Source organism: Theropithecus gelada, chromosome 4, assembly GCF_003255815.1.
Source record: "Theropithecus gelada isolate Dixy chromosome 4, Tgel_1.0, whole genome shotgun sequence".
NCBI classification, from domain to species: Eukaryota; Metazoa; Chordata; class Mammalia; order Primates; family Cercopithecidae; genus Theropithecus; species Theropithecus gelada.
The window spans coordinates 94,521,571-94,593,659 of NC_037671.1; the positions used below are offsets into that span (position 1 = coordinate 94,521,571).

General features: G+C 35.2%; 1 protein-coding gene and 1 non-coding gene across 2 annotated transcripts; both read left to right on the forward strand.

The window, feature by feature from the left end:
• The first annotated feature begins 12,629 nt into the window (after window positions 1–12,629).
• LOC112623976 lies at window positions 12,630–12,746 on the forward strand. Its single transcript, XR_003119311.1, has one exon. It is a non-coding gene; the product is annotated as a small nucleolar RNA SNORA24 (small nucleolar RNA).
• A 3,546-nt stretch (window positions 12,747–16,292) lies between these two features.
• Window positions 16,293–47,876, forward strand: MANEA (mannosidase endo-alpha). Its single transcript, XM_025384458.1, has 5 exons — window positions 16,293–16,429; window positions 24,276–24,857; window positions 35,646–35,755; window positions 43,135–43,211; window positions 44,157–47,876. The coding sequence occupies exons 2-5, from the start codon at window positions 24,314–24,316 to the stop codon at window positions 44,812–44,814; spliced, it is 1,389 nt and encodes a 462-aa protein (XP_025240243.1). The 5' UTR covers window positions 16,293–16,429; window positions 24,276–24,313; the 3' UTR covers window positions 44,815–47,876.
• Window positions 47,877–72,089: the final 24,213 nt, after the last annotated feature.

Consider the following 72,089-nt stretch of genomic DNA (forward strand, 5'->3'; position numbering starts at 1 on the left):
GGTGTTGGGGGCAGTAACAAGTGTGCAGTAGGTTTGAGAAGTCAGAGAAGGTGAGAAAATGTTTCCCATGCCTTGCCAGCAACTCCATTAGTCTATGTATCTAGAATGAAAAATATAGAGTCACCTTTGTTTCTTTTCTCTCATTTGTCTTCTGCTGCTCATTCTAATTGCACAATGACTCTTGGTTCTCGCTGGCTTCTCCTTGCCATTACCTCTAAAAGAGCCACTCTTGCTCAGTCCTGTGTTAATACTCTCACACTACTACTCCATTCTTGTTTATAGAAAATCATACCATAATTAGTTATTATTTAATACCCAGTATAAATAGTACCTGTGTGACTAACCGCTCCCCGCAATAACTTTTCTCTGAACTCTTACTACACTTCATTGGAACCCTTGTAAATAACACTTATGACATTTTGCTTTGAGTGAAGCTATCTACATGCATGTCTTATCCCCCTTCATAGACTATTAACTTCATGAGGAAAGAAGTCTTATTTATTTCTATATTGTACATATTTCCTAAAACAGAACATCTAAGTACATATTTTGGTTCTGCACACTTTTGGCCTATAGGATCTTGAGCAAGTCTTATCTAGGTCCTCTAAATATTTTTCCTTCCAAAACGTGGTAATTTTCTATGCTGCCTACTTAATATTAAAGATTGTTTTCAGAATTTATGAAAGTAATGTAATTGAAAATGTTCTGAAAGTGATAAAATATAAAAGAAAAATTTTTATATTTTTACTATGACTGCAAGAGTTAGTAGTAGCAGTACTGTTATGATTATTATGTACTGAGAATTGCCACTCTATTTAGACAGGCAGCAATTCGGTCAATCAATACTTTAAAGGTTAATTTCTTCAATTTAGAGCATAACACCTACAGTGACTTTGATGAATAATTCATGGAACATATATTTACTTAGAGATTGTTTCTTTCCCTAGGTGTTTATACTAGAAAATAAAAAACTGAATTTGATCAAGTGCCTGAGCCTAATTGATAAATTATTTTCTTTTTACCTTTTAAAGTGCAACATTAATGTGTGCTTGTTGTACAAATATAAGTCATTCTTAAATGTATATGTATAAACTGAAATCCGGCTGGGTGCGGTGGCTCACGCCTGTAATCCTAGCACTTTGGGAGGCCGAGGCGGTGGATCACGAGGTCAGATCGAGACCATCCTCACTAACATGAAACCCCACCTCTACTAAAAAAAAAAAAAAAAAAAATTACCTGGGCGTGGTTGCGGGCACCTGTAGTCCCAGCTACTCAGGAGGCGGAGCTTGCAGTGAGCCGAGATCAGGCCACTGCACTCCAGCCTGGACAACCGAGCGAGACTCCCTCTCAAAAAAAAAAAAAAAATTAAATCCACTTTCTTTTTTTTAAAAAATTTTAATAAATCCACTTTCAATGAAAAACTTTGTTGGGAGCAATCCCCCCCAAAATCTGGCCATAAACAATCTCTGCAGCACTGTGACATGTTCATGATGGCCCTAATGCCCAAGCTGGAAGGCTGTGGGTTTACCGGAATGAGGGCAAGGAACACCTGGCCCGCCCAGGGTGGGAAACGGCTTGAAAACATTCTTAAGCCACAAACAACAGCGTGAGCAATTTATGCCTTAAGGGCATGTTCCTGCTGCAATTAACTAGCCCAACCTATTCATTTAATTCGGCCCATCCCTTCGTTTCCCATAAGGAATACTTTCAGTTAATTTAATATCTATAGAAACAATGCAAATAACTGGTTTGCTGTTAACAAATAAGTGGGTAAATCTCTGTTCAGGGCTCTCAGCTCTGAAGGCTGTGAGACCCCTGATTTCCCACTTCACACCTCTATATTTCTGTGTGTGTGTCTTTAATTCCTCTAGCACCGCTGGGTTAGGGCCTCCCGGACCGAGCTGGTCTTGGCAAGTGGTGTCCATTTGTGGGGCTTGAATCCAGGTTGAAGTGTCGCCGGAGCGATGGTTGGAACGGAAAACTGGCTGGAGGACACCCGAGTACTCTTAAAGCAATCCCCATGGTGAGTAAGAAGGGGAGCTCGGAATCATCAGGGTAACAATGGGACAGGTTTGGGGTTTGGTTCATTTCACCTTGGAAATTTTTCACACTGATAATGAAGAGGAACAAGAGTATAGCAAAGTAACAGAAGAGGTTACAGAGCATGTTTATTTGCCAGTTAAAGCTAAAGTGGCAAAGGAAGGAGAGGTTCATCCCTACCCTTCTGCACCCCCTCCTTATTATTTTGAAGAAAATGACCCCCCAGATCTTTCTTTTCTGGAGGACACTGGGTGAAAATTAGTTGCCCCAGTGACTGTTCGAGCAGCGCCTCGAGCAACTGCTCTTAGTTCTATTCAGGCAGGAATTCAGCAAGCTAGACTAGAGGGTGATTTAGAGGCTTGGCAGTTCCCTGTTAGAATACACCCCCCAGATCAAGAGGGAAATATTATAGCTACATTTGAGCCTTTTCCTTTTAAATTACTCAAAGAATTAAAACAAGCAATAAATCAGTACAGACCAAGTTCTCTTTTTGTAATGGGACTGTTAAAGAATGTTACTGTTTCTAGTCAGATGATTCCTACTGACTAGGATGCTCTTACTCAAGCTTGTGTAACTCCTGCTCAGTTCTTACAATTTAAAACTTGGTGGGCAGATGAAGCTTCCATTCAGGCTGTTCACAATACCCAGGCCCAACCTCAAATTAACATAACTGCAGACCAACTTTTGGGAGTTGGCAGCTGCGCTGGTTTAGACGCACAACTGGTCATGCAGGATGATGCCATAGAACAGCTTAGAGGAGTGTGCACTAGAGTTTGGGAAAAAAATGACTTCAGGTGGAGAACAATACCCTTCCTTTAGTGCTATAAAACAGGATTGGACCCAGTTAGAAAAAAAGAACGTACTTGTTTAGGAAGATTGCTTTGCAGAACAGGCAGAGGTGCTGCACAACGATTACTATGGAATCATTATTAATTGGTCCCCTAAGGGGATGTTTAGCTTAAATCGCACCTCTTAGTCTGCGTGCCGCCGTCACAATATGTTCAAATGATCTGAACAAAATGGTCAGATGGTAGAAATAATAACAAGTACAGCAAAAGTTCTTATTATCTGGAACCATGGTGGCATAGTGGCACCTCAACCTCAAATGATATGGCCCGCTGTAGGAGCTGTCAGGCCTCTGAGCCCAAGCCAAGCCATTGCATCCCCTGTGATTTGCACGTATATATGCCTAGATGGCCTGAAGTAACTGCAGAATCACAAAAGAAATGAAAATGCCCTGCCCCGCCTCAACTGATGACATTCCACCACAAAAGAAGTGAAAATGGCCAGTCCTTGCCTTAAGTACTGACATTACCTTGTGAAAGTCCTTTTCCTGGCTCATCCTGGCTCAAAAAGCTCCCCGACTGAGCACCTTGTGACCCCCACTCCTGCCCGCCACAGAACAAACCCCCTTTGACTGTAATTTTCCTTTACCTACCCAAATCCTATAAAATGGCCCCACCCTTATCTCCCTTTGCTGACTCTCTTTTCTGACTCAGCCTGCCTGCACTCAGGTGGTTAAAAAGCTTTATTGCTCACACAAAGCCTGTTTGCTGGTCTCTTCACACGGACGCACATGACAGGAGCTAAACATAAGGATTTGTGGAAACTATTAAATGCTCTTAGTAAGATAAAAATTTGGGAAAGAATAAAAAAGCATATAGAAGGACACTCTACAAACTTGTTTTTGGATATAGCAAAATTAAAACAACAAATATTTAAAGCATCCCAGGCACACCTGACCTTAATGCCAGGAACTGGAGTGCTTAAAGGAGTGGCAGATAAATTAACAGCTATTTAAATGGATAAAAACACTTGGAAGCTCTGTGATTTCAATGATGACTGTACTTTTAGTCTATGTTGTTTGTCTTTGTATAGTCTGAAGATGTAGATCCCCACTTCTGCGAGAAGTAGCTCACTGTGACAAAGCTGCCCTTGCTTTTATCTTTTTGCAAATCAGAGAACGGAGACATGTTGGGAGCAAGCCCCCCAAAATCTAGAGGCCATACACTGGCCCCAAAACTGACCATAAACAGAATCTCTGCAGCACTGTGACATGTTCATGATGGTCCTAATGCCCAAGCTGGAAGGCTGTGGGTTTACGGGAATGAAGGCAAGGAACACCTGGTCCACCAAGGGCGGAAAACCGCTTGAAAGCATTCTTAAGCCACAAACAATAGCGTGAACAATTTATGCCTCAAGGACATGTTCCTGCTGCAATTAACTAGCCCAACCTATTCATTTAATTCGGCCCATCCCTTCGTTTCCCATAAGGAATACTTTCAGTTAATTTAATATCTATAGAAACAATGCTAATGACTGGTTTGCTGTTAATAAATATGTGGGTAAATCTCTGTTCAGGGCTCTCAGCTCTGAAGGCTGTGAGACCCCTGATTTCCCACTTCACACCTCTATATTTCTGTGTGTGTGTCTTTAATTCCTCTAGCGCCCTGGGATAGGGTCTCCCCAACCGACCTGGTCTCGGCAACTGTTCAGTGTTTGGTATGTTTATTTCTAAAAATTTAGACACATACATGTTTGTTTTTTGTTGCTGATATTCCTCTCTCTCTCTTTCCTCATCCCTGTATGTATACGTATTTGTATATGCCTATATATTTATATAATTTATATTAAATGTAAATGTGATATGAGAAGAACTGGATCTGACATTGCTGTCTTTGACAATGGAGGCAGAGAGCTATGAGCCAGGTAACATGGAGGCCTCTAGGAACTGGAATCTGCCTTTAATATATAGCCGGCAAGAAAATGACCTCAGTTATACAATTGAATTCTGCCAAAAAAATTGAACAAGCAAGGAAACAATCTCTCCAAGAACCTCCAGTAAGCAACGCAGCCCTGATGACACCTTGATTTTAGCATAGAGAGACCCATGTCTGACTTCTGACCTACAGAACTGTGAGATAATAAATTTGCGTTGCTTAAGCCACTTAACTTGTGGTAATTTATTATGCCAACCATATAAAATTGATACAGATATATCTTTACGTAAATTACACAATTTTGCAAATTCATTCCTCTTAAAAATTATACATGGACATCTTTTCATGTCATTTACAAAGAAAGCTCACTGTGTGCACAGTTTCTTCTCATGGGTACAGTTTTGTAGGAAAAAAAACCTAAATATAGAATAGCTCACTCAAAGAGTAGTGCAGCCAAATTTCCCTTCAGAAAGGTTCTACCAATTAATATTCACACCAATAAAATGTGAGAATACACATATTCCACATCCTGGCTACAACTGGATATTATCAGTCATCTTAATGCCATGGCCTTTGCCCTTTCCAGGACTCAAAATTACTTTTATAGCTATTGAGTACCGTTATTTCTTCTTTTTATGACTCTCACATGTATTCTAATGGGACACATTAGAGATCCATACAGGATTTTATAAGAATGTCCTCTTGCCCTAGTAGATTTTCTTACTAAGATAAATTGGCAATATAAAAGTTATTAATTCAGAAAACTTTTAAGGACAATTTTTAACAAAAACATCCATACTCCTAGGTCTCAAAGATTTGTGTTTAAACTCAACTGACTAGGCAGCTAACTCTACATGTTCAACTGGACACTTCCTGTACCACAATAGATGAAGTTACCTACACTTGTCACAAGTGCAAATTCACTCCTCAGTCTGTTGCTACCATGATCGCCCTTTCCACTCCATGTTCTGAGAGTACTAGTTTCTAAGCAACCTAAATGAAAACGGAGAGATGTCTTGGGATAATTTATGAACACCTAATAGCTAATATGCACTGAGTTAAGGTAAGTCTCCAATCAAGTCTGACTTAGAAAAGTCTTTCATGGAGAATATACTTAAAATTATTCTTATCAAGTGTTCCTAAATTCCTCCTAGATCTTTTGTTTTTAAATTACAGAATATTTTTAATTTGTTAAAAGTATAAAATGCATGTGCCCACCACCACTCAGGTAAAATTTAGCCCTACTTGCCTGAGATATAAGGTTATTCTGTTTGTTTCCCTGAATGTTTATTAGTTATCTCTTGTAAAACTTCATATGCCTAATGGGTTCTTGCTATTATTTACATTATTGCCTCTGCAGTTGATGCTATTATTATAACTATTTTGGTTAGTGTGAGTATATGTTTGATTAATGACCCATTCTTAAATTTTTATTGGTCTGTTCGGGTTTCCTTTTCTTTTCTCTTTTTTTTTGAGACGAGTCTCGCACTGTCGCCCAGGCTGTAGTGCAGTGGTGCGAGCTTGGCTCGCTGCAACCTCCGGTCTCCCAGGTTTAAGCGATTCTCCTGCCTTAACCTCCCAAGTAGCTGGGATTACAGGTGCCCATCACCACGCCCAGTTAATTTTTTGTATTTTTAGTAGAGATCGGGATTCACCACGTTGGCCAAACTGGTCTCAAACTCCTGACCTCGTGATTCACTTGCCTTGGCCTCTCAAAGTGCTAGGATTAGAGGTGTGAGCCACCGCACCCACCCAGGTTTCCTATTCTTGAGTGTGCTTTGGCCATTTATACATTTTAAAGATATTAACATCTAAGTTTTCAAATGTTCTGGCATTAAGTTATTCTTAGCATTCTCTGATGACTTTTTAAAAGCTCATGGTACTTTTATTACTCCTTTTCAATTCCTGATATTATATGTTCCTTTTCTTGCCCTCCCTAATTTCTGTTGGAGGTCTATTTATTTTTAATAGTTTATTTTTTTAAAGACTCTTGTGTCTTTATTTTCTATTTTATTACTTTCTTCTGTTACCACTATTTCTCCCTTTCTTTGAGTTTTTGGGTTTACATTAATGTTCATATTTTAACATAAAGCCCTTCTAAAATAATTTTATTCTAAATATAATCTCTACTTTTAGTTATTTTTTAATCCATGAATCATTGGTTTGTGTCATTTAATTCCCATACCTGATGAGTGGCAACTGTTTTGTTACTGTTTATTAATTTCAATGAATATTTGTCAAATAATACAGTTTATATGTTATTATTTGGTATTTCCTGAAACAACCTTTTGTGGCCTAGAATGTGCTAAGGTTTTCTACATACTAATGTTATCTAAAATAAAGTGAATTATTTTTTCAGGTACAGGATGCTATGCATGTACAATAAATAAATTCCCTTAAGTGCTTAGTTGAAATAATCTATATCCTATGATTTTTATACTTTACCTATTATTTCTGGTAGAAGCATGTTACCAATCTTAATATGATTAACTTTGCAAGTTCTCTTTGCAATTCTGTCAAATCAAAAAAAAAATTCTTATGATGCAAGAATAAGTTGTCGCATTTCCTTGGCTGAATGCTACAGCTTCAGAAGTTAGGAAAGAGTCTTTCATCCATTCTAATCTTCTCCACCAAGTCACTGGCTTCAAATTCTCTACTTGTTCTTGACACTTAGAATTTTTTTCTCTCTCCCCTTCTCAGGTTACATATTAAAACCAAATATTTTAAAATTACACCTGATTTAGCATTTCTTTGTGTGGGAGAGAGGTTGTGTAGCTACATTAGTTAGTTCACCCAGAATTGTGTTCACCAGAAGTTTTCCCCCTAAAATTTAGAGTAGGGTTGATATGAAGAATCAGTGCCTTTCTTTCCTCCTGACTGGGCATATCAGGTTGCACAGACAATATTTTCTAAAATAGACTGTATTCTGTACTGGCAATTCATTTCTTTATTCTATTCTGGCTGTCACACTTAAGGATATTATCAAGATGTTTTGCAAAGTTGCAGAGAATTTTTAAAGGGGTTAAAATGTTTTTAAAGAAAATTAGAAACATTCATTCATTTATTTTCGTTTAGAAGAGGTATTACAGTATTTTGTAAAGCTTCATAAAGAGAGCTAGGAAACCTGTATGGAAGAAAGTAGGAAACGCATTTATAATTATTTTGATAAAAATATTGCAGCAATTTGTCCTGACTTTGTGAGAATCAGTCACCTATTCTTGGCTGTTCAATGTATAGCTACCACCTGTTTGGAATGTTGTAGAAGAGATTATTCTACTAAGTAAAATAAACACTGTCCCGCTCAAACTTAATGTCTCTTAATAGTCTAAAATTCTATGAGTTGCCATAAATCCAACAAAGTTCCAGCAGATGTAAGACTGTGGAAATTAGACAGGAAGTTAATAAGTAGCCTAAGCCAGGCACTGACGGGCAGTAAGAGCTTTTGGAGCTACAGATTAGTATAGGGAATGCCACTGAGCTGCCCACAGTAGGAGCTTGAGGGAAAATAAATCTCAGGTCTGGAGGCAAAAATGCCACAGCGACAACTAGGAAGATGAGAGTTATCTGGTGAGCTTGAACATATGCAGAAAGAAATCACAATTGAAGGATAAAAAATTAAGAGAAGCCAAAATATTTTGTTCCTTAGTAAATAAACCCAGAATAAAATTTCCTTATCTTGTGTTTTTAATGAAATATCATTGATAGTCACTTGAAAAATATTTTATAGTCACTATTTTCACATTGTTTTGATCTTTATTTCTATACTTTTCCTGATCAAGTTACATAAATTGTAAAAAAAGTCAATGTTGTGGAATAAAGATATGTTGTATCTCATAACCAATTCTATACCCACAAACGCAGTGCAAATGTATGTATGAAATTTGTATTATGTATTTTTAGCACATATTTTTGGGAGCACATTATCCTTTTCTATGAATCATAACATATTAGAGATAGCACATATATGGAATACATATAAAATTATATATAAATACATATAGATTATATGAATACATATATACAAATAATTTATATAAAATACAAACATATTTTTATATAAAAATTTTTGCTGTAAAATTATATATGGTAAATTGGTAAGCTTTGCTTTTATTGTTGCATATTCTTATTTTAAAAGATGAGTAGACATCATACTCGGGGAATTTATTTTGAAAACCAAGAACAGCAAAATGTTACCACCAAATTATCATACATAAATGTATAAACACACACACACACAAATACACACTCCCCCCACACACTCTTACACTGTGTTTCCTTAATTTCTTATTCAGTCAATAAAGCATGAATTTCTGGCCACTAGATACATTCAATTAAATATTTCTGAAGTCTAGCTATGTGGAAAGCATTGTGTTAGATGCTGTAAATAGATGAATGCAGAAAAGACTGCCCTGCAGGGGCACAAACACTTTTGAGATACAGACATATACACAAAAATAATTGCAGTAACCCAAACAGTGGTAAGTAGATAATATAAACCACACACTGTGTATCTCTGTGTTTCTTGGTAGATGGCAAACTCCTAGGAGGTGGAGATTTGTCATGAATATATGTATTCTGAAAGTAGGCACCCCTCAACATTGTGAATAAATGCATAACAAAATAAAAAAAATTACGAAGCTAACATATTTGCCCATCTCAACAAACCAAAACCAACAAAAACAACCAGAATAAAAACTGGTAAATAAGAACTCAGTTTATATTAATGCATTTAGCTTTTACTCTGCAGATACACTTAAAGAATGATGTTTCTCTCACACTCAAGGAACCAATCTGGGCATCATATAATTAACGTAATATTTACTGAATCCCTACTGTTCATTGATTTATTTATTCAACACATATTTGTTGAAAACTGTATTAGTTTCCTGTGGCTGCTAGAACAAATTAGCAGAAACTTGGTAGCTTAAAAAGCATACATTTATTCTCCTGCAGTTCAGGAGGTCAGAAGTCTGAAGTCAGTTTCACTGGGCTGAAATTGCGGTATTATCATGGTCATTCTCCCTTCTGAAGGTTTTTCTTGCCTTTTCTGGCTTTTAGAGCTTGAAAGAAACACTTGCTTTCCTTTACTTTTGGTCCCTAGTCTGATCTTCAAAGCCAGCAGCCTAGCATTTTTCAGTAGTCCCACTGCCTTCTTCTTTGTCAAATCTCCCTTTGCCTCCCTGTTATAAAGACATATGTGATTATATTTAGGGCCCATCCAGACAACTCTCATCTCAAGATCCTTCCTCGCACCTGCAAAGTCCCTTTTGCCATTTGAATTATTATTCACTGGTTCAGAGGATTAGGACCTCTATATCTTCGGGAACTTTTATCATCCTACTATAAGCCTATAAGCACCTACTATGTGTTGGGGGTTGGAGCCCCAGCTCTGAATTAGACAATCTCTGAACTGCTTTCATGGAACCTGACATTACAGGGTGTATAAAAGATGTATACAACACAGGCCTGCTATTTAATTGGGTTCTCTAATAGAAAAATGTTTATCAGTGAGTAAATATATGTTTTTTTCTTTTTCTCTTTTAACAAGAGAAATTGCCAGCTACTTCTTAGAATAAGCAGGCACAGAAAATCACCTTGTAGCTGATACTGTTGAGAAATTACTGTGGTCTCTCTTATATAAATAGAAGACAAGTGAGCTCATCTATTTTGAGAAATAACAAGGCATTTTTTTTTTTTCTTTTACTGACTTTTGCAAACTGCTTCTTTTTGCGTGGCAGAAGAGGGTGGTATCATGGCAAGAGAAAGATTAGGTTGCTTTGTTTAAATAACCCATGGCATCCTACGAAGGAAGAAACCCAAACCTAATACCTTTGGAAATTCTCCGTAAAACCTGGAGTTTGAGTGATGCAACATTTGGGGAGTGGCTGATTGTGGTATGACACTAATGCTCAATCATAAAACATGGGACTTCCTTCCATCAACACACTGAGAGGCCCTATATCAACTGGTGGAGTCATTTCCGAACTCAGGAAGTGCTACATCTTCCTGCTGGCTCTGGTTTCCACTAAGGACATGCATCTGCCTTAGCTGCCACCATGCCTGTTTGCAGAATAGGGTTTCCTTCAGGATAGGGTTTCCTTAAGGAGAAGTATTCCATATCTAGTAAATCAATGCATTGGCATCTAACAGCATCATTCAATCACAGGTGAACTTTCTGCCTTCTTTATTCGGGAAGGCAGAACCCTCTCCCATCTCCATCACTCAGGAGGGCCATGACCTGGGCAAGTACTTGGATCAGAGAATGAGAAAAACTTTCACCAAAGGGGCTTGGCCTGTTTAGTTAGAAGTTACCTACACTGAGTTTAATTCTGGGTTACGTACATCAATTCTTAGAAGAGCCTTATCTAATGCATCAAGAAGTCACCCTAAAACCTGTGACCACTACGAGGCCAGTGAATTTTAATCATGGCCTACCAAGGCAAGTTTTTTCCTTGGTCTGATCATAGTTGGTGAATGTATGTGAGATAGAGTTAGAATGGATTCCTTGCTGTCAGGATGCTGGTAGGTACAGTGAAAGGATTAGAGCATTAGGGGGAACAATGAAAGTTTGGTTTTCTGAATTATCTGCTGCTATAAACTGGTGGAAACTTTAGTGGTTTACTCATGGCACTTCTTGGAGTTACATTCTTTGCATCCCAAATTGTGTCAAGGAATATCCAAGTTATACCTTCATAAACACAAGATATGATCAAAAGAACAGAACAATTTAGTTAATTAAGAAATGATTGCTGTTTCATATTACTCCCTATAAATGTATAGGGATTAAAAGAATAAAATAATCAGTAAGTATAAAATGAACTTTATATGGACAGTGAAGCATACTGTGATGGATAATTGGACTATTTGGGGATTTATTTTATTTTGTTACTACTTAGAATCTAAAGATCCTTCAGGTTTTTGGAAGAATAATATATTGTGTGTTTTGTGCCCAATTTCCCATTAAATAAGCCAAAAGTTCTGGGCTCTACTTCAAGGAAGTTAAGGAGGAAAAGACATACAGCCTAGAGTAAGCTAATCAAATGATCTCAATCCAAAATTTGAATCTTGAAGCAACAAGGTAGATAACACAGGCAGAGTTCAGAAGTCACTCATAGTGTGTCAGCAGCATTGAGTTCAGGGCAGCCCTGAAAGCAGCAGTGCCATAATCTATACTGTTACATGAGGCTGTGTTTCCAATTTCCTAGCCCCTCTTGTTTCCTGCCCATTGCCATTACCTAATGTACTAGCCTTCATCTTCATGCTAAATTCTGTAACTTTTTGCATAGTCTATTTGTTTTTAGGTTTGCCAGATTCAATTTCTATTGCTTACAAAATGTATCTCTGATTAATGTAAGTGGAGAGGATATGGACAGAAATTGATTTCTCATCTTCAGTGAGAGGAGTAATGAGCAAAGACATAAATGGCATATGGCTAGGAAATAAACTTCTAGGACAGAGGAAAAATAGACATGAAATAATCAGGAGACAAACAATAGGGCCCACTGAAATAGAGGCAAGAAAAAGATGGTTGAAGGTGTAACTGTTTGCTTAGGTCTGGGAAATACAAAGAAGACTCTTCAATGCTGATGTCAAAAGATATGATTAATGGCTGCTGCTTTTCTAGTAGCAAGATAGGATTAACCTCAAGGATCTTGTGGGGTGGGGACTATGATTTTAATAAATGCCTATTAGAATAAACCAAAGGCTACTATTAGTTTATTGTGTTAGAATCCTTCCATACAAGAATTTGACAAAAAAGAAAAAAATGGGGGATTTTTTTTTTTTTTTTCATTCTTCCTTCTTTGGATCATTTTTGTCTTTGGACTCTCAGTGACTGATTACTCCTGATGCAACACACTTAAAATGTCTATTTATGTCAGCTGTGGGCAGTCTCCCTTCCTAGCCATGGAAGAGCATATTCTTGTTTATTGGCAAAGCTGTCACCATTTAATTGGTATCAGATTCTGACTTGCACAAGTAACATTATTCACTGTTAAAAACCTGGAGGGTGCCGGATTATTGGGCAAACTTTTCTAAACCGTTGTTCCAATGTTTCTAGGAAGCTGAGCTGAACACATTACGATGGAAGATGGAAGTATAAGACTATCAAGAAATCCAAAGTGGTAACGGGCGAAGTCTATTCAGCATCCGGCAATGGATTTATCTTAGTTGGGGGAACGGGTGTTCCGAATAATGTTCTGGAAGTTATCAGGATACCTATTTTCAATATAGGACTGAATTTTTTAAAGTAATATTTAAGGTGGTCCTTGATAATTAAATAAAATGCTTAATTCATGTGGCTAAAAAAAAAATTCCTATTTACGATACAAATGAATTTATATACAGCTCTTTTTCCTTTCAAGAAACCATCTATTAGATGAATGGCATATTCTTCTGGTGCTGTATTTTTAATTTAAAAAATACATAAATATGGGCTCATATAAAAAAAAAAAGCACTACAGAGAGTAAAAAAGAAAATTCTTCATTCCCCTGCCCTTACATCACTATAGGTAACAATGCATATATCCTTCCAGATATTTTTATATATCATACATGCACATATATATTTAAAATTTATATTAATATAACACGAACTTCTCTTGTAAGTAATAACATACTAATCACTTGCTCATTTATCTTGGAGACCTTTCCCATCAGTGCTTATTAATTAACTAAATTCTATATTGTTTACATTCAGAAAATTATTGAACTAATTAAAAATCAATGTATACATGAGAGATAAAAAAATTGGATGTGGCAGCTATTATGGCCATCCCATATTTGAAAATAAAATCAAGATTCAGAATGCAAAAACATTATATATGTGATAATTATAACAAAACATATTTGCTTACTTTCCAGTGATGTCAAGTAAAAAAAAAAAAAAAAAACTACATAAAAGCACTGTGAAAAAAGTGATGTGAAAGAAAAAAAGAATATTAACAACATTATTACTATCATTGCCACCTCAACATTCCCTGACAATAGCAGGGGATAAGTAGAGCAGTCAGAGTTACAAGATGGGGCACTAGCAGCAATTCTAATCCAGTTTATAAACACCATTGTGCAATGAATCTGACAGATACAGAGGGTGATGCAATGAGAATCTACTTGCCCTAATTTATTTACACTGGCAGTCATAAAGTACCCGGTTTTTAAGCAAGTGAGCATGCACTAACATATTTATAAAATAAAATTCTCTCCCTCTCATTTGACATCAGAAAATGTATTAATCATTCCCATAAATATATTAGAATAGGGAACAATGATTATCTCTATGGGTGCATTTAATCAATTAAGCTGTTAATCAATCAAATGCATTTAATTAATTAAGCTGTCACTCATGGTTAAAAACAAAAGCAAACAATAAAACATTATGAACTGTAAACTGAACACTTAATAATCCTGATAAAGTATTTACCAAAAACCCACAGCAAACATTGTTATCATTACAAAATGTTAGCAGTATCGCAGTAAAGAGATGAATGGGACAAGAATGCCATTACTACTTCCATTAAACATTGCACTGGATGCTCTGTTAAATAGAAGAAAAAACTGAATAAGTGGTTTAAAAAGAGAGAAAGAAGGAAACCATTATTCTTACTTACAAATGATATGATTAGCTATATAGGTCATCCAAAGATGTAACAAGGAAATAAAGCAAGCAATCAAAAAAATTCAGCAAAGCTTCTGGAGATGGTACCAATATATTGAAATTGATGCTCTTTTAATACAATGTGACTGAACAATTAGCAAATAGAGTTTAAAGACAGAGATCTCTAATTTTAGTAATAAAACTAGGAGGCAATATAATGAAAGATATTCAATAAATTACAAAGCACAGTAGCACATAAAGTATCTGAATAAAATAAATATACCATGTTCATAGATAAGACATCTCACTAAAATAATCTTTAAATTCAATTCTTAAGTTGAATAAAATGCCCAATTAAAATCCAATTTTTAAAAATGGATCTTGGCTGGCTCATCCTAAAATTCAAATGAAAGAGTAAAGCGCCAAGTATAGTTAAAGCAATTTTAGAGAAGAATCATCAGGAGGAGGGGCTTGCAAAATGTTTTAATACATAGAGTTGAGTGCATGGGTGTTCATTATGTTATTATTTGTCCTTTTCTGTGTCTAAAATTGTTACAATTAAACTTTTAAACTTGTAGAAGAAAGAATAGTTTCTGCTCTTATATTGGGAAGAATCTTGTAAGCAAGAAAGCAAAAAGCACAAAATTAAAATGTAAAATATTATTAAATTCAAAAAGCTGTATACTGAAGTACGTAACTTACAAGAGAGAATTAAACTAGAAAAACTAAATATTATCTACAAAATAATTTTCAAAAGCAAGCAATTAAAAAAATGAGACAAAATTAAGAACAGGCTTTAAAAAAAGGGCAAATGCAAATTAAAAGAGCAATCAGATGCTCTTGCCAGCAAAAACTTAAAAGTCTAAGCAGGACAACGATGTGTCAGTCTAGTTAATGGGAAACGGACTTGTATATAGACGAATCTCAAAACCTCTCAAAATCTAAATGGGTAGTGAAAAAAGGGGAAAAATGAAGAATGATTCACATATAAAATATAAAACCAGGAAAAAAGTATTTTTAGGGAATCGTACATATGTAACCGAATTTTCAGAAAGGCAACGGAATAAGCAATATAAAAATCATCCTAACGGTGAACGGAAGGAAGGAGATGCTTTCAGAGAGGCCTTTCTAGAAGGCTTCAAAAATACTGGCATTTTTTTTCTTAAGCTCTGTAGTGGGTACCTGGGCATTTTTCATTCTTCTTCTTTAAGATATGCACATGAGATATACTTGTATGTATATTTCCCAATTAAAATTGGCGTAAAAAGTATTTTTAAGGAGAGCCTTTATGAAACTGTTCACATCAGCAAGTTCTAGCTTGAATAAGGATTTCCTGTTACTATGCAAGCAAATAAAAGATAGCATTTTCTTGTTTTCTGAAGCGAATGTAAAATGGAAACCTTCAGTTGTAATCCTGTTTCAAAAGTTCCTGTTCTTTACATCTGACTTATCGTCAATTATTTCTAGTATTTCAGTACAGATGTGACTTTATAGAATACATTCGCAAATTAAAAACGCCATCTGCATCTGCCTACCTTGGGCTTCCAAGTAAAGTTCTGTTTTTTAAAAAATCAAAACAGTTCCTCAACTTAGAAAGTTCGAAAACCAGTATACTCGGGGTACAAGCAACTTGTGAATGTTTCACATAAAAACAAACAAAAATGTGTCCTCTGTAATACAGTTAGAGCCTCCCAGCTGAGCCTCAGAAGACCGTTTCTAAGGGCAGTGAGTTCTACTTGCAGAAATAGGACGGGAGTGCAGTCTGACTCCAATCTACACGTCTTTCCCCTCTTACAGAAAGTCCCGAAACGCAGTCCTCTCTTTCTTCCGCACCGCTCCCGCCCTAGGCCTCTTAGACCCGCGACTGGAGGCTCCGGGAGACCCCCCGAGCCCCGCCCGCTCCGTGATCCCGCCCCTGCCGTCCCGCCCCTGAAAGCTCCCGGAACGCTCTGCGCGCGCCTTCGGGGAGGAAGGGCTGCCTGGGCCCGCGGCGCGGCGGCAGTCTGCTCTCTGTTCAGGGGTCTCAACCTCTCCTCTGGCCGAGACCCCGCAGGAAGCGGATTACCCGACGCTGGTGAGTAGCTGCACGATTCGGACCCCATAGAGGCGGCGGCGGTGGCGGCAAGGGGCACGAGGTCCACCGCGGGCGCCTGCGCGCTCTCCCGCCAACCAATCTGGTGGCGGCTTTCCTCCTGGCGTCCTTTGACCCGGCGCCCCTCTGGCAGGTAACTGGTGGCGCCGAGCGGCGAGTCTGTACCCCCAGACCCCCCATTAACCTAAGCTGTCACTCTTACGCCTGTATTAGTCTGCATTAGTTCTACTGCCTTATACACTGCTTTATCCCCACCGCACCGGCCTCGTCGCCGCCTCCTCTTTGAAACGGAACCTGCTGTCGCCTCGGTTTTTCCTCGTCCCCCAGACAAGTTGGAGATTTCGGGACGAATGAAAGCCTTTTTCAGCACCTTCTCCTTGTTCCCCAAGACTGCCTCTGAGCCTTGAGCCGACCGGGAGAGTGGAAGGACCGAGGCCTGCTGGGCTCAGGGTGCAGCGGAAAGGTTGCTGTCGCCTGTCTCAGCGCCTCTGGGCATCGGGAGGAAACCGCCGGATGGCGAGGCCGCTGGAGATGGTTTTTCAATTCACCTGTTAACGTGTTTGGCACTGTCATCTTAGACTCTTACCCTTTGCTAAGTCTGGGGATGCAACAATGCTGGATTAGTGTTTTTGGTGTTCCTTTTTCCAAAGAAGAAACTTGAAGTACAGGCAGTTGTAACTGGTTTTGTTGTTGCAAGACCGTACGGATAAGTGTTAAACATGAAAATGTGGAAGTGCTATAAAACAACAAGGGGGGGATAATGTTGATTATGAACTTGAAAATAAGAAAAATGGAACTGAAATAGGCTCTTCACGTTCAAGTATTGGGGCAGTAGTTTGAAAAAATATATAAAGTAAAACCTAGATGTTGGTGATACTGTGTCACGTTGTTTGCAAATCACTTTCATGACAATACATCTATTTCAGGTGTATCACACCTGAAAAAAACAGGAGTGCTGTGAATTTGTGGATTTCCAGGCTCAATGCAAAAAAACACCCCCCAAAACAAAAAATCACAACAATGAAAACACCATTTCCAGAACTGTTGCTGTTATTTGTGTGATGAATAGTGAATGTATGATCAGAAAATAGAATAAGCTGTCTTTAGTTTTAAGTTTGGGCTACAGTTTATGGAGTAGGTAACAGTTAATCATTGTTTATTAAGTACATAATCCGTAATTGAAAACATAACCATATAGCAGCAGCTTTCATCTTATGTCACAAAAATAACTGTGGTGTATCCTCTAAATTTGATTTGTCTAATACCTTGAAGGAAGGCAGAATAGCATAGACAAGAATTTGAGTTCTTGAGCCGGACTTGATCTGCTCCTTGCTGGGTGATTAGCCTTAGATTGGTTGCTTGGCCATTTGCTGACCCACAGGTTTTTGAAAAAGTTACCAACTGCTCAGTTTCATCATCTGTAAAATGAAGTTAAAAGAAATTCTACTTCATAGGTTGTTGTGCAGGTTAGAAAGGAAGGATGAATCTAAACCTAACTGAATTTCTGTTAACCAGAGGGTACAAGTGTTTACAATAAAAGTGACCTGGGCAAGAATTGATTTTGAAACTGATTTTGAAAGTTGCAGATGTGTCTTCTACTATTGAGTTATATTTATCTCCGGTGGCTTCATACAAAATAAAATTAGAAGAAAACAATATATATTTTTAAAAAAGCACCAAAAATCTGTGTGATTTAGTTTAGTTAATAATAATTAAAAGGGGCAGTCTTTTTGGATTTTCTGAGTTGCATGATAAAAGCAAATAATTTTTGAAGTAGTAATTCATACCACCCTGCTTCTGAATCTCTTGGGATCTCTTAGCTAGCTGGATATGTCCAATAATTTTTTATTAGACATCACTAAGCTTTAAGTCAGCATTTCAAAGAATTAAAAGCACAAAACTCAAAAAATAGAAGCGATAGGTTCAAAAGAACCTATTGTGTGTGAGTAGTGTAAACAGCCTTTTGAGGAGAAAACAAATTTTCAGTAGCCAATACTTTGAGTAGGTCCCTGCTTTGGAAACATATCTGCAATTAACTTGTAATTTTTTTTCTATGGTGACTTATAAAACTTTTCATTTATTGAAGCTAAATTAATTCCTCCACCCCTTTCGTGCAAGATCAGACATTTTAGGCATCTCAAGGGTCATTGTGGTTTTGCAGTGTTGAAGATGATTTTTTTCATTAAATTGGATTTTTAAAATTATTGGATCTTTATGATTCTTTATAATATGTTCAGTATACACTGTAAACTTATCAAGTGTGTATACGGTCAGTAGTCTATATATACACAGTCTATATATACATATATATACACACACATATATACATATACACACACACATATATATATATACTGCCAAAATACCAATGAAACACTAAAGAACCACTATTTAAGCTGAACACTTAACACTATGTGAAAGATGTGTTATACTCTACTAGAATGTGAACATAAAGACTCTATTTCTGAAACTTAAGGAGCAATCTAGTAGGGAATATAAATATAACTGCACAGCATGATATAATACATAAGAAATGACAATTTAAAAAGTAAATACTGTTAATGAAATATATGAGGAGTAAGTACTTTCCACTGTGGAATCAGGAGAGGTATCAAGAAGAGGCAGCATTTCAACGTTGACTTGAAGGTGACTGGTATTTCAATAGTTGGTCATATAGAGAATAGGCACTTAGAATAAAATGTGTTCTATTTTAATTGCTTCCCAGACACCCATCTTTAATCATCATCATACACAATTGCTCATATTTGTTTAGTCTTATACTAAGCCACATGATTCTGAGAGTTTTACAATATTAACTAATTTCATCCTCACAAAAATCCCATGAGTGAAGTAATAGCTCATTTTACAGGTGAGGAAAGGAACTCAGAAAGATAGGTCAGTTTTGTAGGTCAGATAACTAAAAAATGGCATAGCTGGAATTTGAACTCAGGCATTTGAACTACAGAGCTCATATTTTAAAACTCAGTGCCCATCTGTGTTTATTTAGGCTGAGATGACTTAATTGAGATATGGAGGTTGAGCCAGAGCCAGTAGATACCTTTTAAAATTGAGCTTGTGTGTCATCTATAATGATGTGATGCACACATTTTAATTGAATGAATGAAGTAATGTAAAATGAGAAGACAGAGGGATCAGCTTAAGAAATTACATTTATAGGGGAGAGAGGGAGAGAGAGAAAAAAAAACAGCTTCCATAAATGGACATTTTGTGCTTTGTATTCATGTGTAGATCTAGAAAATGAACCTAAGACATTTTTTAAAATTTCCTTTTTTTCCTTTATTTCTTCACTTTTCATTTATTTATAAATTCATTAGTGTTTACTCTTTGATAAAACATTACTGTTTCAAATTGTCTTGCATGATTCACAGAACAGTTTTATCAGTAGGCAAAACAGATACCCTCTTTTTTAAGAAAAGGCTAAATGACTTGCCCAGGATCACACAACTAAGCGTGGCTGATTTGAATTTACATCTTCAGATTTATTATGTATCTTGATCTTTCATGCATCTCGCCATTTAGCTGAAGTCAACATTTCAAAAATCAATGCCTTATTAATTTCTAAATCTGTTACTTATTTCTCCTGTCTCTGTAACTCTTCCAACGTTCATTACCATTGTTTTTTTCCTTATAGAATACCTATCCAGACCTTTTCTTTAGGAAGTATTATGTTCTACTTTTAGAAAATAGTAAGAAAATCACTGTTTTATCACCCAGACATAACTATTTTACATGTTTATTTCCTTCTGTGTGTATCTTTAATACACTTGATATGATATTATGTATCATAATAGTTGATATGATATTACATCCAAAATATTATTTTTGCTTCATGTCTCATCATAATTCTCCCTTTAAGCAAAGGGGGAAATATTTGTTGTGATGTCAATAATTTGAAAATTTCAGACAACAAATTACAATGGCATGCCAAAATGGTTGTATCATCCTTTTATACCTATTAGTGCAACAGGACTGCCACAACTCACATGTAGAAGTTTCACTTCGTAGAGTCATGTAGTTGAGGGTTAGAAAGACCTTATGACTTAGCCCTTTCCAGAAATAAGCAGGTATGTTAACAGCTCACATGCTTCAGTTTACTGCTGGGATAAATAGCACAAACAATTTCTGTATACTTTTCCTGCATATTCACCAAATGGTAATATTTTACCACATTTGCTTACCATTATACACACTCTCACACACACACACACACACGCCTTTACTTATTATATGTTGCATTGTATGTAAACATACATTATATATAGTGTATGTATGTGGTGTACATATATGTATGAATATATGTGTATTTTTGTGTATGTGTGTATCCTTTCTTTAATATATTGTCTGATGCTTCCTCGTGATTAGATCTGGCTTAATTTTTTTTTTTTTTTTGAGATGGTGTCTTGCTCTTTTGCCCAGGCTGGAATGCAGTGGCGCGATCTCTGCTCACTGCCAGCTCTGCCTGGCCCGGCCTGGTGACTCATGCCTGTAATCCCAGCTCTTTGGGAGGCGGAGGCGGGCGGATCACGAGGTCAGGAGATTGAGACCATCCTGGCTAACACCGTGAAACCCTGTCTCTACTAAAAAAATACAAAAAAATTAGCCGGACGTGGTGGCTGATGCTTGTAGTTCTAGCTACTCAGGAGGCTGAGGCAGGATCTGGATTAATTTTTAACAGGAATGTCACAGCAGTGATTCTGTGTTTTTCTCAGTACAGCTTCTCTGCAGACTAATGGTCATATTTATTTATTAAAAATTACCTGATAAAGTCAATTTTGATCATTAGTTTTAATTGGTGTTTTGGTAGGTTTTCCACTGTCATTAAGTCCTCATTTGTAATTAATTAGATACCTTCTGGAGGAACGTTTTACCAGTATATAGTTATTAAAAGAAAATCTCCAGACTTGTCTACCTATTCCTTTACTGAAAGTTCATTTACATAGCTTTTTATTAGAGAGGGAAGGAACTGACGTGATGGAATGCAGGGATGTGGAAGAGTTAGGATACCAGGTAAAGTATCAGAAAAGATGTAGTAATTAATATTGTTTCCCAAGAGTTTTATGAATTTAAATAACATTTAATTACGTATATATAATCATATATATATAAAATATGCGAATATATGACGTGTCCACATATAACAAAATGCATAATATGTAAATACATGTATATGTACATGCATGTGTACACATACGCGTGTTTATGTAGCTGCATGCCTTGATATATATGCATGGTATATGTATCGTATATATAGTATACATATATACACATATATAATGTATATATGTACACACACCATATTTGCTTAAAGTTTGAAACAGACAAAATACAATTAACTTTAGTCAGATATGCTTGTGTGGTGGGAAAACTATAAAGAAAGAAGAGGTGTAATGGAAAACACAAAAGTCAAGCAGTTGCCCTTAGGCAGGGAGAAGGGCAGGACTGGTGATTCACAGGGAACACAAGAAGTAGAAAAGAGCTTTTAAGCTGGCAGATTTCTTTTTGAATGTTTATTTTATATGTCTTAAACTAGACATATGTCCTAAGCTAGACATATGTCTTTTATACTATTCTTTTATATTGTTCTTTATATTATTCACTATTCACAGTTAAACAGGATTGACCTTAAGATTTAGCTGTTAAAGAAATACACTTGGTTACTTTAGTGTTTCTTAAATACATGTAGAATAGAAGCAGCAGTTTGTAGGAAGTTTCACTTGTCTGTCTTTTCTATTGGAGTTAGTCTATTCTAACTTAATTCTCTAGAATAACAGCACCATGATGTATCATAGAACTCATATTTTATAAAGCAATCAGTGTCAGCATTGTGCCAAATACCTTTCTAATAAGAAATTTGTATATAAAAAGAATTGAATACTTCATTCGTATGATGTATATGTACCTATATACATATACTCATACATAAATACACACACACAGCAATAGTGTCTTTTCTTAATTAGCCAAGAAGCACTGCATTAATATATGTCCATAAACATACTTACTAAAACAAAAACACATATAGTACCATTTCAGAAGTTATAAATTACTTTTTATAACCTCTGTTCAGTAAGATTTGCAGAGTCATAAATTAATTTTGTTTTTGGAGACGTTTTCTTGCTCTGTCACACAGGCTGGAGTGTGGTGGCACAATCATGGCTCACTGCAGCCTTGACTTCCTGGGCTTAAGCAATCTACCCCTCTCAGGCTCATGAGCAGCTGGGGAACTACAGGCACACATCGCCATGCCCAGCCAATTTTTAAAAAACTCTGTAGGGATTAAGTTCCCTGTGGTTGTCCAGGCTGGTCTCGAACTCCTGAACTCAAGTGATTCTCCTGCCTCAGCCTCCCAAAGTGCTGGGATTACAGGCATGAGCCACTATGCCCAGCCTACTGAATTTTTTTTAAAAAATTGGGACTATCTTACTTGTGATTATTCTTTTTTTCTCTACTGTCATTTAAAAATTTTTGTCCGAGGCCGGGCGCGGTGGCTCAAGCCTGTAATCCCAGCACTTTGGGAGGCCGAGGCGGGTGGATCACGAGGTCAGGAGATCGAGACCATCCTGGCTAACATGGTGAAACCCCGTCTCTACTAAAAATACAAAAAACTAGCCGGGCGTGGTGGCGGGCGCCTGTAGTCCCAGCTACTCGGAGGCTGAGGCGGGAGAATGGCGTGAACCCGGGAGGCGGAGCTTGCAGTGAGCCGAGATCGCGCCACTGCACTCCAGCCTGGGCGACACAGTGAGACTCCGTCTCAAAAAAAAAAAAAAAAAAAAAAAAATTTTTGTCCGATTCTATTTCACTTCAAAATGTTTTTCCAAATTTGTAATTTTTCCCTTTTGTGAAATTGTTCTTAGTTAAAAAATTTTTGCAAAATCTGTTTAATGACTGGGATTTTTATATACTCGTATTTCCTTTTCATTAACTGTGATTTGTAAACTTTACACTTAGATTTAGAAAATGTTAGTTCAGGCGAGGGGTGTGGTGACTCATACCTGTAATCCCAGTAATGTGGGAGGCTCAGACAGGAGGATTGATTGAGCCCAAGAGTTCAAGACCAGCCTGGTCAACGTAGACCTTGTCTCTACAATAAATAAATAAATGATTTTTAAAAATAAAATTTTAGTTCATACACATAGAATGTTCCCTTCCTACATTCAGTATACATATAATCTGTTCAAGTAATGAAAAACATATTTTAATTTCATAAATAAAAATTCCTAAAGGTTCGTCTGACTCAGTGTAATTGGCATGTACATGGTGATATATCCAAATGAATATTGCCATTTATTCTAGCCATAGACCCTTACTGTAGACATTTATATATGATGGTATAATTAATATCTTTTTTTTTTTTTTTTTTTTTTTTTTTTGAGACGGAGTCTCGCTCTGTCGCCCAGGCTGGAGTACAGTGGCCGGATCTCAGCTCACTGCAAGCTCCGCCTCCTGGGTTTATGCCATTCTCCTGCCTCAGCCTCCCGAGTAGCTGGGACTACAGGCGCCCGCCACCTCGCCCGGCTAGTTTTTTGTATTTTTTAGTAGAGACGGGGTTTCACCGTGTTAGCCAGGATGGTCTCGATCTCCTGACCTCGTGATCCGCCCGTCTCGGCCTCCCAAAGTGCTGGGATTACAGGCTTGAGCCACCGCGCCCGGCCATAATTAATATCTTACTTCACTTTCTTAATTTCACCAATATATGATGAAATCAGTATTAATCAACGTAATGAAATTTATGGATTTTAGTTTTCATGTTGAATACATTGGAAAATAATGTTGATAACACTAATTATCTTTTTTTAATAAATTGCAGCAAAACACTTACTATTTTGGAGTTTAAAGTATGTCATCATGGCAAAGTTTCGGAGAAGGACTTGCATCATTTTGGCACTTTTTATTCTATTTATTTTCTCTCTGATGATGGGTTTAAAAATGCTGAGACCAAATACAGCTACTTTTGGAGCTCCTTTTGGACTTGACCTTCTTCCAGAACTTCATCAACGAACTATTCATTTGGGAAAAAGTTTTGATTTCCGAAAGAGTGACAGAATCAACAGTGAAACAAATACCAAGAATTTAAAAAGTGTTGAAATCACTATGAAACCTTCCAAAGCCCCTGAACTTAACTTGGAAGAACTACCACCTCTGAATAATTATCTACATGTATTTTATTACAGTTGGTATGGAAATCCACAATTCGATGGTAAATATATACATTGGAATCATCCAGTGTTGGAGCACTGGGACCCTAGAATAGCCAAGAATTATCCACAAGGGAGACACAACCCTCCAGATGACATTGGCTCCAGCTTTTATCCTGAATTGGGAAGTTACAGTTCTCGGGATCCTTCTGTTATAGAAACTCACATGAGACAAATGCGCTCAGCTTCAATTGGTAATTATTCTGTATATATATGTGTGTTTGTGTCTGCATATAGGCATATAAATAATTTTTTGTGTAACTTTAAATTACTAGTCAATTTTCACATTATTATTAATTATATTGTTAAGCTCATACCTCCAAATTAAACTGTATGTGTGATTTTAAACATCCAGGAAACCACCTTTTAACACTGCCCTTAGTGTATATTGTTTAATTTTTAAATTTTGGAGCATTTCTGGATATATTGTTGATTTCTAATTTAATTCACTTTCTCAATTTTATTAAATTATGATTTTCATAAAATACAATGAATTTCCCACTTTAAGTTTACAGCTTATTGGTATTACTCAAAAGTATATACCTGTTTGAATACCACCCCAATCAAGAGGTAAAATATTTCTATAGCCCGAAACGTTTCATCATAATTCCTTTATGCAGGCCCACCTTCTCCCCTACCGCTGAAAACTGTATACATATAGCTGGATCTAATTTCTATCAGATCTGATTTCTATCAGACCTGATTTCTGTCACTGGAAAATAGTTGTGAGTGTTCTATTACTTTGTGAAAATAGAATCATTCAGCATTTATATGTATGTCTTTTGCTCAGCACAATATTTTGAAATGTACTTAACTATATCAATAGCTTCATCATTTTTATTGATGAGAAATATTCTATTATTTGGTTTTGGCAAATTTGCTTTTATATTCACCTGTTCATAGGTGTTTGGGCTGTTTCAAATTTTAGGCATGTAGCACGTAATTCGGTCTTGCTTTTCTGTTTCTTAAAGTTACTCTGACAGTCTTTTCTTTCTTAATGTCTGTTTATTTCATTTATGTTTAATGTAATAATGACATGATTTTAAATCTGCCATTTTTCTGTTTATTTTCCATTTGTTCCACATGTCTGTGTTTCTTCCCTCTTTTTCTTTTCTTACATTACATATGCGTATTATTCTATTTTATATTTTCTTCTGGCTTATTTTATTCATTTGTTTTATTTGTTTTATAACTGTACCTTTTTACAATACGCCCCTTTAACTTAACTGATTCTTATTGTTGTTCCCACCTCTTTTCACCTTTCTCTTCCATTTCCTTCTGGCACTCCAATTACATATATTTAGATAGAGTCATATTGTCTCACAGGTGAATTATAGAAAAAATATAACTTGGTGCCTGAAAATTCTTCAGTTTGTTAATATGGTCTTTGTAAAACCTTCCAGTTTCAGTTTCATTTATCTTTTTAGTGCCCCTACCAGTAGAGCTAGAAGAAGAAATTGGGTATTCTTACATTTTTCTAGCTCTACATAAACGGATGAATTCACCATGGAGCTGATATGTATTTAGAGAAACACAAGAATCTTTGATGAACAAAACACTGTAGAATTCTATGAATCTATATCAGATATGTGCAAGATGAGTTGTTTTCCTTGTATGGACTTTTTTCAAGTATTTATAAAATTTAACTTTATAGTATACTTAGAGCTTTAGTTTCTATGTTCTATATGTATTATAACATAAAATAGGCTAGGTCAGTTAAGACAGAATTGACTTGTGTGTGGTCAATATGTATATGTGTGTGTCTGTCTCTACTAATTTGCTTTTGGGAGGAGAATCTTCAAATGATTTTTTTTCTATTTTTTACAAAAAAGTTGTATCACATTTAAGTCTTTTTTTTTTTTTTTTTTTGAGATGGAGTCTCGCTCTGTTGCCCAGGCTGGGGTGCAGTGGCGCGATCTCGGCTCACTGCAAGCTCCGCCTCCCGGGTTTACACCATTCTCCTGCCTCAGCCTCCTGAGTAGCTGGGACTACAGGCGCCTGCCACCTCGCCCGGCTAGTTTTTCGTATTTTTTAGTAGAGACGGGGTTTCACCGTGTTAGCCAGGATAGTCTCGATCTCCTGACCCCGTGATCCGCCCATCTCGGCCTCCCAAAATGCTGGGATTACAGGCTTGAGCCACCGCGCCTGGCTAATTATTATTTCAAGACTGTCTTGATATGGCTAAAAACTATGCTAGATTGACAGAGACAATGGTTGTTCTTTAAAGTTTTAATTTTCCTTTGCAATTTGAATAGTGTACAATGAGGGTTTTTTCCCCTCCATTATAAATACAACTATTATGTTAATACATATTTATAATACATAAACATATATAAATAATATTTATAGTAAATATAAATTTTAGATGTAAATAATATATGTGTTACACTATGTTTGGTATAGTTTGTGATCAGTAAGAAAAGTTTCAATTAACATTTTTGTGCCTATCTCATATTTATAAAGACCATTTTCCCTGTATAGTATTTTACTATTGTATCATATATATGAACATTAATTATTTCTAAACATTGACAGTCATACAGTCATTTCGATTTGAAATGTTGACAGCTTCACTACTGATGTAAATATTTTACTTTTTGATGGATTTTCCCCTAGACAAAATAAAAAAAACCTTGATAATAAAAGTGACATAATCAATTCATAAATAAATAAATAAATAATTTCTTAATGAGTTAAATATTGAATTATACTCATTGTTACCAGGCAGAAAAATTTGACTGTTGAAATACTGACTCAAAACCCTACTTTAATCCATGGAGCTGGCATGCTGACTCTGGCATTCTTGGAATCGAATAAGATAGTAAATGAAGGCGATTTAAATTGTATGATTGACTGTGCTTTGACTACATATTTAACATTCATATTTTTCCTTTGATATAAATGGTCTTCTTTTTATCTTAAATGGAATTGATGTGTGAAGTAATTATACTGTTATATCACAGAGTACAAGTTGGTTCATTTTCTGCTTTTACAATTAGAAGTGTGGTGTGCATAAATCCTAATGGCTCAACCCTTCATTGAAAAGAATGATAAAATTAAAATGAACTATTAATGTTATGTTTAAAATCCAATTATTCTATATAATGTTTTAGATATATTACAATAGCCTATGATAGATTTGTATCCTTTTCAAGTCTTTTAAGTAAAATATTACGTATCATGGATACTATCCTCTTGTATTGCTATATTACAACTCTAAAAGTACCAGGTGAATGCCTTCTTATTTTTATACAGTTTACTAAAACCTTAGTAGATGAGTCAAAATGGCCCCCAAGATGTCCACATCCTAATTCCCACAATCTGTGAATATATTATTTTATGTGGCAAAAGGGAATTAGGATTGCAGATGCAAAAGGTTGCTAATCATCTGAACTTGAGATGGCATTATCCTTCATTATTTGGGTACAGCTAATCTAGTCACATAAGTCCTTATAAAAGAAGAAGAGGGAAAAGAGAGTCAGAGGGATGCACTGAGAGACTTGATCCCCTGTTGCTATCTTTGAAGATGGAACAAGAAGTTCATGAGCCAAGGAATGTGGTAGCCTCTACAAGCTTGAATGGCAAGGAAAGGGATTCTTTCCTAGAGCCTCCAGAAAGGAACGTCATCCAGTCCAATACCTGGCCTTATCTTGGCATATTAAGACCCATGTCAACACTCCTGACATGCAGAGCTGTAAGATAATAAATTTACATTGTTTTAAGCAACTAAATTTGTGAGAATATGTTATGGCAAAATAGAGAACTACTACATTAGCAAAACATAATATACTCTATGACTTTAAAATTATCTTCCCCTTGTTTCAATTTAGCGCTAAATATTTATTGACTTTCCATGATGTTCCAAGCTTGTGCTAGATTCTAGGGACATAAAGATGAGCAAGTCACATTCCCCAGGTGTTCCTTTGTTTTCATCATTGTTGCTTTAAAAACGGTAGATGGATTTCAACATTAGAATATTTCCTGAAAGTATGACATACTCGTTTTAGTAAAGTTACAATTCTTGTTTCTGCATCTCCTGCCTTAAAAATTTTGTACATAAAAATAGAAGTCACAATGAGATGAATTAGATGCATAAAGTTTAAATGTACATAATAATGTCTAATATGATGTCATAAATAATAACTATTTGTATTAAGTTTAAAATTTATATTTATAACTGTAGAGTGGTGATATTCCATAAAGCTTTCATATTGCTATAAATGCCCAACCTTTGGTTTCATTGATTTTCTCTGGAAAAGCATGTGTATTCTGCTGTTGTTGAATGAAGTATGTTATAAGTGTGAGTTGGTTCAAGTTCTTCCTAGTATTACTCAGGTCTCTATCCTTGAAGATTTTCTTTCTACTTGTTCTATTAATTACTGGTAAATGAATATTGAAGAGTCCAAGCAAATTTGTGAATATATCTATTTCTGTCTTCAGATCTGTCAGTTTTTTCTTCATATGTTGTGAAGATCTTTTGTTAGGTGCATTAAACATTTAGGATTGTTATGATTTTTGGATAATTGAGTACTTTCTTACTCTGTAATATTCCCATTTGTTTCTGGTAATATTATTTGTTCTGAAGGCTACTTTGACATTAATATAACTGTTTAGTTTTCCTTGATCAGTATTTGCTGGGTATATCTTTTTCCATTCTTTTATTTTAACTTATCAATGTCTTTATACTTAAAGTGGTTTTCTTGTACATCGCATATGGTTGGGTCCTCATTTTTTGATACAATATGAAAATTATATTTTTAAATGGGTGTCATTAGACTATTTGTACTTAATATGATTATTAATATGATTGGATTGATTAAATCTACCATCTTGTTGACAGCTTCATGTTTCATTCTGTTTCCTTTTTTTCTTTTTCATTTTCTTTTCCATTAATTGAACAATTTTTATGATTATATTTAGTCTATAGTATTTACTTAGTATGTATAACTTTTTTCTTTTTTGTCATTAACTCAGAATTTTCCAAATATATCTTTGTATCATCACAGTCTACTTGCAAATGATATGTACTTCAAGTGTAATGTAAGATCTTCACCACTGATACTCCCTATGTTTCCCTCCCATACTTTGCTATTGTCATAATTCGATCACATAAGAAATGATATTTTACTATCATTGCTGTAGACCAGAAGTTGGCAAGCATTTTCTGTAAAGGACTACCTAATATATTTTTTTGATTTTGTGAGTCCCTCACTCTCTGTCTTTGCAGCCACTCAGCTCTATCCTTATAGTGTGAAAATGGTTATAAGCAATAGATAGACAAATACATAGATGAATTGGCTTGTCAAAGGCAAGATCTGGCTCATGGGTCATAGTTTGCTGATCACTCTTTTCAATAATCAGTTGTTTTTCATAGTTATTAAAAGTAAGAATGTTTTTTACATTTATTCCATTTCCAGTGTTCCCCATCCATATTTTAATGTAGGTCCAAGTGTATGTCTAGTATCATATTGTTTCTCTCTTAAAAATTTCTTGTATCTTGTTTTACTGATCTCCTTGCAATGAATACTTTAAAATTTTGTTTGTAGCCTTTATTTTGAAAGATGTTTCATCAGCTGTGCAATTCTCAATGGGCAGGTTTTTGAGGATTGTTTTCTTTTGGAATTTTGAAAATTTACTCCATTTTTTTTTCTTCTGTCTTTTTCTTCTGTCTTTAATGGTTTCTGATGGGTAGCCTGCCGTAATTTAAAAAAACTTTTTATATCCTCATTTTCTTGGATGAATATGTTTTGTTGTTGTTGTTTTCTGGCTGCATTTAATTTTTTTCTTTTTTTTCCTTTTTATATTTTGGTTTTTAGCAGTCTAAACATGATATGGTTAGTTGTTACTCCTGTTGTTTTTTGGTATTTATCCTTCTTGGTGTTCTCTGAATTTTTTAATCTGTTGCTTTGTGTCTTTTATTAATTTTGGTAAATTCTTAGTGATTATTATTATTTTTTGAGACGCAGTCCCACCCTGTCACCCAGGCTGGAGTGCAGTGGCGCGCAGCTCACTGTCACTGCAACCTCCTCCTCCTGAGTTCAAGCCATTCTTCTGCGTCACCCTCCCAAAAAGCTGGGGCTACAGACACGCTCCACCACGTGTAGCCAATTTTTGTACTTTTAGTAGAGACAAGGTTTCACCATGTTGGCCAGGATGGTGTCTATCTCCTGACCTCGTGATCCACGTGCCTCGGCCTCCCAAAGTGCTGGAATTATAGGCATGAGCCACCATGTCCAGCCTGGTATTTTTTCAAATAAACTGTCTACTTCTGGGTTTCCAATTACATGTATACTAGAACTTTGATATGTATCTCACAACTGTAAAATGCCTTGTTCTAGTCTTTTCCCCAGTCTTTTTTCTCATTATGGTAATTTGGATAAGGTAATTTCTTTTGACTTGCCTTGAAGTTTCCTGATTGTCTTCTCACGTCTGTTAATGAGCCTATTAAAAGCATTAATTCATCTTTTTAAATAGTTTTTCATTCCTGGCATTTCTGTTTTATTTGTTCTTATAGTTCCCATGTCTCTGCTGAAATTTCTTGCCAGATCTTGTGTGTTAGCTACTTTTCCCATTAGATCTTTTAAGATAGTCATTACAGTAATTTTAAATTCTCTCTCTGATGATTCCAATATCTGTCTCATATGTGAGACTGGTTCTATTGATTGCTTTGTCTGTTGGCAGTGAATTTTTCTTGCTTTTTTTCTGTACCTTGTAATATTTTGTTAAAAGGTGTCACCCTGAGTAAGATAGTGAAAATTGTGTTATGTCTAGAAATGAGCTTGCCTTTTTTTCTCTTAAAGCTTTAGTTTGAAAGAATGTTTGAGATGTTCAAAAGAGGCTCTAAGTGTCCTATGAACACATAACAAGTTTTCTGGGGCTCAAGGTATCCAAATTTATCTATCATTATACTGTCTTCTTGTTATTAAATGTTATTTATAATCACTTTTTAGGTGTTTTACTGTGCATGATGCATTCTCTCATTTGTGCTTTTTAAAACAGACCTTATCCTCCGTTTTACAGATGTGGAAACTTAAGTAAAATAACTTACCTAAAGATACACATCTATCAAATACCAGAATAAGGACTCGATTCTCTAGGCCTATCTGATTTTTATACCGTATATTCTTAAGTGTTATCCGATTTGAATGCATCACTTTACTAACAACAACAAAAAAATTAACTATCAATTATATTGAAGGTCCTGTAATAAGTGACATGGAAGGGTGACATAAGCAGCATGACATGAGTTTTTGCATTTAGTTTGCTCGTATTTCAAGAATGGACTTCAAAGAGCATCCTAGAGTTTGCTAAGCAATTAGGATGACAGAAATACCGAGTAGTAGATTTTACTTATAAGTGATATTCAGTTGGCTTATTTTATAGACACTTCTCTGGTTACTATCAAGGATTCACTGCCATTGTAAATTCCCAACACTCCTCAGAAGTAAGACAATCACTGGCGTGGTTCCCAGGCTAGTATTTATTCAGTGTCACAGTCCAAAAGACACTGTATAATGATTAATTGAACTGTGGATCACAATATAGGGATAGAGTTAGATATCTGGAAGTCATAATTGATGGAATAAAGAAGCTGAAACATAACAACATTATAAGAGAGAAGAAAGAACATTCCTCCAAAGCCATAGAGAATACTTACAAAGAGGATAAAAGAGGAAGAGAAATTACTAGACCAAGAATGGGGTGGTTAATTAGGAGAATCAGAATAATATGGCAGTGCTGTCCAGTAGAATTTTCTGTGATGATGAAAATGTTCTCTATCTGTGCTGCCTAAAACAGTAGATATAAACTCATATGTGGCTATTGAACACTTGAAATGTAGCTAGTTGAGTGTGCAAGAAAACTTAATTCTTTTAAATTTTAATGTATATGGTAGATATGGGTATTATTTTGGACAGCATAGGACTAGAATGTAATCAAGCTTGAGGAAGAGAGTAAAGAAGTGGTGGAATGGAGATAATAGTCTTAAAACGGGTAAGATTGGCTGGGCGCAGTGGCTCACGGCTGTAATCCCAACACTTTGGGAGGCCGAGGCGGGAGGATCACGAGATCAGGAGATCGAGACCATCCTAGCCAACATGGTGAAACCCCATCTCTACTAAAAATACAAAAATTAGCCTTGTGTGGCGGTGGGCGCCTGTAATCCCAGAGGAGGGATTCTATCTGTGATCGATAGAATGAGGCAGGAGAATCACTTGAACCTGGGAGGCGGGGGTTGCAGTGAGCTGAGATTGCGCCACTGCACTCCAGCCTGGCAACAGAGCAAGATTCCGTCTCAAAAAAAAAAAAAAAAAAAGATGCTAAAGCTCATGTGTGTGTACATGTGTATGTGTGTGCTAGGAGAGGGGTATAGTTGAAGAGGGAGGGAAAAATGTGAGGAAAAAAACAGAGAACGTTGTAGTTTAAGGAACCAATATTTATCGAATACTGTAGTCTAGTTAATGGAATTCTATGTGTGTACTTAAAATATATCCTGAAAGGTAGGAATTATCTGTGTTTTGATGGTGAGGCCACAGAAGCAAGAAGTTAACTTGCCCATAGTTCATGTAGCTGATAAGTGGTGAGATACTTGTGAATACATGTTCAAAGCCCATGCATATTCTGCTAAACTGCCCTGCCTCTCACAAAAAGAAATCAGAGTAGTAGATGAATTAGGGAAAGGACAAAAGTCACAATTTTTAAGGTAAGTGCTTTTTGTCTTTTCTCTTTTAAACTATGAAGGTAATTTTTAGAAGTGTGTGTAATGGCAATATCTGAAGTTGTTGCATGTTGTTGCTGTTGTCTTGTTTCTGCTGATTCTTGTGCATGGTGTTTTATTCTTTGTGTTCTTAATTATCTTTGATCGTATACTATTTATTGTTCTTTAAAAAAAACTTTTTGTAAGTAATTTGAGGCCCAGGAAGAAGATGCCTTCCTCCAGAAAGGATTTTCTTTTGCTTCTGCCTGGTGACTGTTTAGAATACCATTTCTGGGTTACCTTAAATTAGCTCTAAAGCTAGAGGACTGTACAAGCACTGTGAACCTGCAGTTTAATTCACTGTTTTTGAGAGTTGGTTTACTTCTACCAATTTTGCTTGGGGCAAACAGACCTCGTTGCTCACTTATCTTTCTGGTTTCACATTTTCCCTTCAATTTGGCCAGGAAATTTCTTACTCTCTTCAGCTCTTTGACTCTAAGACATTTTCTCTCCATGGTTTATATAATAATAATGGTTATTTTCATGGAGAGTGCTCGGTCTACTATTAGACCAACTGTTATTTTAAACTAGTCCACTCAGGAATCTTGTTTTGTTTTTACTTTTATGGAAGAATGCTTTGCTTATAATTTTCAGATTCATGGCATAATCTTTCTGTTGTTTAATGTTTATTTTTTTCTCTTTTATTTTTTGCATAAAATAATTTTTTGGTAGGTCCCATGTTTAGAAAACTTTTGTTGTCATTCTTATTTTCATTGGTGATACTCTTCTTACAAGCTGGGCTAGTAATCTTACAAGATTATAAGTGATTGCTTATAAAATGTTGTATTAATTGTCTCCAGACACTTTTCTCACCAGCATTCCTCTCTAGGATATGCCTTCCTCTGGCTAGCCAGTTTCCCTCAAGCCTCATATGTTACAGGTTATTTTTTCTATCTTTTATTCTAGTTGCCATTCTTATTTTCAGAGTGGATAGGGGACATAAGGATTATTTTTCCATTAACTTTGATTTTGTTGTCCTAATGGGACTTACTTATTTGTACATGGCATGGCTAGCACAAAACTTAGGTCTTAAAATTTATTTCTCTGGCAGTTTCTTACCTTCAATTTCTTAATTTCCTCATGCTTCTCTTTTGGTACTATTGTTATTTACTTCCCTGCCTTAAAGAGTCTGTTGATTTATCTAGAAATTTGTGCCATCTTTCTGTTGACTGTCCATTTCTTTGTATATATAATGAGGCTTTGAATTAATTGATCTTAAATATTCTGTCTCCGGTTAGTGATTTCCATGTAATTTATGCTTCTAACACATAATTTATAAGTTCAAAAATAAGTAGGCAGGCACTACAGAGAGGAAGAGTGATTATTTTACTATGTTAAAATCTTCTGTTAAAAGGTATTGATCTACACAAAAACAGCATATATATGTTTATGGCAGTTTTATTCGTAATTGCCAAAAATTGGAAACAACCAAGATGTCCTTCATTAGGTGAATGTATAAACATACATACAATGACTTATTATGCAGCAGTAAAAAGAAATGAGCTATCAAGTTATGAAAAGATATGAAGGAACCTAAAAATTCAAGTTGCTAAATGAATGAAGCCAATTCTAAAAAGCTACATACTTTATGATTCCAACTATATGACCTTCTGGAAAAGGCAAAATTATAGGCAGCAAAAAGCTTAGTTATTGCCAGGGGTGAGGGGGAGAGGGAACAGGGATGAATCAGTATAGCGCAGGAGGTTTATGGAGCTGGTAAAACTAGTTTGTCAGCTACTGTTATGGAGGACATATGGTATAATAGATTTGTCAAAACCTGTTGAACTGTACAACACAAAGTGTGAACACTGATGTAAACTATGGACTTCAGTTAATGAAAATCTTTCAATATTGGGTCATCAGTTGTAGCAAATGTACCACACCAATGAAAGATGTTAATAATAGGAAAAACCGTGTAGAGAGTAGGGGCAGGTAGGAGGAAGAGTATATGAGAACTCCATACTTTCTTTGCTATTTTTATGTAAACCTAAAACTCTAAAATGTAAAGTCTGTTCACTTTTACAAAAGCATATTAATGCCTGATAAAGAGGTCATAAATATTGACAAAGTGATCAAATAACCATATGTATTCTGAAGGAACTTAACAAAACCACCTCGTGGAAATATGTTCTTTTATTGCCAACTGTTTGGTACTTACTATGGCTTTTTAAGAATATCTGCACTCATGTTCTTGTCTTTTCCCTTTCTTTTCGGTCTTTTCTATTAGGTGTACTAGCCCTCTCTTGGTACCCACCTGATGTAAATGATGAAAATGGAGAACCTACTGATAACTTGGTACCCACTATTTTGGATAAAGCTCATAAATATAACCTGAAGGTATTTTATTTTCAAGCTATACATAAGTTAATTCTTTTGGACAAGAGGATAGTAATAACAATTTTTGAAATAGTCATTTTAATTAAAAATGATAATGACTTAGAATCTCTTAAATACTCTATTTCATAAAGAAAATTTATATAATAGGAATTTCAATCTTATCTAAATTATATTTTAGAGATTCTTTACTATGTTTCTAATCATGTTTTATATTTATTTATATTATATATATATGTTTATATTTATATATTTATAATAGGCCTACATTCAATCCTGGCTCAGCCACTTTGTAGCTTTATAATATGACTTTTGTCTCAGTTTCTTCATCTCTAAAATGGAAATAGCAACAAAACCTTCCTTACGCACAGAGTGGTTATAAAGATTATATGAGATAATTCATGTAAAACATAGATTCCTGTCTGGCACAGAGTAAGCATTAAGTAAAAAACTTAGTGCTTATTTAAATTATTTAAAGAAGGTAAAATATGATTATCTTAACAGATACTGAAAATTTTAGGAAAGAAAAATTCATGTTAATAAAGTCCTTAGTAACCAAAGTTCTTTAGCTTGATAACGGGTGTCTCTTAGTAGCGTATTTTAAACACTGTATCTGATGGAGAAAAAGTAGTGTCGTGCTCAACCAAGATCAATACAAGATTACAATATTATTTAGTGCTGTTATGGAGACTCTAAACAAGCAGTTCGACTAAAAAATGCAAAAAGAAGAAATAGTTCTAAATAAAATATGGTTTTTTTCTTTGCAAATGACAAATACTTACAAAACCCCTGAAAACTGCCAAAAAACTATGAAAAATAATGAATTCAGTAAGGTGCCTGGAATGAAAACATGTACATTTCAGTAAGATTCCTCTATTACAGAACAAAATGGGAAAGTGTGCATTGAAAATAACATCAAATGTATATGCAAAGAAATCTTTAACATTTTATCAAAAGATATGGAAGACCTGCATAAATGACTTCCCATGACTTTGATGAGAAGATTCAAATTGCAGAAATAGCCATTCTCACATTTTTCTTTCTTTTAATAACTTTTGTAAACTTAATGCAATCCCAATTAGAAATTCTGATGAGATTTTAAACACAGAATTTAACAAACTAATTTCAAAGTTTATAAATATGTTGGAATCAAGTAAGACTTAAAGTTTTTAATGAGGGGAAAAATTTGTCTTCTCAGATAATATATACTATAAATTGATAGAAATTAAAGAATATAACATTAGCCTCAGTTTGGAGAAAGAGATGGATACAGAATCTTGACACTTAATATGGAAATCTATTATGTAATTCAAAAAATCATTAAAAATCAGTTAACAATATTCATGATCTTGCCCTCAGGAAACTGCTTTATTTTATTTTATTTTATTTTATTTTATTTTTTTATTTTTGGTATTATCTTCTCTGTTCTGTGTCCTTGGACATTTTTGTTTCATATCAGGTAACTCTTATTCTCTGCTTGCTCATGTTTCTTAGAGTTTTTCCTTCTTGTTCAATGTATTGTGTTTGAAAATCTTAATGAAAATGTCAGGTTGAGCACAGTGGCTCACACCTGTAATCACAGCACTTTGGGATGCCAAGGTAGGCGGATCTCTTCATGCCAGGAGTTCAAGACCAGCCTGGCCAACATGTTGAAACCCCATCTCTACTAAAATACAAAAAGTAGCTGGGCATGGTGGTGCACACCTGTAGTCCCAGCTACTACTCAGGAGGCTGAGGCACGAGAATTGCTTGAACCTGGGAGGCAGAGATTGCAGTGAGCTGAGATTGGTGCCGCTGCACTCCAGCCTGCACGACAGAGTGAGAGTCTATCTCAAAAAAAGGATTTAGGGTCTTTTAACTAGAGACCACTTACATTATCCTGAGTTCTCAGATTGCAACCACTCTTAAATTTGCTGAACAGTTTTATTTGCTCTGTAACTTCTTGCAGTTATATTCTAATGGAAGACAATCTGGTTTGTCCATTAGTGGTAATTGGGCCCTGTAAGATATGTTATGGACCACTGTGGAAATATTTCATTTCAAATAAAAATATGAAACATTAATTTTGTCTTAATTTTCCTTTTGCAGCCTAGAGATTGAGTAGTTATTGGAGAATAGAAGTGGAACTCTAGGGAGTGAGAAAGAGCTAAATAGGCAAGCATTTTTTTATTCCTGTCCATAAAGCTGCTTCTTCTTTCTAATTTACTATCCTGAAACTGTTAAGACAGCATCTCTCAAATTAGCTGTCTAGCAAGAGCTGTCATCTGCTGTGTCCCTTGGTGCCTTTCAGTGAGTTCTTACCGACATTTGAAATCTGCAAATAGGCAAGCCTCCAGGTTCTGGCACCCAGGCGGAAGTTGGGTAAGTGATTGATTTATCTTCCACAAAACAAGTCCAAGAGCTGCTGCTCTGGCCCGACCCTGCCAAAATCCTGGAAGATGGGAGCTCAAGAAACTGGCTATTTTAGTACTTTCAGGAAATTTTTAAAGATAAAATGAAATTATCATGATATATGAAGATTGGTCGGCTTTTTCTCCTGTTTAAAGCATCTGTGTATAGAAGGAGAGTGTGGCAAAGAGCTCGACCACTGATTGCCTATTTAATGTTGCCAACATACTTGATCTCTCTGTGCTACAGATTTTATATCTAATGATCAGAAAAACTTGGAACGCAATAGACTGATGTTTTCCAGAATTTTCAGAACAGTTTCTTGGCCTCATGTCTGGTGAGGAACTATGTATAGACAAAGAATAGACCAGGAATCATGAGTCTGGAGCTTGTTCCAACTGAGTAGCTCTGGAATCTTATATTAGTTCCTTGATCTTCTTGGCTTATCCCCTTCATTTGTACAATGACAATGAAACCATAAGATGGTTTTATTTATTAGATTTGTTTATGATTTCTGTTGTTGTGGAACGGACATATTTCCCAATTCAATAAAATGCAGTAAATCCTGTTTTTTTAAAGAATGGAAAACTTTCCCTTTTCTTGCTAATATAAGGAAATTTTAATGTTTAATGAATGACAATACCTTACTAGAATTATTTAATGTGCTAAGGCAATCTGATAGAAAAGATTAATGATGTTGTAGATTGCGTGCTGACAAATTGTAGCCTCCAGTGCACATAACTGACCACGTCTAAAACTTTAAGTGTAAAATGCATTCATTAGTAACATCTCTTTTTTTTTGCTAATCTTCAAAGCATGGAAGTACTGTGCCCTTTTTTCACCATTTTGATTAATATTAATTAGCTTACCCCCCACCCCCAAAAAACCCTTCCATGTATCAATTTTATTTTTAAAATATTCTAATGGTTTTAATGTTTTAATTCTCCTTTTTTATTGATGTCTTTCTCTAGTTTTTTTTTTTTTTTTACTCTTTCTACTTTTTGAGGTAAAAATAATTTTTATTTTTATTCTTTTTTGTTTAGGGATGGAGAATTTTTAGGGAATGAATTCATCTCACAGTTAAGCTTTTGTTATAGTTCATTCATTTTGATTATATGTTTTTACTAATATTAGTCATTAAATATTTTGTAATCGTAATTTTGATTTGTTAACTTCAACCAAGAGTTATTTTAAGCAAGCGCCTTTTAAATTATAAACAAACATGCAAGAAAAGGACATGATTGGCGCTTTATTTAGTTTTCATTATCTTTAGCAAATGTGACTAGTTTTTTTTTTTGAAAGTGTAAGTAAATGAAAGTAAAATTTAAATCTTGATTTTTCAAAGCGATTTAGTTTCTGTTCTTTTAAAGTATACTTGTCTGCATGTTTTGCTAGAGCAAAGGCTGTTGCACTTATAACCGTCATTGGTAGGCTGGTTTTGCAGACAGTATAAAAATCAGGGCTGGATTCCTTCCTCTATATGCTCTCTATCCTGCACCATTAAGAACAATGGAACAGTTTTTTGAGTGAGACATGATAGAGATGTTTGGTAGATACTGTCATTGTTTAGCAAATATTCTGGTTTTCCTTCCCCTCCATGCAGAGTAAGTATACTTCCTGCCCTGTTGTTGGGTCTGGCCTTATGGCTTGCTTTGGCTGATGAGATGTGAGAAAAGATAATGTATACTATGCGCTTACATGATTATACTCCTATTCTCTTTTATGAGAAAAGCATGCCCCCTTCTGTCTAGGGCTCAGAATGACAGACACATGAGCTGATTTGAACCAGCCTGGAGCAGAGCCATCATAAGCCAATTCATGGATTTTATGTTCAAAAAGCAAATGTTTGTCTTTTAGAGCCACTGAGATTGTGGGGTTGTTACATGGCATTATTTAATCAAAACTTGACTGAATTAAATCATTCCTTTAAGTAAAGAAAAATTGGGCAGATTCAGTGATTTTTTTTTTTTTTGCTCAGGATTATAGGGGAAAAAACCAACTCAGCCCTGGTGATCTTCTTGCATTTTAATAAATTTAGTATGTTATTTTAAAGTAGCGTATTTTCTTTCTACTTTATGCAGAAATCACATTTCTTATACTAGGTTTATCAACATCCATTATTTCTTTGTGTATGGCTCTAGAGTCATTTTATCTGCTTTTCAGGCGTATGCCGATTTCCACCATGTGATACATGCATATAAGTATGTGTGTGATTCTTTTTTAAATGATTTTCACCTACATTTGAAACATGTTATATTAGTCATGGCCTCTCCTTTTTCATTTTCCTTGTTAAATGAATATTGTGAATTCGTGGCAAAAACTTTGGGAATCTTACCTAAATTCAGTATAAATGGTAAATTTAAGAGTTTAACTGTTGTTTGTTTTTGCATGCAAATCATTAGTCCATTTATTTATGCATGCATTCATTCATTTAGTGCCTGCTACGTGTCAGATGCAGTCCCAGATGCTGACAATATAACGAAGAAGGATAAAGTATTATCTCTGTCCCTAAAATGCCTTGTAATCTACTGGAGGTCGGACACAAAGACAAGTAAATTTCAGGGAGAGGAAAGTATGAGGTATTATGGCACTACCTAGGAGTAGGAAGACCTACCTCATTTTTGTTGTGGCAGGGGATAGGGGAGTGTGCAGGGGTGAAGGTAGGGAATGGAGTTGGAGAAGGGGAAAAATACCAGATTTTCATTTAAGAAAGTTTGTTTTGTTTATTAAAATTTATTAAAGTTATTAAAATGCAGGAAAAAGACAGGAAAGGTCAAAATTAAAAACATGAAATGAGGGAATGTTTATGTTCTTATTCTCTAAAGATAGACATTTCATTTTATATATAGAATTCTATTATTTTAAAATTGAACTAATCGATTTTTCCAAATGGAATAGAGAGATGGAGACTAGATCACATCATTAATTAAAATTGCAAAGTAATTTTATTATAATTAAGACATTAGAAATACATGAGGGAAAATTTTAAATGTTTTATATTTACCAATAGCTTTTTGCATTTACTGCAAATATATTGATCTGTGCTTTTCAAAAATAGCATGCTATTTGTTGTTTGCAACTGTAAAAGCAAATTCATTTTGATATAGGATATTTCAAGTTAGATATTGCTTAAATATGGTGTCCTTTATGTATAACATGGAAATTTAGAAAACACAGTGATGTATCTGAAGGAAGAATTATCCAAGGAAACATTATATAATAGTATGAAAATACCTACACACTTGGTAATTTGCTTTCAACTGAATTTAAAAACAAATACCAAAGTTACTGAGAAATCTAACTGCTCTAGCAGTTACTACCCTGGCAATACTAACAATAAGGTGCAAAAATGAATTTGACTTAGTTTTTTACGACAAAAACTTATTTTTGTAATATTACTGTAATTTAAAGTAGAAAATTATATTTTTATTAAATATTATTTAACTTTAAAATTGATTATATGAAAACAAGTAGCATTGATTAATGTAAAATACATTTTGCTTTAATTGGGTAATTGAAAACAGAGGAGTTTCATATTGCAATAGAAGTCTCTAGTTCCATAAATACCTCATAGAGCCTGAAACCTGAAATTAAAACAGTAAATTTATTAGACTACCATAAAGATTTTTAATTGATGTTGGTAAGTCAGTAAAACTAGGAATAAAAGTGAAAATCCTCATTCTTTGTTTTATGAATCTGAAATAGACTGTCGTCTAAGAGAAGTATCTTCTGTATTTTTTACTTTACTAGTTAGAAGTGGCATACAGAATGATTTTACTAGCCATAATTTGTCTGTCTTGATTTATGTATAGCCAACCTTAAGTTAAAAAATTTTAGTCTGTGCACAGTATTTTAAAAATACTTGGCCGGGCGCAGTGGCTCATGCCTGTATTCCCAGCACTTTGGGAGGCCGAGGCAGGCGGATCACAAGGTGAGGAGATCGAGACCATCCTAGCTAACATGGTGAAACCCGTCTCTACTAAAAATACAAAAAATTAGCTGGGCGTGGTGGCGGGCGCCTGTAGTCCCAGCTACTGGCCAGACTGAGGCAGAGGCAGGAGAATGGCGTGAACCCGGGAGGCGGAGCTTGCAGTGAGCCGAGATCGCCCCCCTGCACTCCAGCCTGGGCAACAGAGTGAGACTCCATCTCAAAAAAAAAAAAAAAAAATTGTAATTACTGCTCTCTATATGTTTACATATTTATAATGTGTGTGTGTATGTGTGTGTGTGTGTGTGTGTGTGTGTGTTTGTGTGTGTGTGTGTGTGTATGGGATATCCAAACCATAAATACCTAGGCATTATGAAAATTATTGTCCTTTATGACACTAGTGGATATTATTTTTAAGCGATTTCATTATAAATTCTTTAATAGAAGTAAATGTATATTATTTTGTAAAATGCTGTTTTAATGGTATGGAAGGATTTATATGTAAATAAATTTGCTAATGACTTCCATTTAAATTTAAGCTTAATGGTCACATGCCTGTAAAGAATCCAGATTTTTCTATTTTTTTGGTCATTTTCCTAAAAGAAACATATATCTGAATATAGAGTATTTCCTATATATCTTATATGGGATATAAATATGTAAGAAACATATTTTTATAAGGAGTAAACATAAAAAGGAGCCTTGCATAATGGTTAAGCATTCGAACTCGGAATTCAGATCCTCAGTATTACCTCCAACAAACTGGGTGACTTGGAACAACTTACTGAACATTTCTTAAGGTTCTGTCTATCTTTGATTACCTTACTAAGAAAACAAATACCTTAGGGATTTGTAAAGATTAACCAAGATAATAAGTATAAAATGTTTAGCATGTTATTTAGCAGTAAATTTTATTGGTAAAAATTCTCTGGTAGTTTCTGTGTTCGATAAATATTAATCTTAAATTAAGGTGATTTAATCAGTTACTTTATTAAATATATGAAATATACTTCAGTTTTACATTATAGATAATTTATCCCCTAACTGATTTTTTTGTTTGTTTTAGGTTACTTTTCACATAGAACCATATAGCAATCGAGATGATCAAAACATGTACCAAAATGTCAAGTATATTATAGACAAGTGAGTTTCTTCAGTATTTATAAATATTGTTATATTATCCAGTAATAATTATTGTTTTAAGAATAGTACATTAAATTATCTTTGAGATTTGAATGATTTATGATTATTCCATTTTTAATAAAATAAAATTAAATTGTTATTTAATTTTATTAAAGGAACATTGCTGAAGTTCCTTACAATTCACTTTCTTTTTGGCAGATTGCTGTTTTTACTGTGTTACAGTTTTATAGACTATTTATGATTTCTTTAATTTTGATATTTTAAATTGACATTGTTTTCTAAACCTTCAGAATATAGCTTTATCTTTTTAAAAAGAAGGTTCAGATTATTAAAAGTGAAGTATTTCTTTTAACGCAGTAGACCCAGAGCTGATATTGTCACTTATATCTAGCCTGATCAAAAAGAATTTATTAATGCAGTTTTCATTTTTTCAAACAATTTTACTGATAACAGTCTGTGACAGATGCCATAGTCTTCCAAGGAAACTTGTCAGCAACAGTAGAATATTTATTACTGATAGATAAAAAAGCAGTTTATGTATTAATGTAGCGAACCATAGGCTTTTTATGGCATTAGTCATCATTTGTAAACCTCAATATGAGATAGTTAATCACTTGTTTGGTAATGCATCCAGTATCTCATTTTCTAATGTGTAAAATTAAAAATGCATTTTTAATTACTACACTTACACAACTGATTCCCCTAAGAAATTTAAGTTGTTACAATTATATTATTCTTATCTTTAAATCAGAGACCAAATATTTCTTAGGAAAGAAAAATGTTATTACTGTCATTAGATTATCTTTTAATATTTTAAGTTATTTTGACCAAAAGTAATGTGTTCAAACTGCACTGATTCCTTCATTTTCAGTACATAAACAGTTTTTATCTGTAGCAAATTAGTTGTGAATATTCATTCCGCTTTTATATATGCTTATTTTCTAGATATGGAAATCATCCGGCCTTTTACAGGTACAAGACGAAGACTGGCAATGCTCTTCCTATGTTTTATGTCTATGATTCCTATATTACCAAACCTGAAAAATGGGCCAATCTGTTAACCACCTCAGGGTCTCGGAGTATTCGCAATTCTCCTTATGATGGATTGTTTATTGCCCTTCTAGTTGAAGAAAAACATAAGTATGATATTCTTCAAAGTGGTTTTGATGGAATTTACACATATTTTGCCACAAATGGCTTTACTTATGGCTCATCACATCAGAATTGGGCTAGCCTAAAATTATTTTGTGATAAATACAACTTAATATTTATCCCAAGTGTGGGCCCAGGATACATAGATACCAGCATCCGTCCATGGAACACGCAAAACACTCGGAACCGGATCAATGGGAAGTATTATGAAATTGCTCTGAGTGCCGCACTTCAGACACACCCCAGCTTAATTTCTATCACCTCTTTTAATGAGTGGCATGAAGGAACTCAGATTGAAAAAGCTGTTCCCAAAAGAACCAGTAATACAGTGTACCTAGATTACCGTCCTCATAAACCAGGTCTTTACCTAGAACTGACTCGCAAGTGGTCTGAAAAATACAGTAAGGAAAGAACAACTTATATATTAGATCACCAGCTGCCTGTTTCTTAATGCATTAATTAAAGTTTAATAGTTACAAAAATCACCTAATTTTTAAAAATAGCTTTCTTTTTGCGTTATGGAAAGAAAACTATCAAAACCAGTATATACTAGTAGTTATATTTAAAAATACATTTTAAAAATTCTTACAGATAATATTATAATTGTTACCCTTCACAATACCACATGAGAAAATATCAGACAAAATGTATACAAATATATTCCTTATGGCATAATTTACTGCATTTCTGACTGAAATCAAAATTCTGATTTGATGGCAATTGAATTTTCATTTTACAATAGATAAATGCTTGTGTTACCTAAAGCACTTAGCACACAGTTAAATTATACTGACATCCTAGACCCAAAGAAATAGGATTGTGTGTATATTTGGGATATCTATCAAAGAAAAAAAAAACCCTGAAAGATAATGTACATGTTTTATGTCATATTTTAAAAATAATTTAATCAACTTTATTGTTTTAGTATTTAGACTCTGGATAACTCTTCAATAATGAGGAAATTCTTAAGATTAACAAAATCACTGTACCTTCCTCTCAATTTTGCTGTGAATGTGAACCCAAAATGGCTTTAAATTAATAGTCTTTTTAAAAAAATTTAATTACATAAATTAAACCTTACCATGACCAAATTGTGTTAGGAAGGCCTGCTATCTATGGCACAGTGCGTCATTTGCAGATTTGTGGTTACCTATACCATGCTAGGTGTTTTGGCATGTTTAGTGTTTCTGCTTTACAGTGCTGAATTCCGTATTTTAGAAGCTATGGAAAGTCCTTTTATGAAAAAGTTAATGATTGCTTCTCAGTTATTAGGAAAACAGTTATTTCACATTTATTATGTAGATATGATGCCCAAATATTATTTTTAGTATATCTGGTCAATTTTTAAGTTGTTACTATTATATTATTCTTATCTTTAAATCAGAGACCAAATATTTTTTTAGGAAAGAAAAATGTTATTACTGTCATTAGATTGTCTTTTAATTTAAGTTATTTTGACCAAAAGTAATAGAGAAAATTTACTTACCATTTTAGGTTCTAGAGACATGGAAATGAAAATTATTTTATGTCTAGGGTAAGTCCAGAAGTTTAGCTTTACATTAAGTTTAACACGGTATAATAATGAAGAAACTAATATTTTACTTAAAAACTAATAGTTTCATTTTTTTATATAGTAATATCCCCATTTTATAAATGTTAGACTTTTATCATACCTATAGGTTAAAATACTTGTCATCAATAACTTGTCGTATTGTGACAAATTGATCACTTGTATACTAAAAATAAATCTGCTTAAAAACTAAATAAAATGCACTCTATTCTTATAGTTAATGTTTATAACTATAACTATAGTAAAGAAATATATATATCCTGTTACATAAATGTTATTTCTTAGGTGTTCCATTAAGAAAAGCAATAGAATAATACTAAAAAATAATGCCTATAAATCTTCAGAGTATAAAGACATCCATTCAGAAACATAAATTAGCACTAAATTTTTTATAAAATAGCTCAGCAGATGACAAAATTTATTTTATTTTTAAACAATGGTTTTGACACAAATTATGTTATTGAAAAGAGACATTACTGTTTAATTTATTTATAGTTTTGGAATTTGTCATTTCTCAGAGAATGATCAGGCCTTAGGAAATTAATACAGTAGTAGTAATCATTATTTTCTAGGGGAAAATAAAAGAATAAATCACTATGCTGATATTTTGATATAACCAAGCACTTACGTAGTAATACTGTATAGATACAACCTGTGGATTTTCTTCTTATATCCATTTAACTTGAATATATTATTTTAGGTATAATTTATAAATGTCATACCTAATACTCTTTTATAATATACCATATTTCATTAAAGTTTTGTTAGAGAAGTATCTACCACAGAGGAGTTTTTTGTGTATGTTGTGTATTTGAACCCACCATGACAGAAAGTAAGTTTTAGGAAATAGTTGTGAGATTAAAGGAAAGTCTATAAAAACAAGGTCAGCATATTCTCAACACAGATACCACCACTTTCTATCTTTTTCCCATTATAGACATGGCAAATCCACACAGCATACTTCACCTCTGAGCTTTGTTGTGATTCCTCAACACATTACCCTAACCAACCAGCAGCAACAGATTTCAGAGTAGGATAAAGCAGATTCTCTCTTCATTGCACAAAGTTATTCTCAATGGAAGAATGGCATCTGATCTCATAATTACTAGTTTATAATTATATTAATATGTTTTTTCTCCCTTTTTAATAAAATAATTACAGTCATCCCTCACTGTCTGTGGGGGATTGGTTCCAGTTACCCCTATGGAAACCAAAATCTGCAAATGCTCAAGTCCCTGATATAAACTGGCATATTAGTTGCATATAACCTATGCACATCCTCCTGTACACATTAAATCATCTCTAGATTACTTATAACACTTAATACAATGTAAATGCTATGTAAATAGTTGTTATACTATACCAGTTAGTGAATAATGAAAATGACATGGAAAAAAAAAAGTCTGTACATCTTCAGAGTTTTCAGTCGTCAATTTCTTGGCCATGGATGTAGAACCCACAAATAAGGTGAGCCAACTGCATTAGGAAATATCTCTAATAATTCTGTTAATTCTTAGGAAAGCTTTCAAAATCTTCCTCAGGTATTCATTACAGCTGCCTTTACCATTTTATTTGTAACACAGTTTCAATTGTTATGATCACAAGTAAATAAGAGCAAAGAATTTATTTCTTGATTCAAAAAAAACTATGTTTGAATTCAATATAGTATAATAACTGTTAAAACAAAGTGGTATAATACAATGCATGAATCATAATGGATTCTTTCATAAGTTATTAATTTTTATGGTTTAATCTGTCTAATTGTTTTGACTGTATAGAAACCAAATATTTTACTGTTTAAGAACTAATATTGTCAACAACTGCTGTTATTAATGTTTACTTGAGTTAACTTTTTTCTGTTTTAAGACTAATTAAAAATTACTATTTTGTTATATGGAATGGTTAATTTTTACTTCATAAAATTATGAATACATTGTATTTTAGATATTAAAGTCTATCATTTCTCTTTATGGAATGTCTTATTTGATTTCCGATTAACAAATGAAAAGGAGTATCCAGTCATCATTCTTTATATGTTTTCTCTTTTGAGATATGCAGCACTTACAAAGTGGATATCTTTAACTGCATATACTTTTTAAATCTACAAGCTTGTGTTAAATATACACACATACATGCACACATAATTGTTTTTTTTTAATTTGGGAGCTGTTTCTCTATTTTCTTCTTTGAGTATAATCATATATTAGCTCCGACATCCGTTAGGAAATTAATCTTCTAAAACAGCAAAGTAACAAACCAGTAGAGAACCTACCAAGTTCCTGCACGTTTTCAAACTGACCACAGTTAGCCAGTTTAAACATGACTGCTCCTAAACTCTACGGTGCTTACAGAAACAGTCTTTAAAAATCTATATTTAAATTTTGAATTACACTCACATCACGTAGTGAAGAAAAGCAATAATTTACAACCAGCAAAATTTCAGTTATTTTTGCAAATATTTATAATTTCTAAATGAAAACTTGATGTAGCCACAAGCAAAAAGGCTTTATGGCTCAAAGCATTACTTTTTCAATATTAAAATAATACAATTTAAAAATTATATTAACATTTCTAGTCTTTAAAAAAATGTACTCCAAATTAAGTTTTATACTATGTTGTAGTATATCCACATAAAGGCTAAATGTTACTGTGGGCTTGTTGCCAGATTATTATCCTTGAGAATTTAGGTACTATTTTGGCTTAATTACTTTATAGAGACTCATTCATCCTTAGTCAAATCAACTGAGTAGTGGCTATTATGTTCCAACTACCAATGAAGGGAGGAACGTTTTTCAAAGTGATTAGCTTTTTTAGTTGTTATATCATTACTACTTATGGCATCAAAAGACAAAGGACTAATGAACAAAAATAGTCATACATCTAAAATTTATTGAAATCAAAACATAATGGCACTTCTATATTAGATATTCTATATTGGAAGATACTGAATTTCAGGTTTCTCAGATTACATTAAATTAGCCATAAATTTTACCATAAAGTCAAAAAATCTTTGGAAGCTAAACCCCATATAAATATTTTATGATAGAAAAGAGTGATGCCCTGTAGTAAGATAAAACTGCTTACAATTATGGTATATGATTGTATTATGCTTTTGTGTTTTCATTTTTGAAAAGAATAGGTTAAAAATCTGAGCAAAGATCACTATAAGCAACACAATGAGAATTATGAGCTACTCAATTATATTTAAAATGCATGATTACAATTATTGTATAAAAGTGCTTTTGAATTTTACCAAAAGTCATTATCAAAACACTAGTTGTGTTAATTTGATAATAGAGTCTAATGTGATACAAATTTTGCCCTGAAATTGCCTTGAAAATATCAAACGCAAAGAGAAGAAAAAAAAAAAAAAAAAACTCTTTGGAAGAAATTCAGCTGAAATGCATGTATTAAACTTTAGAAATTTTTATGTTTGAACACAGTCACCTAAACGAGTAGCATGCCACAACTTTTTAAAGAAGATATTGCATAGGATATTTAGTTTTTCCGCTCTGTTAAAATACTATGCATCTCTTTGGGGTTAGAAAACAAATTAATAGAAACCCTTAATCTTGTAAAACTGAAAAATTAAGAAAATACCAATTATAGATAGATGATAGAAGATAGATGATAGATAGATAGATAGATAGATAGATAGATAGATAGATAGATAGATAGATAGATAGAATTGTGTTAACTGCTCAAGCCTACCTGTGGCAAGTAAAAACATCCTTTCATTAAAAATTGTTTGTGGTTACATAAAAAAGTGTTTCCAAAGAAAAACCTCTTGAAATATTCTTTCTCTTGAAAAATTAATTGTTTTTTAAGGTCAGAAACCAAATGGGAACAAGAAGTGGCAGTATGGTGCATTTATTTTTATATACATGAAAACCATAAAAGATAACAAATGCTATTTCAGTTATTTCTATCTTGAGAGATACAGAAAATAAGAAAAATTTCATTAACCAGAGAAAAGAACCATTAAATGCTGAAATAGAAACTAAACAAATAACATACATCATTAAAAAGTAGTTACTCTGATATTAAGAATGCATCTGCCATAACCAAAAAGTATAAGGGAACATTTCTCATGAGGCTGGTATAGCATAAAGCCAAAATCATAGGACCATGTCATTTATTCACATAGATAGCGAAATTCTAATATGAGCAAATCAAATACCACAGTGTATAGAAAGGCTGCCATGATCATGTTGAAGTTAGTCTAGATTGAAAGAAGTGTTTTAACAAGAGAAAAGCAATGAATTACATTGACAACATACTAAAGGTAAAGTGTTGTGGCGAAGAATTGATACAATTCAGTGTTTGTACATGTTTACTCTTGGCAAATTAGAAACAGGAACATTTTTAATCTGAAAAAGGATATCTACCAAAAATCCTACAGCAAGTATCATAATTAGTGGTAAAACTTGCTATTTTTCTCCTTGAGATAGGGAACCAAGCAAGGCTGCCTATTTTCATGAATGCTACCCAACATTGTATTGGAGATTCTAGCCACTGCAGTAAAGTAGGAATGATTTAGTGAATGAAGTACTTTTTACATATAAAATTCGAAATAATCTACAAATAAATTTAGTATTTAGCAAGTGTTATGTACAGTCCTATAGAAAAATCAGTTATAAAACCTCACAAAGTTCCCTTATGAAATTTAAAATCAAAAGGAAGTTTAGATCAAAGCTATTTTTTTGCATATACTAAATTTTTATTTATTGAATGCTGCTTTTCTATATAGCATTTTTAATTACCCAGTCTTAAATATTAGCCATATGGCAGAATATTCAGTCATTAATATTAAAATGAAACAGCCTAATCTCTGATTTTATGTAAAAAATTAACTGCAATTATGATTGTTTGCTAAATTCTTACTTGAAAATTTGCTGTAATATTTAGGTAAAGCACATTATTGAAAATTGCTCTTATTAGGTATATTATAAATATCTTAAAAATATTTAGTGGCAATCATTGTATGAACAGTAACTGAGCTCAAATTCTCCTATTTTTCCACCTATTACTATTATGTGTTTGTAGCTACAGACTTAATCCCCCGATGAAATTATTCTGGTAATGCAACACTATTTTCTCATTTTTTTTTTCCTTGATTCATTCTTAATTAGCGTTTACATAAGGGTTCCTGTTATTAGAATACAGGCACTGTCTTTGCAAAACGGATTTGAAGTATTTTTCTACAAAAGGTAAATCTTACAAAATTAATGTATAAATAATGATGGATGGAATTGTTTAAAAGAATGTCTATATATAGTGCTGGTGGCATGTGTGGTTGAGTACACGTTTGTAATTGAGCTTCCTGATAGTCAGTCCAAGAGGCTATATGGCTCTTTCTGCCAGAAAAGCAGCACCTCTTTTCCCATTGGAGGCAAACTTTACCTTGTCAATTACATTTTAACATAAATTTCACAAGTAGAAATTACACCTAGGGTCAAAAATGCAAATGGTTACGGGAACCTGTCAGGGAATGTAAGTGAATTCGTCAGGTTTAAAACCTTAGAGAGTCCCAGGGACTGTGGACAATTCTCACCTAAAAGGAGTGCTCGGCCGGGCGCGGTGGCTCACGCCTGTAATCCCAGCATTTTGGGCCTAGGCGGGCGGATCACGAGGTCAGAAGATCAAGACCAGCCTGGTTAAGATGGTGAAACCCCATCCCTACTAAAAATACAAAAATTAGCTGAGCATGGTGGCGCATGCCTGTTACCCAGCAACTCGGGAGGCTGAGGCAAGATAATTGCTTGAGCCGGGACCTGGGAGGCGGAGGTTGCAGTGAGCCGAGATTGTGCCACTGCACTCTAGCGTCGTCTACAGAGCGAGACTCCGTCTCAAAAAAAAAAAAAAAAAAAAAAAAAAAGGAGTTCTCAACAGCTCCTGTCAACATTGCCGCTTTGTTGTTATGGGTCCGTAAAATGAGGAGGTATATCTTGCTATGTGTGTCTGTTAATTTTTCTGATTATAATATGGTCAAATATTATAAAATATTTTTAAATTTTTAAAATGTTTGCTGGTTGAATCTGGCTAATGGATCACTAATGAGTCACCAATTTGTGATCTGTGATACAAAGAATATAAAACTATGTAATTCATGAAAAATGGCCTCAACATTTTGTAACATTGAGAAGGGAATTTCATATGACGAGTCATTGTATGGTGACTTGAATAAATTCTAAGCATATAACAATAAAAAAGTCAGTGAAAGTGAATCCATGGGGGCTCTGTTTTTGGGATAGTTTCCTTCAGCTGTTATCTGATGCAAAATCACAGATTAAAGCATCTAAAGAAGTGAGCTAGATGAATATCTCTTAGCTAATCTCTATTATTCCTTCTAATTTGGCTTTTGCCTGCCTGCCCACCACTCAACCTTTCTTTCTCATTCCCACCTTGCCTGCCTTTCTTTATTATTTGCTTTGTTTCAGAAAGGATGTGATTTATTAGACTGAATAGCATATGACAATACAGTTTCAGTCAAAAGTAGAGCAAGAATAGGAACATACCTATTAAGTCCACACTGAGTACAGTATTAAATGAAAACAAAATTATAACATACATTGCTATACTAGTGGTCACTAATTTAAGACTTTGAATAGCCAATATGAAAAAGGATATATAGTCATCTACACAGTATACAATGTTCATAGTATAAGAAACAAATAAATTTCTCAAGAAAAGTATAACTGCCTTAGTATTAAAGGAGAATTCTTCTGAGGATTCTCATAAAGAAGATACTGTAATATAATGTACATTATCTTGATCAGCACATTCCCTAAAATAGGACAAAGACAAACTTCATGACAGTCTATCCTATAAATATCGGTATAGTATGCGATTATGATATCACACCAAAGCACAGTTCACTAAAAGTAATATTTTGGAAAAGGAGTGTGTGTGTGTGTGTGTGTGTGTGTGTAAGATGTCCACGTACCTTCAAGCATTTTTTTTGAGTATTCATTAATGAAATATTTCTTGGATTTCTGCCAAAGAATGTAGTAGTTAAGGGAGTTATACGCATGAATAAGACTAGTTTCCTGCTTTCATGGTGCTGACAGTTTTTAACTGTTAAAGCACTTCATTTTTGGTCATGTAGATTTATATTTATTGATTCCTTAAGTTTAATTAGTTATGCCTTTCTCATAAATCAAATAAGCAAAGATATTTACTAATGACTTATCTGCCCTGTTTCCATATCTTTAAAATGAAGTCATTGGACCGGATGCCTGCTGAGATTGCATTTAATATTAACATTTTTATGTTAATCATATCAATGTCATGAAAACTGGAAAAAAAAGTTTGCATTTCTCTAAAACAGCTATAAAACTGGGGGGAAAAGTAAATTCTATAAAATTATAAACCTTAAATTCACATTTGTTATCCACTCTGTATTTTGTTACTTTATTTGCCTTTCAAGTAACATTTCACTCACTTTCAAAAACTACTTGGTGGTTTCTTTTAAAATTAAGCGTATCTTTACCATGACCAACAATTTTACTCCCACTAGAGTATAATTTCTTCTCTTCCCTCCTGCTTCTCTTTTCCCTATATCAATTGATGACATTCTCATTCATGTCACATAACGAGAAACCTGGGGTCATTCTTTGCCTTATCGTACTTTGTCATTCCCTAAATTCCATATAGCACTAAATATGACTTCCTTTTTCCTCAAAAATATTTCTTAAGTGTTTACCCTACTCTCCATCTGCACTATCTCTGACGAAGTCCAGGACATAATTGTCGTCCACCTGGGCTATTATATCGTAACTAATTTGTTTATATCTATGGCATTGCTTAACTTAAATTAATATCCAGAATAAGAGTCTATGTAATTCTCTTGCTTCAAATCTTTCAGTGATTTCACATTGCCTGCAGAATGAAGCACAAACTTCTTCAAGAGGTATATAAAATGTCCCATTACTATTCTATGCCCACAACTGCAGTCTTGTCTCCTGGTTTCTGTTACATTCATATTTTGCTTTGACTCAATAACCAACACAGCTTGTTATTTCATAACCTCATGAAGATCACTTTTGTGTGTGTTATGTCTTTTCCATTGTTCCTCACTAGTTTACTTCTACTGGAAACAGGACAAGAGTGTTAGAGGAGGAAACGAAATAAACATTTCTAATAAGTACCTAATGTATGTTAAACACTGTATTAGGTGTTGTAATATTTATTTAATGTAATTAAATGTAATATTATTGTTATTTAATGTAATATTCATTCAACATTCTAAGTTTTGTTTATTTTATGGTTAAGGAAACTATATGTTGTAACTTGCCAATGTCTCACATCTGAAAAGAGATGAATCTGAACAAACTATCCTTCTACTATAAGGTCAACTCATCCAGAAATATTTCCCTACACCCAACCCTCCTCCTACTCTCACCGACGTTAGGTGCTTAGAGTACAACTCTATTCCAGCATTTACTATATTCTGTTGGGATAAACTTCATACCGGAGTATCTTTGTTTCTACTCAAGCACCTTTGGCTCTACTCAAGCACACCTTGATTTCATTTAAGAACATAAAATGTTTTAGAGAGAAAAGAGAAAACAGTGCCGTGGTTTGAATATATGTCCCAATGCTCATGTGTTGGAAACTTAATCCCTAATACAAAAGTGTTGAGAAGTGAAAGCTTTAAGAGGTGAATAGGTCAGGAGGGCTCTGCTTTCTCAATTAGATTAAAGCCATTATCATGGGAATGGGTTTGTTACTGCAAGAGTGGATTTATTATAAATGTCAGTTTGGCCTTTCTCTTTCTGTCCCTTCTTTGCTCTGCTGTCTCTTGCCTTTCTGCCTTTGACTATGGATGAGGCAGCCTGAAGGCCCTCACCAGTGTGGTTCCTCAATCTTGGAAATCCCAACTTCCAGAGCCTTGAGACAAATAAACTTCTTCTCTTTATAAATTACCCTGTGTATGGTATTCCGATTTTGGATCTCTGCTCCCCATATTTAAGTGAAATTTTCATCAGCTGTCTAGCCATGGCTCAAGTGGTCCCAGGTGCAGCTCGACCTGCCACTTCAGAGGGTACAAGTCATAAACCATGGCAGATGTGCAGAATGTAAGTGGTGGGGGCATGGCTTCCTCTACCTAGATTTCAAAGGATGTCTTGGACAGCCTGAGGGCCCAGGCAGAGACTTGTCACAGGAGCGGAACTAGACCATCACAGAGAACCTCTACCACAGCACTGCTAAGCAGAAGCATGGGGTTTCTCTGTGCCACCACAGAGAGTGGCAATGCCACTCCCACTAGATTATTCCTACTGGGAAGAGGACGAGAGAGAGAGAATGGCAGTGCTTAGTGGAGCCCTGGGAATAGGGTCTCACCTAAGACCCAAGAACTATAGCGATGCCAGCTTACAGAATCAGCCCAGGAGAGCTGCAGACAGGAGACTCCAACCTCTGTCTCTCTGCTGCCTTTATATTCCAGTGTTTGACAAAAGTAGGTGCAAATTTAGTGCATGTTGAATTGAAAAAAAATGATTCACACGAAACTTTGCATATACAAAAAAATGTGCTATACAGAAGTTTCTGTTCATGAATATTTCTTATTAGCTCTTATTCTATTTTCTTCAGCAAGAAGATTGTACATGTGTTCCATGATTGGATGGTTATAGCCAAATAATACTATACTGGCATATATAATTTCCCTTTACCTTCTTTAAATAAAATATTAATAATAAAATTGTAGTTATATTTCTGGAGTTTTTTTAAATAAATGAGCTGTTTATACAAAGTCGATTTCAAAAACGTATTATAAGAACAATCAAAAACAATAAACAAAATAATAATTGCTTACATAAATAAGGCTTCTGTGTTGATATAAAATATTAGTGGCAGAAATTCTGGAAGTGGCCCATTTAAACCAACTTTCAATCAGTCATTTACTTTAAGAGTATAATGTTTGAGATACTCATAGCTTCCAACCTATTTGCATAATCCCTGTGCTCTTTCCACTAAATGTTTTGCTAAAATTAGCACAGCTATTAAAACAGACCATGCACTAGAAATTATTAAAGAGTAAATATTGACATGCTTTTCAGTCAGTATAACAATTTAGAAAACCATATGTTGAATATTAACATCATTTCTTCATTAATCATGGTTCCTAATATACAAACAATTCTTTAAAAGGAGAGCAGAACCAATTATTTTTGTTTATGACAAGTCCTACAAGCACTACCCAGAATATTTAGTAACTGACCTAAGTATGAGAATTGGGTTGGATAAGCAGTTATCCTAGGAAATCACATGGAGAAGCCCTGCAAATTTTGAAGATATTCTTTAGAGTCAAAAGATAGACTCATATATTTCATTCATTTTCCTATTTCCTGAAACTGTCACTACTTTCTCCTCTTCCTCACTTAGAATTGATAACTTTGCTTTCTATTTAACTGAGAAAATACAAGCAATTGAAGATGACAACTAATGAGCCATCCTTTATACAATTCCCTTCTTTTGAGTGTGAGCCGAATCTGTAATTTACGTGTAACAGAATATAGCAGAAATGGAGGCTTTTGAGGATGCAGTCGAGATCTTTAATCAGTTTAAGTCAATCAACAGGTAGATAATGCTGGGTGGAGTCACCTAAGCAGGTGAGCCCTTTAAAACAGATCTAGATGTTAGAGACAGAAGAAATTAGAGACGCTCTCCTGTTGGCCTTGAAAAAGTAAGCCACCATGAGTCTACAACTTCAAGAAAAGAAATTCTGCCAAAAAAAAAAAAGTCAGCTTGGAAGAGTACCCTGAGCTTACATGAGTCCTCAATGCTGGTTGACACTTTAATTGTAGCTGTGTGAGACCCTGAACAGGGGACCTAGTGAAGCCATTCCTGATATACTGACTCATGGAAACTAACATAATAAAATAATAAAATACATTGTTTCAAGCTACTAAATTTGCAATAATTTGTTACACAGCCTTATCAATTTAATACGCAATCAAAAGAAAATCTCTATATGCCTCTACCACCAAGTACCCTCTTGCATATGTGTGTTATTTGCTCTGCCAGCCCTTCTTTTCACTGTGAATAAACTGTCCTTTTCTTCATCAAAACCAATCCCTCTTTGGGGTTATAAATCCTATTTCCTCATGTCTGCTCAAAAGCATCTCTATGACCGTGGTCCTTTCTCACTTCCCCGTTATTAATTTACCCCTTCTCTTCTTTTGTAAATAGTTCACAAATAGGATCTGTTTTCTTCCAAATTCAAAAACCATGCTTCCTCTGGTATTCTTTCAAATAAAATAACCCCAGTCTAGACATGTGCAAAAAACATCTGACAAACTCAAATTGAGAGTCATTCCCAAAATATTGACCAGTAATACACAAAACACAGGATTATGAAACAAAGAAAGATAGAGAAACTGTCATAGACCAGAGGAGATTAAGGAGATATGACGAATAAATGAAATATAGTATCTGAAATTGGATCCTGGAACAGTAAAAGGACATTAGGGAAGAACTGCTGAAATCTGAAGAAAGTATGAGGTAACCAATGTTAGTTTCTTAGATTCAACAAATATGCCATGGTCAACCCCACTTTCTTCAGATCTTACTCAAATACCATCTTCCCAGCAAGGCCTTCTTTTACACTCTATTTTATTAAAGATCATACCCCTTACTTCTATTTAATAAACATACACAGTGTGCTTACTTTTCTATGATGAGGAAATAAAATGAACATAATTCTCCATTCCCAAGGAGTTCAGAGTTTTGAAGCAAAATAATAATTTTCTCAGAAGATACCTGGTTTTTGTTTTTTCATTGTTTGTTCTGCCAAGTGTGTGTGTGTGTGTGTGTGTGTTAACACTTTCTGATAAAAAATCTCACCTTTAAATTTGAGGAACCACCCTTCTCTACTCTGTGTAGTCTCAGTGAGGTCATTCATCCCTGGACCTTTAAGTTGGACATACGATATTAACTGGCAAAGTGATCTACTCCCTTTCCTACAGTGACAGGTCCAGAGCTAGGCATGTGAACCAAGCTCCAGTGAGCTTTAATAACACAGGCTTGTAGCACTAACAGATAGCTTTTGTCCCACATGGAAAGCTTCTATGAACAAAGCCAACACAGAGGAAAGCAAAAGCAAGAGGTGGGCAAAAAGACAGCTTGATGACATATTTTTAACCCTCAAATTCTACCTTGGATCATGTCTGCCTTTAGCCTCTCCATTCCCTTAGCAAATAAACTTTTCTTTTTTGATGAAGCTAATTTAAGTTGATTTTATCTTACGGGACTGGAAGAGTCCTTATTAATAAAATCTTATATAGTGTTATAAATCTCAAATAGAGGTAGATATGGTGGACGCATAAGGAAGAGTCAATACTTTTTGAAATGCCAAAGAAATACAGAGGAGTCACCCCTAAGTTTTAAAGTCTCAATAAGAACATATGGACAAGCACAGGAAAAACCTTATTAAATTATTGAGTTCTTACTGTGTGCCAGGCACTGTTTCAAGTATGTTGCATACATCATAGATTAGATCTTATTATTCTCACCAGTTTACTAACTGAGGGAGAAAGCAGTTAAGTAAACTTGCCCAAATTGATACCTGAGAATTAAGTTCTTATCCACTGAGTTCCATAGGATGCTATTTTCAAGAAAACAAATTTTATAATATGTAATTTTTAAAATGTTTGCTATCTTGTTCTTATAACTCATTAAACTGGTACACAAAATCCTTATTATGAATTGGAATATCTAACAAGAGGAATAATTTGAGCTGTCTAAAACCGTCTAACTTTGGTTTAATTAAGGTGAAGAATATACTGAAGACCAAAGGGGAAAACAGATGTGTTGCATAGTTGACAAGAGAAAATTTACTCTTATTATATTGATCAGTTTTCTACTACATGTGTGCTTCTACTCCCTGATTAGAGCAGTTATTGAGGAGCATGAACAGTTGTATACAAATGCCTATGAGAATCAAGCATTTCCTCTAGTGTGGCTGACATGTTTAACCAGGTAAAGGTGACAACACTTGCTTGGATGGGTTAGTGGGTATTTTTTCTAGGAGTGCAACTTAGTGAAGCAAAGAAGGAATATTTTGAGAAACTTTAGGGTAATGTTTTTTATTTGTTTATTTTTGAGTTTTTTGTTTGTTTGTTTGTTTTGAGACAGGTCCTCACTCTGTTGCCCAGGCTTTAGTGCAGTAGTGTGATCATGGCTCAGCACAGCCTTGAACTCTGGGGCTCACGTGTGATCTTTCAGACTCAACCTACCAAATAGCTGGGATTAGGCATGTGCCATCACACCTTGCTACTTTTTTTAAATTTCTTTTTTTGAAGATGGGTGTCTTACTATATTGCCTTAGCTATTCTCAAACTCCTAGGCTCAAGAGATCCTCCTGCCCTGGCCTCCAAAGTGCTTGGATTACAGGCATGAGCCACCATACCCTGTCTTATTTTAACAAAATAATATGCTAAATTCCTTAAGGAAAAGTGACAAATATTTTCAAAGATGCATGAATACTTCTATAAAACTTGTCAATTTTGAGAGACCCTCAGGTTTCTTTTATTTGCTCACAAAATTTAATAACATCTAATACCAGTTGATAGAGTTTTTTCTATCTGCTCTAGCTTTTCACTTTTTGTCCTGTACATATTCCTCTTACAAAATAAGTCATTCATTTTATTCAAATAGTAACTCTTATGTCTTGGCTGTGTTCCCACCTTTCAAATCTCATCTTGAATTGTAGCTCATGTAGTCCCCATGTGTCATGGAAGGGACCTGGTAGGAGATACTTGAATCATGGGGGCATGTTTAATGAAATACCCCAAACTTTTCCTTTAATTAAGTGTCTTTCATTAATTGACAACTGTTCTTTTATTGCTCAGCACTATGGCAGCATATATTATTAAAGAAAAGCAGAGAAAATATTGTTTTTCTTTAATGATGCCCTGCAACATTTTGGTCTTTTTTCAAAGTTTAACTTTTGTAGGCACTAATCCAAGTATTCATAAGCTGACATATTTCTCTGTTATTGTGCACATATTTCCATGAACTCTAGAGGAATGTGTTTTTATTCACCATTTAGAAGCATCATGCCATCTTAATTACTGTGCTCAAGAAATAAAACCTTTTAAACTACGAATTAAAAAACCAATGTTATCTAACTAGCTTTGAGTGAGCTGACAATTTATTAGTGGTACTTCACTAAAACCTAAGCACTTTGGGAATAAGTTAAAAAACACTTCGTTTTCAAATTTTAAAAATCTGGGAGTTCTTTCTCTTCTTCTTTCATTTTTCCCTTCTTTCTCTTTACTCCTTCATTGCTTTCTGTCTTTTCCACCTACTTCCTACTTCTTCCCTTCCTCCCTCCCTTATTTCTTTCCTAATTTCTTTGTTTCTTTTTTAAAAATCAGTCTAGTGTTCCAAATGGCATTTCTTCAGACCAGATTCGTTATAGGCAGAAAAACTGAGATGAAATGCAGGATGCCATGCTTTGAAAAATCTTTTATTCAATTTATAAAACGAAACAACAAACTAATTTTACATTTTATAATATGCCTTAACTTTATTGATTTTGAAAGTAAACTTTAGTTTTATGGTCTATCACACTTTTTCATAAATTACAAACTCTGAATAAGATAATAGCTTGATATTACATCACTACCTACATATATTTTGGTTACAGCATGTTCATTACTGATTTATCATAGATGAAGATGAAATTCTTGACTAATTTTTTGAGTTCCTACCAACTATGCTTTAATTTTGTTATCTCTTTAGCCTTCAAAGCATCTTCTATGCCAAGGGAACTATCCTCAGCTTCATTTTTATTTTCCTCACCTATAAAATGAAAATAATAGTAGCACTTACCTGATGGAGTGATGTGCTAATAGTTGAAATAAATGATGCATGGTAATCTGCCTAAAGTGGCTGAACTAACAAGTGAAAGGATCAAGGCTGTTTAAACCTAAATCTGTCCAATTTTAGAGCATGTGTGCTTAACTATAAACTATTTTGCTATAGTAACATACAAAACTCACTGCTGCTGGAAAAATCACCATCCCTAGCTCCTGCACGGCTCTCTGTTAGATTGAAGGGAGGACAACAGAGCTTGTCCTACTCTCACTATGACCATGGCGCTCATTCTCCAGTTACCCCAACCTATTTCTTAGAAGGATATACAATTAGAGTTAATAATTTATCTCTCTATAAGATACCATCAGGACTAATACCATTGTGTCCTATAACCCTATTTATCTTAGTCCTTGACAGGAAGTCCAAACCTGCATATCCTTCCTCAACTTGTCTCCAAATGGCATTGAACAATCCTTTATCATTTAAATGACCCCCAATTATCCTAACCTCCTGGTACTGAAGTTTTTGTGTATTTTTTTTTTCCTTTCAAGAGTGGGTGTGTCCTTTGAATTACTTCTAACAACAAAACACAATACTGCAAAGGTGATGGCATATCACATCTGTGATTATGATACATAAGATTGTAATGTCCATTTTGCTAGAAGACCCTCCTCCTTGTTGGTTTTGATGAAGCCTTACTGAGGAGGCCTACATGGCAAAGAATGGAGGGTGACCAGTCAACAGCCAGCAGGAAACTAAGGCCCTCAATGTATCAATCTACATGGATCTGCATCATGCCAACAACCAAATGAGCTTAGAAATGAATCCTTCCCCAGTCAAGTCTTGAGAAGATAGCTTTGGCTGAAATCTTTTTTTAATTGAAAAATAATTTAATGATGAAATATATCATATTTGTTAATATCTTGCTTGCCAAAATGTTTTATATTATCATTGGCCTATATCTCAAAATACAATATATATATTGAAGGCAAAGTTTATCATTAATAAAAGTAAATGTAAACCTATAATTCAATGGAAGGGAGGAGCTGAATTATTGTAAGTCTGAATTAGATAGATCATCAGGGTTTTTTTTTTCTTTAATTCTTCTAAAAAGAATTTAGAAGAACATATGTATAATGGGATACATATGTTCTACATATGTAGAACATGCAGGTTTGTTACATAGGTACACATGTGCCATGGTGGTTTGCTGCACTTATTGACCCGTCCCCTAAGTTCCCTCCCCTCACCCCTCTACCCCCAACAGGCCCTGGTGTGTGTTGTTCCCCTCTCTGTGTCCACGTGTTCTCAATGTTCAACTCCCACTTATGAGTGAGAACATGTGGTGTTTGGTTTTCTGTTCCTGTGTTAGTTTGCTGAGGATGATGGCTTCTAGTTTCATCCATATCCCTGAGAAGGACATGATCTCATGATCTCATTCCTTTTCTTTTCTTTTCTTTTTTTTTTTTTTGGAGACAGAGTCTCGTTCTGTTGCCCAGGCTGGCTGGAGTGCAGTGGCGGGATCTCTGCTCACTGCAAGCTCCGTCTCCCGGGTTCATGCCATTCTCCTGCCTCAGCCTCCCAAGTAGCTGGGACTACAGGCTCCTGCCACCATGCCCGGCTAATTTTTTATATTTTTAGTAGAGATGGGGTTTCACCACGTTAGCCAGGATAGTCTCAATCTCCTGACCTCGTGATCCACCCGCCTCGGCCTCCCAAAGTGCTGGGATTACAGGATCTCATTCCTTTTTATGGCTGCATAGTATTTTATGGTGTATATTACCACTTTCTCTCTATCCAGTCTACCATTGATGGGCACTTGGGTTGGTTCCATGTCTTTGCTATCGTAAATAGTGCTACAATAAACATATGTGTACATGTGCCTTTATAGTAGAATGATTTCTAGTCTTTTGGGTATACACCCAGTAATGGGATTGCTGGGTCAAAAGGTATTTCTGGTGGCTAAAATCTTGATTACTATCTTGAGGAGGATTAGATAAGCCACAACTGGGCTTCTGAACCACAGAGACTGGGAGATAAAAATGTATGTTGTTCTTAAGCTGCTGAGTTTATGATAATATTAATACTGAGCAATATGCAATTCATATACTCCTGAATCCCTGAAACTCTATCAATGCCCTCTGGAATTTACTCAGGAAATAGAGGTCATCAGGAGAGTATTTCTACAGCTTCCCATCAGCAAGTATTACAAAATCCTATGTATATTTTTCTTTACTATTCAACCATTTCTCTCTTATAGTGTATGAACTTTCCATATTCCTAAGACTGTGATTTGAACTGTATGTTTGATCCCATTCTCTCACTGCTTCTTAAAGGCTTTGATTCCAGAGCTATTTTTTCTCTCACCATCATCCTCATCATCACATTTTTTCCCTATGGGATATTTCCCATTCGTGTAGAAGAATGTGTAATAGTGCCGTCATTAAACAACAAAAATTTTTTGCCCCCATGCCCTGCCAGATACAGCCATCTGCTCTTTTTATAGCAACTTTCTCAGAATAATGACTTTACACTCTTACCTACTTCTCCTGCCAGTCTCTTTTGGATCCAATTAATTTTATTTTCCTACCACTCCACTAAAAAAGGCTCTTATTAACATCCCTGATGACTTCCAAATTGACAAATTCAAAAGGTAGTCCGTAGTTTACATCTTATTGAAGCTCACAGCTGGGACACAATTGATCCCTTCCTTCTCCTTGAAGCACTTTCTTCCCTTAGTTTTGGTGACATCACCCACACTCCTGGGCTCAAGTGATCCTACTGTCTTAGCTTCCCAAAGTGCTGGGATTACAGAAGTGAGTCTCCACCATGCCTGGCCCCTCCTGCCTTTCTTTACCACTGAAGCTTGCAATGCTTCAGAACTCTGTTCTTGCACATCTTCTCTTCCCTATCCACATTCCTTTCCTAGATAGTCTTTTCTAATTCCATGGGTTTAACAATCATAGATATGCATATAACATCCAAAACTGTATCTGTAGCGCTGACTTTTCTTCTGATCTCCAGGCTCATACATCTAATCTGCAGTTGAAGTTTTAATATACAACTCAAATTTAACTTTTGAAAATTGAACTCATAATTTTTCCCATCCCATAAACATTTGCTTTCCCAAGAAGTGGCATCAGCATACTTTCTGTTCCTCATGCCAAAATCCTTGGAATCAATCTTGATTCCTCTTTTTATTTCACAGCTCATAGCCATTCCTTTGTTCAGAATCTTCCAGTTCTACTTTTAGAATATGTTGTAAATGCGAACCTTTATGTTAGTAGCTGTGTAATTCTTTCTCAAATTTTAAGTTTCATCATAGTAATTCATTTCTCGAAACCATCCAATGACTTCCCTCAATGCTAGGAATAATATTCTAAGTATTTACGGTAGCTGATAAAGTCCAAATAAGTTTTTAACACATAGTCAGTTTGTCATGTATTGCCTAGAAATGGCATTATGCTTCTGTCCTGACCATTTTTCCTTCATTTTCCCCTTCCTCACTCAACCGCAGCCAAACAGACCTCTTTGCTATCCTTAGAACTTTCCCATGCAGGTGTGATTTTCAGGTTCCTGCTTCCTTTCTCCTTGCTTTTTCCCCTTCCCAGAATGATTGCTCCCCAAAATAATCACAAGGCTCTCTGCTCCCTTATTCCATTTAGGTCTCTGCCCAAAAGTCTTAAAGTTTTTCCCCCAAATATAGAACTTAAAGTAGCAGTCCAGTTTTTCTCTATTTACTTCATTGCTTCACTTTTCTTTGAGGGTCTTTTCCCCCAAAGACAATGTTATATAGCTATGTTTTCAGAGCTTGCCACCTCTTGTGAAATGTTAGCTCCATGTCCTGCTGGGTCCTTTGTTTACTCACTGATGTAATGCAATGCAGACAACTTCATGCGGATGGGAGAAGCACGAGCATAGATACAAATCGTAAAAATGGAAATACCAAATTACCATCATTTGGTGAATTACAGAAAAAATAGGTTTCCTGTAAAATTTTTATAGCTTGATGAAGAATTTGATGCTGTGCAATAGATCCATTACTTGAGTGTCACGATTTATTTATAGCTGTTTATATGATTTCAATGATCCTATTACTTTGTTGATAGTTATTTTTTATTCCTTCTTTCTTCTGGAAGGTAGGAGGCTTTGTCTCCATTCTTCTTGTCCCTGGCCAACATGAGTCACTTAAAATAATCCCTCTTATAACTTAGCAAACTGTCAAAGCAGTATATAGCAAGGTTGTTAAAAAATTCTCATCAGTTTTCTGTACCTAGAAAACCCCATAGTCTCTCACCAAAGGCTCCTATATTAGATAAACAACTTCAGCAAAGTTGTGGGATACAAAATCAATGCACAGAAATCAATAGCATTTTTATAAACTAATAGTATCCAAGCTGGGAACCAAATAAAATATTCAGTCCATTCACAATGGCCACAAAAAAAATAGAATACCTAGGGATATGGCTAACCAGAGAGGTGAAAGATCTGTACAAACAGAATTACAAAACACTGCTGAAAGAAGTTGGAGATTACATAAACAAATGGAGAAACACTCCATGCTCATGGATGGGAAGGATCAATACTGTTAAAAAGCAATTTACTCTATTTCTATCAAACTACCCAAAGACATTTTCCACAGAATTAGAAAAAACTATTCTAAAATATATACAGAACCAAAAAAGAGCCCCAAGCAGCCAAAGCAAAAATTAACAAAGTAGGAAAAATCACACTACACAACTTCAAACTATACTACAAGGCTATGGAAACTAAAACATCCTGGTACTGGTACAAAAATAGACATAGGCCAATTGAACATGTTAGAGAATGCAGAAATAAAGTCACACAACTACAAACACCTGATCTTCAACAAAGTTAATCATAGCAAGTAATAGAGAAAGGGCTCCCTATTCTGTAAATGGTGCTGGGATAACTGGCTAGCTACATGAAGAAAAGTAAAACTAGACTTTTTCCTTTCACCATGTACAAAAATCAACTCAAGATGGATTAAACACTTACATGAAAACCTAAAACTATAAAAACTTTGGAAGACAAGGTAGGAAACACCATTCTGGATATAGAAACGGACTCAAACAGCAATTGCAAGAAAAACAAAAAATTGACAATAGGTACCAACTAAAGAGCTCTGCCCAGCACACATACTCACTCACACACACACACACACACACACACACACACACACAAACTATCAACAGAGTAAATATACAACCTACGGAAGGGGAGATAATATTTCCAAACCATGCATCTGACAAAGGTCTAATATCCAGAATCTATAATTAACATAAACAACTGAACATGCAAAAAAGAAAAATCAGTAAAAATAGCCAAAAGATATTAATAGACACTTTTCAAAAGAAGACATACATATATCCATCAAACATATGAAAAAATGCTCAACATCACTAATCATTAGATAATTGCAATTCCACACCACAATGGGATACCATTTCAGTATCAGAAGAGCTATTGTTAAAAAGTCAAAAAATAACAGCTGCTGGTGAGCTTGAAGAGAAAAGGGAACACTTATACACTGCTACAGGGAATATAAATTAATTCAGCCACTGTAGAAAACAGTCTGGAGATTTCTCAAAAAACTTAGAACTATCATTTGACTCAGCAATCCCATTACTGAGTATATACCCCAAGGAATATAAATCATTCTACCATAAAGACATATGCTTGTGTATGTGCATTCACAATATGAAAGACATGAAATCAACCTAGATGCCCATCAGCAGTGGACTGGATGAAGAAAATATGGTTTATATATACCATGGAATACTATGTAGCTATAACAAAAATTAGATCATGTCCTTTGCAGCAACATGGATGGACTTGGAGACCATTATCCTAAGCAAACTAATGCAGTAACAGAAAACCAAATACCACATGTTCTCACTTGTAAGTGGGAGAAAAATATTGAGTTCACATGGAGACAAAGAAGGGAACAACAGACACTGAGGTCTACTTGAGGGTACAGGGTGGAAGGAGGGAAGGATGGAAAAACTACCTAAGGGCTACTATGTTCGCTACTTGGGTAACAAAATAATCTGTAAACTGAACCCCCACAACACAAAGTCCATCCATGTAATAAATCTGCACATGTACCCTCTTAACCAAAAGGTTGGAAATTAAAAAAAAGTATTTACTGAGAAAAATTAAAATATAAAGAATACTGAGATTGGAAGGAAAAGAAAAAATTCTTGTCAGTTGATCCTTTTGTGTGCTACGCCTTTCCCTGAGGTAAAATAATTCATTAGGAAATTTTGTAAAATTTCTCACTTAATCAGTAATCCTCTAATTAGCTGTGATCTTTTCCTGGTGATAAAAACACATTCAAATGATTTTTTAACACTTTTTAAAGAACATCTTTTTTGGTCCTACCTCCTTCTAACTTTCTCTTTAAATGTGCCAATTTACCCAAGAATGTTTCTGAGTATATCACAAATGTTTTCTGTTTCATCAATTGTTTTTTTCATTATTTATATGTTACAAAAGAATCCTACTCCCTTTTTCTGAGCCTTCATTTGTTTAACATACTTCTCACATACCTGCTATCATAAGGTTTTAACACACAGCCAGTTTGTCACTCAGTGCCTAGAAATGGTGTTATACTTCCACAAAGATGAGTCTATGCCACGCTTTCACAACTCCACAGTGAATAATATAAACACAACATTGTCCTTTGTAGTGCTCTTATGTTTAAATGGCTTTCTTGAGTTCCCTCTGAAGATGCGAGTCTCTTATTAAAAACATTTCAATTTTGTTTTTTTGAGTCAAAGTCTCGCTCTGTTGCCCACGCTTGAGGGCAGTGGCACCATCTCGGGACACTGTAACCTCTGCCTCCCGGGTTCAAGTGATTCTCCTGCCTCAGCCTCCAAAGTAGCTGAAACTACAGGCACGTGCCACCTCACCCAGCTAATTTTTTGTATTTTTAGTAGAGACAGGGTTTCATCATGTTAGCCAGGCTGGTTGTGAACTCCTGACCTCAGGTGATGCACCCCATCGGCCTCCCAAAGTGCTGGGATTACAGGCGTGAGCCACTGCACCTGGCCACGTTTCACTTTCAATATGCCTAGACCTCTGATAAAATCAAACTTGCACACATAAAACAAATACACATAACTTTAGAACTAGGCTTTAAACTTGCAGAAAACAATCATTCTATGGCTTCAAATTAGCATTTTTCCCATTACCCCATTTCTCTTCCCCCCTTTTGGAAAGTGTAGTTCTGTGCTTTGTGCATTTGAGATTAAAACCTGGCACTAAGAGTTGTTCTTATAACTGCAGATAGTTTCCATGGAAACACAGCATGGCTTCTCAAATGTCAGCTTCTCAAACTCTCACTTGAAGTTGATGAAGGATCCTTCACTAAAGTATGACCATCTCTTCCACCTCTGTGAAGTAAGTAGGGAATGCTGGAACAGGAAGAACCATCAAGGCCAAACTATACAGTTAAATCGAATGTCCACATCTAAAAATATGAGGTAAAACCTATCAATTAAAAATTGGTGTTTTAAGAAGGAATAATTGGCCTCTTGCATACTAATCAAAAAGCAGTGGCAAGGAAAAAAAACACAGGAAGCATATTGATTTCCTTTTTCAGAGAATATATTAAAATAGCCGTCCCCTGCATCTTCCACTGCTCTCAAACCTATTTACATAGCAAAGCCTCTACACTCCTCCCAGGGTTTTCTAGGCCTGGCCAAGCACTGGGGTCAAAATGTGTAAAATGGGCATTGACACAGTAGACAGGGATGTGGGCGCTTTGCCCAGTGGACCTCACACACTGAGCAGGACCCCTGTATTGCAGGAAGGTTGGCCAGAGTTAAGCTGAGCCTGGGGCCTCACTCTTCCTGAATAATACCATAGGAAAGAAGCTCAAACACAGGGCTGTTTCGAGTAAAGAAAAGGGGGATGATTGGTTTGACATTCTGTACATCTGGATTTCTTTTCATGAGCACAGTGAGATGCTTCCTGCTGGGACATCAGACCATGAAGTGAGTCTCTCCCTGATATGGTTTGGCTGTGTCCCCACCCAAATCTCATCTTGAATTGTAACTCCCACAATGCCCATGTGTCATGGGAGGAACGCTGTGGGAAGTAATTGTTATGAAGGGTGGGTCTTTCCTGTGCCGTTCTCATGATACTGAATGAGTTCATGAGATCTGATGGTTTTAGAAATGGGAGTTTCCCTGTACAAGTTCTTTTTGCCTACTGCCATCTCCGTAAGATGGGATTTGCTCCTTACTGCCTTCTGCCATGATTGTGATGCCTCCCCAGTCATGGGGAACTATAAGTCCATTATGTCTTTCTTTTGTAAATTGCCCAGTCTCAGATATGTTTTTATCAGCAGTGTGAAAATGGACTAATATAATAAATTGGTACAGTAGAGTGGGACTCTGCTGTAGATACCCAAAATTGTGGAAGTAACCTTTGGAACTGGGAAACAGTCAAATGTTAGAACAGTTTGGAGGGCTCAGAAGAAGACAGGAAAATGTAGGAAAGTTTGAAACTTCCGTAGAGACTTGTTGAATGGCTTTGCTCAAAATTCTGATAGCGATATGGACAGTAAAGTCCAGGCTGAAGTGGTTTCAGATGGAAATGTGCAACTTGTTGGGAACTGGAGCAAAGGTAACTCTTGTTATGTTTTATTAAAGAGACTGGCAGCATTTAGCCCCTGCCCTAGAGATTTGTGGATCTTTGGACTTGAGAGAGACAACTTAGGGTATCTGGTGGAAGAAATTTTTAAGTGGCAAAGGATTCAAGATGTGACATGGGTGCTATTAAAGACATTCTGTTTTAAAGGAGAAATGGCATAAAAGTTCAGAAAATTTGTAGCCTGACAAATCAATGGAAAAGAAAATCCCATTCAAGCCAGCTGCAACAATTTGCACAAGTAATGAGGAGCCAAATGTTGATCCCCAAGACCACAGGGAAAATATTTCCAGGGCATGTCAGAGGTTTTCATGGCAGCATCTCCCAATACAGGCTTAGAGGCCTAGAAGCTAGAAGAAAAATATGGTTTCATGTGAAGGGCCCAATGTCCCTGTGCTGTGTGCAGTTGGGGGACTTGGTGTCCTGCATCCAAGCTGTTCCAGCTGTGACTAAAGGGGGCCAAGATACAGCTTAGGCTGTGAGGATTCAAGCCCCAAGCCTTGGCAGCTTCCATGTGGTGTTGAGCCTGAAGGTATACAGAAGTCAAGAACTGAATTTGGGAAACCTCCACCTAGATTTCAGAGGATGTATGGAAATGCCTGGATGTCCAGGCAGAAGTTTCCTGCATGGGCGGGGATCTCATGGATAACTTCTGCCAGGGCAGTGAAGAAGGGAAATGTGAGATCAGAACCCCCACACAGAGTCCTTACTGGGGTGCTGCCTAGTGGAACTGTGAGAAGAGGGCCACTACCAGAATGGTAGATCTACCTACAGCTTGCACTGTGCACCTGGAAAAGCCACATACACTCAACACCAGCCCATGAAAGCAGCTGAGAGGGAGGCAGTACCCTGCAAAGACACAAGAGCATAGCTGCCCAAGACCATGGGAACCCACCTCTTGCATCAGTGTGACCTGTATGTGAGATATGGAGTGAAAGGAGATAATTTTGGAGCTTTAAGATTAGACTGCCCCTCTGGATTTCAGACTTGCATGGGCCATGTAGCCACTTTGTTTTGGCCAATTTCTCCCATTTGGAATGGCTATATTTACCCAATACCTGTACCCCCATTATATCTAGGAAGTAACTAACTTGCTCTTAATTTTAAAGGCTTATAAGCACAAGGGTCTTGCCTTATCTCAGATGAGACTTTGGACTGTGGACTTTTGAGTTAATGCTGAACTGAGTTGAGACTTTGGGGGACTATTGGGAAGGCATAATAGGTTTTGAAATGTGAAGACATGAGATTTTGGAGGGGCCAGGGAAGAATGATATGGTTTGTCCCCACCCAAATCTCATCTTGACTTGTAACTCCCATATTTCCCATGTGTCATGGGAGGCACCTGGTGGGAGGTGATTAAATTATGGGGGAGGATCTTTCCTGCACTGTTCTTGTGATAGTGAATAAATCTCACAAGATCTGTTGGCTTTAAATACAGGAGTTTTCCTGCACAAGCTCTCTTTTTGCCTGCTGCCATCCATGTAAGATGTGACTTGCTCCTCCTTGCCTACCACCATGATTGTGAGGCCTCCCTGGCCATGTGGAACTGTAAATCCATTAAACCTCTTTCTTTTGTAAATTGCCCATTCTTGATTACGTCTTTATCAGCAATGTGAAAACTAACTGATACACTCCCCCATGTCTTCTTGCCATTGAGTTACTGTACTGTTTTCTCAGATGGATCTGCTATAGTCCTTGCTAACTTCACACCTTCAACATGTCTGCTTCCCTCATCACAATGTTCTGTGAATGACAAGGAGTAAATCAATGGCTCCACCAATAGAGATGTATGCTAGCAGGTAGGATCACCCCTGTGGATGTTTCACAGGATTTAGACAGATATAAGAGAGTCATTTGGGACTTTCCTCTCTATCAATTCCAAAACAGGCAAAGAAGAAAAATATTAGCATATTCATGTCACCACAGCCAGAATTCTGGCAGTAAAATTAAGTAGAAAATTGAGACCACGAATTCATATAACTGTAAGCAAAATAGGCTTTTTTTGTCAAGCCTTGTTTGGAGAGTTTCTGTGAATATTCCTTAAGCCCGAAATTTACCTTCCTTATTTTGATTGTTGATTTCTTCATGTTAAAGAAAGACTTAAAATAACTACAAACACTGGTCAATAACTTAAAAAGTTTTGTTTTTTTTCCCCCAAATTCTGGGACACTGGTTGATCAAACTTTGGCCTAAGATACTACATTAGTTGCCTAGAGAATAGCCCTTGTCTTTCTCCTCCTACCCTTTTTCTTTCTTCTTCTCTTCCTTTTCTTTCTTTGTTTCCTCCTCTTCTTCCTCATTTGCATTCCTCCACCCTAAGTTTCCCCCTCATCTTTCCAAATCTTTTTGGTAACTGTCACCTTGTTTTTTTTTTTTAACTTAGTTTTATTTTAAGTTTGCATATGATTTAAAGAATTAAATAGTTCCACGAATTATTTTATGTAAAAACTGCATTCTCTTCCTACCCAGTTTCCTTTACACTATGAACAACCACTCTTAAATCTTTAAGTTGATTCTGTTTGAATTTACTTCTATAGCTCTAAGTAGCATGTTAATATTGCCACTTGTTAATTTTATCAGTTTTAGGCATTATTAGTTTATTTTTATTATGGACCATTGTTTAGCGTTCACTCTCCATGTTTTCACCCATTCCT

Bases quoted from the DNA above. Each gene is read 5' to 3' on its own strand.
- MANEA (XM_025384458.1), top strand. From the start codon at position 24,314: ATGGCAAAGTTTCGGAGAAGGACTTGCATCATTTTGGCACTTTTTATT. The intron at 24,858-35,645 runs GTAATTATTCTG...CTTTTCTATTAG, and splicing joins AATGCGCTCAGCTTCAATTG to GTGTACTAGCCCTCTCTTGG. The intron at 43,212-44,156 runs GTGAGTTTCTTC...CTTATTTTCTAG, and splicing joins GTCAAGTATATTATAGACAA to ATATGGAAATCATCCGGCCT.